At 34.9% G+C, this 60,948-nt stretch overlaps 1 protein-coding gene across 1 annotated transcript; it reads right to left on the bottom strand.

Moving 5' to 3' along the window:
• Positions 1–7,308: 7,308 nt before the first annotated feature.
• Positions 7,309–34,287, bottom strand: LOC131148714 (pentatricopeptide repeat-containing protein At5g27110). The gene is made up of 2 exons (XM_058098604.1): positions 31,911–34,287; positions 7,309–7,644 (listed from the first exon to the last, which is right to left on the bottom strand). The coding sequence occupies exon 1, from the start codon at positions 34,161–34,163 to the stop codon at positions 32,091–32,093; it is 2,073 nt and encodes a 690-aa protein (XP_057954587.1). The 5' UTR covers positions 34,164–34,287; the 3' UTR covers positions 7,309–7,644; positions 31,911–32,090.
• Between the last annotated feature and the right edge of the window lie 26,661 nt (positions 34,288–60,948).

The following is a 60,948-nucleotide window of genomic DNA, read 5'->3' as shown; positions in this document are numbered from 1 at the left end:
GGGTTTTTTCCTTATCCATGTATTTATTGTAAATAAATGGTCGGCATAATTTTTAAAAGAAAATACAATGGAAGATATGCAAATCGAAATCAAATTATAATTGAATTTCATAATTATATTTAACAATTGATATGAATTATCTAAAAGTAAATCAAAGTTTAGGTATTCATCATCAAATTTTTACCAAGCTTGCTTTCTACTACTTTCTTGTAAAATAAAAAAAAAATACAAATATAACACAAATAATTTATCTTCCAAAATAACAGAAGAGTCATACAAATTCCAATTACAACATAAAAATATAAACCACCATGTATAAGTACTCTCACCCAATTCCATCCTCTCTTGTCAAGTCCATGAATTATCTAGTTTTTAATGTTAGAAAAGTAATAAATAAAATACTATCCTATGGGAACATGGTCTCATGATTTTAAAATCTAGATCAATGATTAATTGAGTGAAACGACTAGATTGGATCCACTTATCAAATAAGCTTAACAACATTCACGATTCTCTCAAAAAAAAAAAATAATAAAAATAAAGAGATGTAAGTTTGGGAGCACTATAAACTCACAGTAATGTTTATGATTTGGGTAGTCCTAATAGAAGTAAACAATAATCATAAGCATGAAGCAAATAGTGATGGTAAACATTAGGATAGCTAGAGAATAAGCAAATAGTACTCGAAAACGTTAGAGTGACAAAAATAGGAAGCAAACAATAGTTCAAATTAGTTGTTTTTTGAAAATTCAAAATATAAATTTACAACAATTTAAAATTTTACTCAAAACATGGCATCTCTCCTATTTTTCCTTTCATTTTTTTGCAGCTTTAAAAAAAAAAATTTATATGTTGGTTCCATTGTTTTAAAAGCCAAACCAACCCAAAGAAACCATTGGCTTGCTCGACTATTTGGTCAACCAATGCACGAATCATATGTATATATATATATATATATATATATATATATATATATATATATATATATGTATGTGCGTGTGTGCACGCGCCCGTGCACGTGTGTGTATGTGTATGCTTTACATACATAATACATTTATCTCAACTCATCCAATACACTTAACCATGTTCATGTTTCCTACTACCAAATAATAATAATAATAATAATAATAATAATAATAATAAGGGCTATTTAAATTTTCAAATCATATTTTTATCCAGTAAATCTTCAATTTCTTTTTTGCAATACTCTAGCATTTCTGGAGACATTTGAATTGGTCTGACTTTTTGAAGATATTTTTATCAAAAAATTCTTTTTTCATAGGGTAATTCAATAATGTCTTTTTCTTTGCCAGAAAGCATTTGGTAAATTTGAACATATTTCATTATTTATTTTATTATTTAAGTTTGATATTATTTTTCTTGAGTTTCTTTGTTTTCTAAAGCTCTTCTAATTTTTTCATAGCTTAAATCTTCTTTTAGAAAATTTAGTTGGTTTTATTTGTCTTGAATTATTAAATTTATTTGCTTTTCATTGCTTATGGATTTGTTTTTAAAATATTTAATTGCCTTTCAATTGGTTGTAGATAAAATTTAAACAATATTTTTTTTTGCTAGCATCCTAGGCATGGAAACACCCTATTACAAAAATGTAACGCAAGGTTGCATACTATAGACCCATTGTGGTCCGCCCCTTCACCAAACCCCGCATACGTGGGAGCTTTGTACACCAAGCTGTCCTTTTTAAAATTTGCAAAAATTCCTTCATTTGTAATTTGAAACGGAGTAAGGAGATAAAGAAATGGTAATCATAAGATTATCGGATGTGTAATTATTATTATTATTATTATTTTTTATTTACATAGGAACTCCAGCCACCAACGAGCCCTTCGAACCTCCTGGTGCGGCACCAAACCTACGGATCAGCGTCCTCCGCCCCCAGGTCTCGCTGATCAAGGTAAAGTCCGGATGCGGACACAACTTTTGTGCATCAATTAGACATTCGGCTAACCCGACTTCCGAGACACATCTCCATTACCATCAACGGTCCCCGTTGGCTCACAGAAAACTCTCACCATTCATGGTCCCCACTAACTCACAGAGCGAACTCTCACCATCCACAGTCCCCGCTGGCTTACAGAATAAACTCTCACCATCCACAGGTACCGCTGACTCTGTGAGTGTATTTACCTGGAATTGAACCTCTAATACTCCTTCTTACTTGCTGATACCTTTCCACCGCGCCATGCCGTGGGGGCGATGTGTAATTATTTTGACTAATATAAAACTTGTCTTAAAACAAACTCCTTGGTTCCAAGGAAATATGTTATTTATTTGAAGTTTTTGCTTGTTTGCCCTGTGCAAAGTTTTTGTAATTTTTTCGGAGTATTTTGTAGGAATTAACCCTTCCCTAATACAATTGAGATCAGCCCTATGTCAATAAGGGCTATATGCCTATTTGAAAAGCTTGATTTTATCATAATTTCTACTTCCAAGAACCATTTTTGAATTACAATTTTTTCCATTAGGCTTATGAATGAATTCTTTTCATTATTAGAATTAGAATTTTCAGATTTTCCTTCATTTTCTTATTCTAAATCAGAAAGAATTTGTTTATCTGTTTGGTGTTTTAGTTTGCTCTTGCAAATCTTGAATAATTTAATTAAGAATTTTGATTTCTCCTTTTATGTCATTTTATTTCTTTTTGCAGGTCTTGAATTGTAGTTTTCCTAAGTTTTGCTTTAAATCTTTCTAAAACTTCTTCTTCGAAGTTTCGAATTCTTGACTGAAGATTGTCAAAATTTTCAATTCTATTTGAACTTCTAGTTTTGTCTGGATCTATTTCTTTTAATTTTTGTATTGGATTTTAAATATTGTACATCATTTCTAAGAATATTTTCTAATCTTCTTTGTCTAAGAAATTAATTTATTTTTTGCAAAAACAAAATTCTTTTGCCACAACATTCTAATTCTTCCAAAGAGGATTGGGAGTTATTAGAATAATTTGAATTTATTGCCAATAATTCTGCATCAGAAAACTCCAACGATAATTCTAAAATTTTATTTTTTTATTTCTTGCTCAATTTCTAAATTATTAACTTGTTGTTTAAACTTGCATTTGTTTGCATAGTGGTCTTTATATCCACATATGTAACATCTTCCTTTTCTTTTTGTATATTTTTTGGAGTTTCTTTTTTTTTTTTTATAATGATTTTATTGGTTTTTTGGGGGTTTTCATATTGTTCTTCTTTCCTTATATAATTCTTATATTTTCTATAAATTCTTGGTTTTAAGGATTTAATTTCTTGCCTTTTAGATTTTCTTTTTGTTTGATTGGTATTTTATCGAATCCAAATTATTCACACCAATTGCCCAACTCTTTTGTTAATATTTACTTTGTTAATTATTTTTTAAATCTTAAGTTATTGTATAATTTTGTTCCTATCATATTTATTATATGTATAATTTCACCTTAAGTCTAGTCTCCTAAGCCTATTTGTTGATAATCGTCAGAGTCTTTATATTTTTCTATATTTTTCCTAACCTTAATTGCAAACAAAGTTGACAAATCATTGATAAATTTATCTTTCCAATATTTTACATTATAACATGTTTTCATAAAATTTCTTGTCAAAAATGAATCTATATATCATTTTGAAGTTTGATCTTTTACATCTTATGTTTTGCTCAAGTTCAAATTCCCTTTCTTCATTAAAAGGTAATCAACTCGTACAATGGTGGACAATTATAAACCAAAGAGTACTAATCCCATCTAGTTGGGCTGGCCTAACTCTTTTGTTAATCTTTGCTTTCTTAATTATATTTTTAAATCTTAAGTCATTGCATAATTCTATTCCTATCATATTTATCCAGTGTCCTAAGTCTATTTGTTGATAACTATCACTGTCTTTATATTTTGTCATATTTTTTCCTAACCTTATTGCAAACAAAGTTGGCAAACCATTAATAAATTTATCTTTCCAGTATTTTGTATTACAGTCTATTTTCATAAAAATTCTTGTTAAAAATGTATCTTTATACCATTTGAATTCTTATAATCTTTTACATCTTATATTTTGCAGGAGTTCAACTTGCCTTTCTTCATTAAAGGGTAATCCAAATGGTGGACAATAGTAAAACAAAGAGTACTAATCCCATCTAGTTGGGCTACTCCTCATTCATCAAATATTGGATTGCCACTAGTATCTAGTTTGACAGTATTAACAATGTCTTCTTGTTGTTTTTTGGATAGACTATTCTCTCACTAATGACATAATTGGTCTTCAAATCACATTACAAAAGTTCTAACTGCATCTGGGATTGTATGTTTTTGTTTGAATACATAAATTTACCCTACTACAAACATTTGCCCACACATAGTTAATATTTGGTATTCGGATAATCCATCAATACTCCAATTACACACAACATTGCCCTATAGGGTATTGCTTCCTCAAATTGTAGGTTTGGAGCACTTGGCTAGGATAAAATGGTTTAGTTTGAGGTATTGGCATATACACATATTGTCATTTATCCTATTGGTATAAAATTATTTAAAAACTCTTCTTCGTACCCTTCATTAGATTCTTTAAAAATCATTTTATTAGATTGACTAATTTGGTTATTCAAAGCTTGAATTCCTTTTGAAGAAGATGGAGCATTTTTGAGTTTTTCATCTATTTCTCTTAAAACTTCATCCTATTATTTATCAAAACACTTTAATGTAAGATGGATAAAGAAATTTATATATCCACATATATTGTTAAGCTTTATCTATTTGGATTCTGAATCAATTTTCCCTTTTCCTCTAAATATTTGGAATCCTTGTTTTTTATTCTGTTTTTTAGGAAGATTTGCAGGAATATTGGCCCCAATCTTGTCAACACCTGTTTCAATTCTATCTTGTTGTTCTCGCAAAGTTGTCAAATATTCATTTGTAAGATTATTTTGCATTATCGGTATTTCAGCTTGATTTTGTGTTGTCGAATCAAGAGGTTTTTCTATATATGCTTTTGCAAATGCTAAGGCTTCAATTTCTATTTTATTATGTTGAAAGTAAATTTTACCTTTTGGAGGATGCTGATTTACCATAGTACTTGTTGTTTTATAAATTCTTCCTTTCTTATCAATTGATTCACAAATCATTTTTCCGTTGCAAAACCAGTCAAAGAAATATATTTTTTTCACTTGCTTGTCCATTCAAAAACCCACCTTTGTTTATATTCTTCAATCTTCTTTTTTTTTGAAAATTTTTCAAAAAATTGTTTTCTTAAATTTTCATTTTTTCTTTAAGAATAATTCTTCGTTTAATTTTTCTTTGTTTATTTGAAAAAGTTCCTTATTAATAAAATTAATTTCATAGACTTGAGATTGAGTTGGAAAAAGACTTTGTTTTGGGGGTTCTTCATAAATTAGTTGGACAATTTGTTCTTCTTTTTTTATTCCTTTGAACTTTTCATAAATATTTATTTTTGAAGAAGATGGTCTGGATTCTTCAAATTTAGAGATATTTTTGTCAAGATTGAATAAAAGATCTTTGTCTAGAAAGACTTTGTTTAGCAAATTAAAAATCTTCTAGAGATTCATCATCAGATGGCATGTTGTTTCGATTGAATTTCATTCCTAAGCCTCCAGAATCATAGGTAATAATTCCTTCAAAATTTTTATATGAAATAGTTTGAAGTTGTGGCTTATTAACTTTTGATTTAGTCCATTATTTAGGCATCAATTTCATTCCATTTTAATATTTTAGGAATCATTAAATTTGTATGTCTTGTTGCCTCAAAACAAATTGTTAGACCCGAAGGTACATCCGGAGGATTGTAAAGAGGAGTTATTCCAAATGTTAGAACCCTATAATGAATTTTGTAAATTGTTTTGCATGGAGAAGATCCATAACGAAATTTGTAATTGTGAGTTTAGATATCTAATACATGACATCTCTCTTTAAAATCACTGACGATTAAGCTAATTGTAAAGTCTGGATAACATTTGAAATAAGCTGGCCAATTTGTAAGAGAAGTTTCTACCATCCCTAAAATTGACTCTTTGTAATATAAGACTCTATCATCTCTCAAATAGACTAAGAGGGAATTGTTAAGGCCTATCTTTGATAGTGGTTTGATTTCAATTTGAACACATCCAATATGAAAATTATTGAATCTCAATTTGCCATATTCTTTTAAAGATTTTTTAGAAAGAAGATTTGTCGTATAAAATTTACCTATAAATTTTGTTGTGCAAAGTGGTAGTATACCAATGCGCGGTGAAAAAAACACAAATTGAATTTGGAACAAGCAATGCAAGCAACCAACGATGAATGAATACGAAAATAATCAATCATAAAGAGAATAAAATAAAGCAATAATAACACACAACACAAGAAATTATGTGGTTCAATAATTTGCCTACGTCTACGAGAGCAAGCAGTTGATTTTCACTATCAATCGTCAAAACTTACATCAAGGGTTATAAAAATCTTAAAAACTCCCTAAAATACCCCTATAGCAAATCTCGGAGGAAAATCCTCCAAAACTCCCAATCTACTGATCGTCCCAATTCAAAATCCGTGATCTGCACCGAACAATATTGTTGACGGTTTAATACTGAGGTCAATCCTGAAGAATGAAACCGTCGACAGTTAACTACCGAGAGCAAACCGTCGATGCAACCGTCAACGGTTTCTTCTTGCAACCTCCTTCCTTGTTCTTTATTTCACCATATTTTTCTGGTGCATGCGTTCCACTCAATATGAGGCACATATCTAATAATTTCCACCTTGGCAAATATTTACCCCTTGGGAGAAATCCGAAAGCATAATCCCACTGCACCACCTGGAAAGCATGAAAGTAAGGTTGTTCATACATGTATTCTCTAATTGCTCTTTATTCAACTACTAATTCTTCTATGTTTTACTTGCCTTTTCTTTAGTCCTAAAAATGAAGAAATTTTAAGATTCAATTTTTTTTGTTGCTTCTTAATGGCCATACATAGAGAGCATAACATTATATATGGAACCAGTCTACTCGCAAACTACCACCTGCTCTAACCAATAATGTTTTTTCGAAGCATGACAGAAGCAGTTAGATCACAAATCTCAATTCTGAAGCAACAAAAAGAGCTGATTTTTTTTTCCCCATTGAATTTGGGTGAAAGTAAGACACCTTGAACCATGCCAGTTTCAATCTTGATTTTAGCTTTGCAATTCACAGAGGACAGTAGCTTGTTCGTTTATCTCCTAGAGCTGCTTCTTCACGTCCTCCAAATCTTGTTTCAGATTGAAAGCAAAAACAAAGGGCAACTGGAAATAGTGCCCTCTTATGCAATGGAAAGCAACCAAAATATCCCATGTGACCCAAATGACTTGTAATAGTAGTCATAGTGTTTTGTAATATATCAACAACAATTTTCTAAATAAAAACCACCATATACGTCACACTTCCTAGATATCCACAATGTCTAATGATGGACACTAAAAATTATGGAGCAAATATCATAAGACGTGAAACTTATTGACTTTTAAGATTAAAATAGTTAATTCAGTTGCATTTAAGAAATCTTCAACCTAGAGGGCAAAACCAATATCAATCATTAAAAGCAATCTTACCATCCACAAAACGTGAGGCATTCCCATATAATTGAAGCTAAAGCAGAGGGAACATGCTGGGATGAATCTAACAACAATTCCTGAATACATGGATAACTGAAGCAAATGGTACATCAAGTGCATAATAAGTGCACGTACTACGATGAAAATTAATAAAATGAGACATTTTTGAATTTTCGTTCTCTCCAACTAGAAATGAATAAAGAGGGGCTGTTATCATGAGGCCCGCTGTCATGATGTCATCCAATTTGGAGCAAACCCCTCGCAGTTTTAAATCATGTCATAACAGGTGGAGGTCTCAAACTCATATATATATATATATATATACATAACCGAGGCCCTTCTCTTCCCTGAGAAACACGGGACTCCTCTCCACCCTGAGAACCTCAATCATGGGCGGTCTCTTACCCCCATAGGGAACAGGATCGTGGGCACAGCCCACCCTACCAGGGCATGCCATCCCTAGCATGTGTAGTGACTCATCACTACACTTCCAGTTGGGATCCAGCTATGATCCCAACCCGCATATATAGCCAAGGCCCTTATGTTATTTTTAACAGAGATATGTACCATAACACGGTATAAATTGGTGAATTGCAAGTCTTAGATTTAATATTAAAAAGAGGTAAAATGAACTTGAACATTCTCCTCTGTTTGTCCAACTCATAAGAAATGAAAATACACCACAGAATAAATGGGAAGAGTTAGCTTCAGTTCCAATATGTAATTCATCTACGTATAAGTTTAGCTTGTTTGCCTTTATCTTTTGTGAAAAAAAGAAATTAAAAAAGCTGCATGTGTATATCCGTTCCATTGCTGCTATAGTTCCAATTACTTTTGGGCTAAACCCCACCATGGTGGGCAATGATCTGGACTCCCATTCCATAGAACTCTACTCATGTGTCCTAGTTCGAAGATCGGATCTAATCTGGTCTGTTCTATTGCCCAAAACGACAATGAAAAGTTTAAAAGAATAAGCAGCATCAACTACTACACTGCAACAACGATCAAAATCACTAATCCTCATTGGAAAAATGGCATTGAAGGCTACATTGCTACAAATATTGATGGCTCAACAATATATACTGTATAATCATCTAAAAATTGGTTTTTACACAAACACTTCATTCAAGGGACATATTCAAAGCTATATTGTTCATTGCTCGAGGGATCTTGTTGTTGTTCAAATGGCTGCTCCTAAAAATGTAGACCATGCTTGTAGTCCTAATGGCAACACTTTATCAATCAGACATTTTATAGGTTAGCAACACTCAAATTCAATTAAGTTGTGCAAATTCGATTATTTTGGTTTGTTTTCTGCTTTCATTAGTTAGTCATCAAGGAAGTCTTGGAATTCAATAGTTGCAATGTTACTACTATGAAAAGAAATAATTGCACGAACAATGATAAAAAGACACAGAAAAAGGGCCTTAACTGGCTTTTTTTTTCTAGTTTTTCAAGACTTCAGTTCTAAGCAAAATCAGAATTCCCAAATTTATTCATCATAGATGAAGCTGGTTTCAGAATTGTTAAGCATTTTTTGCTTAAATTTTTTTTGAAAAAAAAAATAATCAGGCAGGCAAAACAATTATATTGTCCTCCAGAAAACCAATGAATGTGATAAAGCTCAATAGTTTTACAATCCTTTAAAAATGAGTATATAATTTTATACGGAAAACGGGGAACAAAATGATCAGAGAAACAAAATAATAGAACAAACAATTTGCTCTCTCTATAGAAGACAGAATATAATTAGAGGGATTCATGTGGATCTGGTTCTTGGTAGCAGCAGAGATAAGCTGGGGAAAAAAAAGAAGAAGAGTAAAATGAGAGAAAAAATATTATTAGGTTAGTAATCTGCATTACTGGGTCTTGATTATTGTGTTAAAATCCCAGAGCCACTGACTCTAAATTTTCATTTTAACAAGATCTACAGAACCTGGAGAAAAAAAAAACTGGGAGCTGAAGCTATGTTGCTCAATAAAGACTGAAATTCATGGAGAATGTAGGAGAATCGTCGGAATAGAAATATTCAAGGGAGAGAGCAAGCTGCAAAAGTCTCAGGAGTAAAAAGAAAAGAACAGAGCATATGAATTAACTGAAGTAGAACTTTTCAAAGCATAAAAATTCCACAGGGTAGAATAAGTCACTAATAATAACAACTACAAAAAAAAAAAAAAAACAATAGCAAATCAAAGCCAAGTAAAGAAATTACATACTACTCATAAAAATGGCTAGGGTGTGAACACTCATATTTAGAAAAGAAGAAAGAAGAGGAAGGTCATTTTTGTGATCTACGGTTCTGTATGAGTGAATGAATCATAAACAACAACAATAGCAGCAACAACAACAACAACAATAACAAACCTCAAGTTCCACTAGGTGGGGTCGACTACATGAATCTTTTTCTACCAATTCACTCGATTAAGAGCATTTTTCCCCTCTAACTTAAGAGCTATTAAATCCTTCCTCATTACCTCATTTCATGTTATGCTATGTCTACTCCTACCCCTTTTAATACCAGAAACAATAACAAACTCACTCCTCTTCATAGATGCACTAGTAGGCCTGCGTTTCAAATGCCCAAACCACTGCTCCTCCCTTATCTTGTCTTCGACCAGTTTTATGCCTATTTTATTGCATATGTGTTTGTTCCTTAACTTAACTTCGAATGCTATGCCACTCATCCACCTTAACATTTGCATTTCGACAACTTCTATTTTTTCGTACATGTTGTTTCTTAGTTGCCCACCAATCTAATCCATGAATCATGGTTGGCCTTATAGCCATCTTATAGAACTTTCCTTATAATTTAAAGGGTATTCTACTGTCACACAACATGCTTGACATACTCCATTTTACCCGACTTTCTTTAATTCTATGTATTGCATCCTCTTCAATTTCCCCTTACACTTGCATGGTAGATCCAAGATACTGAAATCTTCTAGTGCTATTAATTTCTTGATTATCAAGTTTAATCTTCTCTCCAATAATCCCCCTTACATTATTGAAATTACATTTCATATATTCTATCTTATTCCTACTTATCCTAAAACCTTTAAGCTCTAAAATGATTATCCAAAGTTCTAAGTTCTAACTTAAATTCCACACCACTCCTAATTTCATCAATCAAGACAATATCATTTTCAAACAACATACACCAAGAGATCTCATTTTGGATGTTCCTAGTGAGTTCATCAATCACTAAAATAAAAAGATAAGGACTCAGGAGTGAATGAGTCATCATGGATTAATTTGAGGAGTTCAAATCTAAATCTCTATTAAGATTTGAGGTTCTGGAATATTGTTAACAACACTTTTGAAACTCAATCAACAAAATTAGACAACTAATGAGAGTAAAAAAATTTCATTGTATGAAGATTTATTTATTATTAAATTACACCCTGTTGGGTTACTCTAAGGAAATTCAAAAGAAAAATTTAACTTTAGAGAGTGAAATTATAAATAAATTTACTGAAAAGAGTGAAATTATAAAGATTAAAAGAATAAATGAGAACTTCATTCTAATATCTTTGCAATAAAAAATCGTAAGGTTATAAAGATTGAATAACATCCATACATACATTTAGTTGTGCTTTATTGACCTACCCACGTGCTATTGTTACTTCTCAAGTCTTGAAGAAGAGAAATTTAAGAACAACAAAAATTGAAAAGAAAGCCAACAAATAAAAATTGAAGATGCAAGAAACAACATTAAATGGATACAAAAACACAAAAAGAACTTTATTATAATATCATTATTATATAATATAGTGAGATTATAAAGAAAAAATGACATACAACATTCAACTATGATCTATCGACCTTCCTGTATGCTATTATTATTTCTAGTATTCAAGGGAAAAAAATATGAACAAAAAAAAAAAAAAAAATCTAATGAATAAAAATTAAAGGTGAAGAAAAACAAGAAACTTGAGAAGAGCAGAGCATATGGCAACTAACTCACTGCAAACAACAAAATGATAGCAGTGAAAGTAGCAAAAAAACTATAATAGAGACAACTTGATGATGGGATTTGTGAGGGACGTGGTTGAGAGTCACGAGCCAAACTTGTTCAGGGCACTATGCTTGTTTATGATTGCTTGTCTTGCATACATAGGATGGGCAACAATCATGTAAACAATAGTATAGGCTCTATTCATTCAACGTGTCAATGCCTTCGTATAAAATCGGAGTAGGAGTCCTCAATTAGTTTTATGTTTCTCAACGCTAGTTGCTAGAGCTAAGATAGCATTGAAGCTCTTTAGGGGAAGGTGAGTGTTCATCTGCCATTGTAAAACTCACTAACATTTGCAAACATGTTTAGCTTACTTGCCTTACTCACTAAACACGCATTGCCTACAGAGGTGTTATTAATTGCATTGCTTTAATGTTTACTACGTGATTCTCATTTTGCTTAGATGATTGCTTACTGCTTCCGCTTACTTTGAATTTAATGATTGTCATTGTGTTAGTGTGATAATTCACAGTATTCTTTTGGTAGACTATGAAGTAAAAGTGCTTTAGTTAGCACTGCACGGCCTGTCACAAGGTGTGAAGTGTTTGGTCCGTGACACTGTGGCAGAGTGGGGTTGTTGTAGTACAAGAAGATCATAGAGAGAGAGAGAGAGAGAGGATGTCAAACATTTATAAAAAATTATTTTTATATAATCAAACAAAAAAAAAATTATGAACCATTAACTATCTGTTAGAATTCCCAAATCAATTGGAATTTTATATTTAATGATAGGATTCCCAAATCAATTGAGATTTCTAATTAATCTATTATGATTCCAATGAATTCTATTTAATATTATGATTGTTTAATCTTGGGATTTTTATTTAACGTGTTAGGATTCCCAAATCAATTTAGATTGGGTCCATTAAGGACTTGGATTAGGATATTTTACATTCCTAGTAGAAGTAAGGTTCCCTACCCTATATATATGTGACCCCATGGGGCTTTTCCATCCAAGCAATAACATAATTCATAGCCTTTGGCTAATTTGGAGGCAGATCCCTATGAAGTGATCAAACACTATTTTCTCTTACTATTTTCCCTTCTTAAAATTTCCCTAATTTATCCACAATAAAACCCAAGCGCCTTACTTATCATTTGGTATCAGAGCCGGTGTTTTTGTGGATGATGTTAAGCCGCCAACAAAAGCAAGATCTTGGAATTCTTGATCTTCATGTATATGCAATGGCCTTGGAAAATTCAGTAGAGTCCTAATGGGAAGCTAGGCTAAAGGCTAAACTTAGCAATATGTTAAATCTCATCTTGAAGGGATCTAGGCATCAGTCTCTAAACTACTTATTACATCCTCCCACAAAGAGAGCCTCTACATCAACTAATCATAGGGAGCAGTCGTATGTGTGCGAAGGAGGTTACCATGGAGAGCATGATTGTGGTCTTTCTCGTATAAAGGTGGAATTTCCTCGGTGGGATAATGATGACTCTATTGATTGGGTTTCTAGGGTTGAAAAATACTTTTGCTTTTATTGCACTTTGGAAACATTTAAGTTGAGATTGCTTCTATTAGTCTAGATGGCGATGCTATTCAATGGTATGACTGGTTTGGAGCTCGTTATAGAATGCCTTCATGGGAAGAATTTGTTTCTAGATTACTTGTCCAATTGGTCCTATTGGATATGAGAACATTGATAGAGAGCTTGCTAAATTACACCAAACTAGCACTGTCTTGGATACTAAACACAATTTTTTTTTTTTAAATAAGAAGGGTGGCACCTCCATTTATTAATTGATATGCCCTCACTTTTGGCGGAGGAATACTGTGGTTACAAGACAAGCATTGGGAGATTACAGATAAAAAAATTAAAGGCCTCCCAAAAACAACACCAACAACCAACCAAAAAAGGACTGCAAATCCAAACAAAACTAAATAAGAAACGAATCTAAACAGGCCTATCAAAAATAAAAATAATAAAATAAAATAAATCAAAAAATAAAAAAATCTAAACCTACCAAACAAAAATCGATAGGTTGAACTAATGACGAAAGGAAGTGAGACCCAACCTATCCATCCAAAGGATACCTTTAAGAGAACGTGGTAAAAGATGTTATTCTTTGTAGAAGACATTGTTTCTCATTTCTCATTCTTTAGCGAGAAAATTAGCCGCACTATTGCCTTCCCTATAATGGATTACCATGAAGTTCACTCCTTCTAGCTCCGCCACGAGGTCCTCCCAAAAATCCCAAAGATACCACAAGGTACATCTACCTTTTCAAAGCCAATCAACAACAATTCATGAGCCACTTTCAATAATCACATTAAAATAATGAAGTCGTTTGCATAAATGAATTCCTTCCAGAATTACTTTTAATTCCGCACTATTGTTCGTACCATTGCCAAAATAGCTTGAAAACTAGACACAATTTGAGTGACAATCAAATAGAACTAAAGATTGGAATGAAATTCAACTTGTTGGTACTTTTATTGAAGATCTCCTACCTGACATCAGCATGAGGTCAAAGTACGTTGGCCATGAACTAGAATGCTGCAATTTCCTTTGCATTATTAGAAGAAGAGAAGTTGGGAGAAGAATGATGCTGCTCCAACAAGACCATTAGCAAGCAAAATGTCAGCAACACTATCACACCACCTGCTCCTTGTAATCCTCTTGCCAAATGATTGATTTAGGAGGAACTTAAAAAGAGAATGAAAAAAGGTTTGTGTTGGCATTGCAATGAAAAGTGGCATAGAGGGCACAATTGCAAAAAGGGACGATTGTTGATGATTGAACCCGTGGAGGAGCCATAAGTGGTTGAGGATGACCCCCCCCCCTTTTCATATCAGGAAGATATGGAATCTGATGATAATGATGAATCTATCACTTCTTCAATTTATGCTTTAACTAGTTATGCTAACCCTCAAACCATGAAAATTAGTGGCTTCCTAAAATGCCAACCTATTAATATCTTAATTGATACGCGTAGCACAAATAATTTCATGGACACTAAAATTGCTAAACAACTAGCCTATCCTGTGGAGCAATGTAAAAATTTTGATATGAAGGTTGCAAATGGAAGAACCTTGACATGTCAGAGCAAGTATCCGAAGGTTAAACTTATAACCAGGGCTTTTATGTTGATTTCTTTTTGCTGCCACTAGAAGACTATGAAGTGGTTTTGGGTATTGAATGGTTAAGGACTTTAGATGATATAACTTGGAAATTCTCTAAATCGGATATGAAATTCACTGTGTAGATTTGGAAAAATGGATACAAATTCGTTAATCTGAATAGAATCCGACCCGCTTTAACTGACTTATAATCGAACCGCTTGTTAAATGAGCCGAACATAGTTTTAAATTTTATATCCGCCCCCTAAACGGGTCGGGTCAGGTGTATCTGGCGGATATCTACCAACTCAATTAAAAAAGGTCTAATATTTTTTTTTTTTTTTAAAAAGTAAAACTTAAAACCCATAAAGCCCAACCCACCCAGCTGACAACCACCTAGACCCAAGTGGCAAGTTAGTCAATGTGACAATTTCAAATTTAATTAAGTTCACTGTTCATCAATTCTTCATTCAGTATTTCGTAATTTTCGTTTAGGGTTTCAAATTTTAGGTTTCTGGGTTTCACTTTCACAGTTTCACAATTCACATGAGTCCACAACACTGTTGTTGCCCGTCCACAACTCGGTCCCTCACTGTGCCATTGGCCGGCTATGCCTGCTTCAGTCTTTAGGGCTTCACACCTTCACAGCCTCGCAACATTCCCTGCCTCAACATTGTCAGTAATCCCTTGTTCTTTCTCCATGTGAAACCCTGGACTTGAAGGCGATGCACTGAAGTGCCAAACCAGGTTCAACTCTCTCTCTTGTAAATTAAATTCTCTTTTTCATTTCTGTCTCCTTCTTGTAAAGCTCGTGTTATTGGATTGAATGCATTACTGTGTGAGGTTTTGTTGACCTTATAGGTCACACCCGATTTTGATAATGACAAATACTTGTTGTATTTGACGGCTATCTAAGGATATGTGCAGGTATATAATTGGCAAATCAAAATGATGACACATGAAGTAGAGCTTGAAGACCCTGAAGACCATATTTGTGTTGTACTTTAAATTCATTTTATGTAATGCGAGTCTGTAATAGTAAATAGGAGAAAAAATGTCTGTAATAATCAAATGCATTACATGCATGATATGATAGGTAAGCTTAAAAAGACATAGAATGACCTTAGGACCCACATGCATGCATAAACATATGTGCTTATATGAATAGGGTTAATGTATAAGGGGATTAGAACTGAAATGCATTAAAAATGCATGTTCGATCGACCGGACTAGAATGTATAAAAACATTCTGTCGACTGAACAGGTCAGAGGTCAACATTTTGACCATAGCACGGTCGACCGTACCTTGCCAAGTTCATACAACTTAGTTTACCGAACTCCCACAAGGGTCAACATTTTGACTCCTTGATCGACCGACCAGATTTATACGGGCAACGCTTTGGTCGACCGAACTCCCACGTGGTAGAATCCAACTTCCCGGTCGACCGAACTACCTAATTCAAAATCACCTGGTCCACTGAACCGCACGGAATTGGAAAAATTGCCTTGAAGACCCTTAGTCCAGTCGACCGAACTCTCAGTTCATTTTTTGCACGGTCGACTGAACTTTATCACTTGGTCAACTAAACCTCAAGTTTGGTCGACCGGTGCTCTTGGGTTGGACAATTTTTTTACCGCGGTTAAATTTTTTAAACAGGGTTAATTGTGCTAAAACGTTTTAAAACAATCCTAATAATACCCTATGTGTCTTGGACGGTTATAATTATGGGGTACTCTATATATACCCCCTCATTTGAAAAGATTAGCACCTAATTAGCAATCTTGATTAGCAAAATTCTCTGAAATTCAAAAATCTCATATACTCATTTTGAAGCCTCGTACACTCACTCTTGCTGGTTCTTATTGCTAAAATCCCTTTGTAAGTGTGTGCTTGAGTGTTCTTATCATTAAGCTATTGCTCTCCCTTGGTTGGTTGATTGAGATTATTTTCTTTGGGAGCAAAGCTTTAAGTTTTTCCTAGGAGACTTTATTGATAAGTCTTCCTTAGGGAAACTTCATTTGAGCTTGTGAGTATTGCATTCTCATTGCAATATCTCAAGGAGTTCACATTACTTGTTGATTGCTAAAAATACTTTTCAAATCATCTTCAAATATCTCGTGTGGCTTACTTTGAGAAATATTTGTTGAGATATTTGTGCATGTGCTAAAAGATCTTTGTAGCAATATCCTTTGATTGATTTTATCATCTTGAACACAAAGATCAAATCGTTTTTATAAATTAAATCTGAATATCTCTTGAGGTTTATATTTGTAGAAAAATATTTGTTAAGATATTTAAAGTGTGCTAAGGATCTTTGTTTGTACATTATGATTGAAATAATTATTTTGACATAAAGATTATATAACTTACACTCTCACGCACTGATTGCAATATTTGCATAAATATTTGAGAGTAGACATTTAGACCACAATTGAGCTTACTTCATCATATCATTCGGTGGTGTATTGATCAGATTGGTACATAATCTGCTTAGATAAGAAGCATTCTCGTTGCACGCAAATTTATTTGAGAAATTTGTTGTATTCCAGGCGTGGCCTGAGGGGGCGGTAATCCAGCCCGGTAAGGATTGTTTGTAAAGGTTAAGGTCAGCCCTGTGCTAATTGACCTGATTGTTTAGGTGCTGCTCCACCCGTTAAGTGAGCCTTATAGTGGTAATCCTTGTGCTTGTTAGCCAAGGCGGGGACGTTGGCAATTTGCCGAACCTCGATAACATTTCTGGGTGTCATCTCCTATTTACCGCTTTCTAGTGCATGCTTGGTTAATTTTATTGTGCACTTTAATTTCCACTGCATATTTAAATTAATTTAATTTATCTGCATTAGATTGACCATAAGGTTGTGTAATACTGCTGTTAGGGAATTTACCTAGGGCATCAATTTTGAAAATACCAATTCACCCCCCTCTTGGTTTAACGGTAAAGCTAATAGGTTTAATGGTTTCTTGTGGTTTATGCAACTCGAATTTGAAGGGATCACATTTGAAATCTTTGCACGAGCGGTGGTTTTGCTGTTTTGATGCTTGAACTCGTTTATTTTCTTCATTTTATTTTTCTTTATTATTATTATTATTATTAATGTTTTTGAATGTTGTTAGCTTGGAGGAGATTGTGTCTGGTATCATCCTTTGAGATTAATGTGCTTTTTGGGTTCTCATTGTTTTCTTCTATTTTGGTGAAATTTTTTGTTTTTTGCTGTGGTTTGCTTCAAACGATCCATTTGAATTAAAAAATGGACCTGTGGTTGATTATTTGAATTCAAAAACGGATCCTCGTTTTAAGATGCAATTTGTATCTTATTGTTTAAAAGAAGTGCAACCAATGTCTTGGAAAGAGCAACGAGTAAACAACATCAAGTGTGAGATGCAATCTCTTTTTGATGAATATATGAAGCACCACTCCCCTTCGACTTCTAAGAAAATCCCTTCCTCTGAAGCAATTTCTAGTCATGATCCTAGTCATATGACACCTATCACAACAAGTGTTGATGTGACATTAAAGGTAAGATGCTTTTTAAGTACAAGTTTTATTTTACTTTTATTATACATCTGTAAAATTTTTATATTTCTATTCTTATATACTTGTTTTTAGGGTTTTAAATCTTTTGTTAAGGAAGAAGAAGAAACTCCAATGTCAGAATTAGAAATATTTTTTAGAAAGCGGATGGTAGATTGTGATAAAGAATTGGATATTTTAGACTTTTGGAAGACTCATGAATACAAGCATCCAATTCTTTCTCGAATGGCAAGAGATATCTTATCAATTCCAATATCAACGGTTACATCGGAATCGACATTTAGTATTGGAGGAAAAGTGATATATATGTCACATAGTCCTCTTACGCCCGATAATGCTGAAACTATCATTTTGACTCGTGATTGGCTATATGGTCGAGGAGGTATGCATATTTAACTATATTTTTTTATGTTATTGTAATTACTATTTATTATGCAATATTTATTTATTTATCTTTTGAATTTTGAATGTAGTTGAAGATTTTGTAGATAAGGAAGAACTTGGCGAAGATATTGCTCAAGTTGAAAGAGCAGGTCGTAGCTCATCTAGTGTATCGTCTTGCTTTGTTTGACTTTATTTAAACACTACTACACTAGCGCTTCTATTTATCTTTGAAAATTATTTAGTCAATAAATTGTTGTTTATTTGTTGTTTTAACTTGTAGTGTTGAATAAATTACTTGCAAATATTTTTCCCAGTTTGATAACTTGTAACTTTCGAGATGCTAATTAATAAGTTCTATTTATATTATTTGATCCATAACTTAAATTATGTTTTGAATTCTTTCATGATAGGCACATGAGGAGAAGAAGATGGAAGCTTTGATGTCACAAATAAAAGCATTACAATTGATTAGAGAGATTCACATTCATATGATTTTGAAGTTGTTGAGGGATTTATTGAGATTGTTTAGTTTGTCAAGAATAGTTTTATTTTGAGAGAATCACACGATTTGAAAATAGCTATGTTTAAAGAAACTCACATGGTTTAAGAATATTAATGATGTTTAGATTTTAGAAAGACTCACACGGTTTGAGTTTCTATTTTGATTTGGATTAGGACTAATTTCTTATATTTTAATGCTTATAGTTTTACTTACATAGGAGTTGTTAATTAGTAGAAACGGTTGATATAGTTACTAGAAAAGTTAATACACAAGCTAATCTCAAGTTGTATACAACTTCAATTATTATGACACAAAATAAACTATTAATAAAATAATAAAATAATATTTGAATATGGTGGATTATCCACCATCTGTAATGAATTATCTGACTCGAACCACCATCAATTCGCCACTTAAAAGAGTCGAATATGGATTATGGTTTTTTCACCCTATAATCCACCATAGATTATCCGACTCGATCTGCTTTGCCAGGTTTACTTAAAGGCAAATGTTATGGTAATATCACTACGGTTTCAAGCCACTGTATGGAGAAGCTCCTTAAGAAGGAGTGACATGGTTGCTTGGTACAACTTCAAGCACCAAAGTTACAATATCAATCTGGCCAAGATTAAGGGCTAGACTCTCTTATTTCAGAATCTTCTGACCTATTTGCAGAGCCGTAGGGATTGCCGCCTCAACGAACACATGATCACTGTATTCCTCCATCGTCAGGTAGTGTCCCCACTAATGTTCGTCCTTATTACTATACTTATTTTCAAAAAGCAAAAATAGAAAAGATATCGAAAGAAATGTAAGGTGCGGGCATAATTCAACCAAGTGTTAGTCCATAGTCTTCTCCTATCTTAATAGTGAAGAAGGATGGCTCTTGGCGGATGTATGTTGATTATCAAGCATTGAACAAGAACATTGTAAAGGATAAATATCCTATCCCTATTGTGAATAAATTGTTAGATGAGTAGGGAGGTGCCCAGTAGTTCACCAAACTCGATTTGAGATCAAGTTGTCACCATATTCGGGTGCACAAGGATAACATTCAGAAGATTGCGTTTAGAACTCACAATGACCATTACGAATTCTTGGTTATACCTTTTGGGTTAACCAATGCACCGTCAACCTTCCAAAGTCTCATGAATGACATTTTCTGGCCTTACCTATGTAAGTTTGATGATATCCTGATATAGCTCATCTCTTGAGGTTCATTTGGGTCATTTGAGAATTGTACTCACCACTCTTTGTGAGCATCAATTGTTTGTCAAGAAATCTAAATGCAGTTTTGCTCGATCTCATGTGGAAGACCTTGGGGTTAACTGCTTACTACCGCAAGTTTGTCAAGGATTACGAAAATATTAGTGCTCCACTGACCACTCTATTGGAAAATGATGCATTCAAATGGAGCGAGGAAGTTGTACAAGCCTTTGTCAAGCTTAAGCACGCAATATCCACCACACTAGTTCTTGCCCTGCCATATTTCAACAAGGTGTTCATCATTGAGTCTGATGCATCAGGAGTTGGCATTGGTGTAGTTTTAATGCAAGACAGAAACCCCATTGTTTTTGTCAGTAAGACTTTTTCTCCATCCCACATTGGCATGCCTATTTATGAAAAAGAGATGTTAGCCATAGTGCATGCAGTTACAAAGTGGAGACCATTAGCTACATTCCATTCCTTATGATGAGAAATTGATATTACCCCCCTGCATGTTATACCCTGTCTAATGATGAGAAGATGATTGTGTGCCAATTCATAAAAAATGTGAAGGTTCCATTTGGATATGCATCAAATATTGCTCGACGTGTGAATGTTAATGATTGTAAAATAACTGGATTGAAGAGCCATTATTGCTATGTTTTACTAGAAAGGCTTCTTCCTATTGCCCTAATTGGTGTTCTACGTAAAGATGTTTGCGATCCACTTATTAAGCTATGTTTATTCTTTGGGGAGCTTTGTTCCAAAACAATAAATGTAGAGGACATGGATCGTCTTCAAGAGTCGATCACTGTGACACTTTGTAAATAGGAAAGGATTTTATTTACCATCATTTTTTGATGTCAGACCGTATTTAATTGGTCGACTTTCCAAATTCAAACTGATCACAAGAGTCTGAGTATTTTTTGGAGTAACGAGTATTATCCATGGAACAACAAAAGTGGGTCACTAAGTTGTTGGGCTATGACTATGAGATTATTTACAAGAAAGGGACCGAGAATGTGGTGGCAGATGCACTCTCATGGCTTCCTGAGCAAGTTGAACTTAGAGCTATTTATGTACCTACATATACTACTCTTGAACAAATTAGGAAGGAATGATGGCAAATCTAGAGACTAAAAGGTATCATCCAAAAGCAACTAAAGGAGCCAACTTCAGTCCCTAATTTACTGGAAGCAAACCATACTGCAAAAATTACACGCATCATCCGCTACAAGTCCTTTTTTCTTAGAACCTACAAGTGTATTTCTTAGGAATTTTATTGGAAGGGAATGAAGGGTGAAACAAAAAATGTGGCTGAATATGATGCTTGTCAACAACAGAAAGGGGAAATTGTGGCAAGTCTAGGCTTTCTACAGCCTTTTCCTATTCTAGAAGAAGCTTGGACTAATATCTCCACGGATTTCATTAAGGGACTACCATCTTCTCATGGTAAGTCTACTATTTTTGTTTTTGTGGACCATCTCACAAAATATGCTTATTTTTATGCCATAGCTCACCCTTATGCTACTATAGGTGTTGCTCGTACTTTTTTTGTGAATATTGTCAAGTTGCATGGAATTCCTCAGTCTATTGTTAGTGATCGTGACAAAGTCTTTACCAGCAACTTTTGGAAGGAGTTTTTCTGTTTGCAAGGAACACAATTAAATATGAGCATTGCATATTATCCACAATCAGATGGGCAAACTAATTTTTTAACATATGCTTGGAGACTTATCTTCGTTGCTTTTCTAGCGAAATACTAAAGGATTGAGTGTGATGGCTCCTATGAGCCAAATGGTGGTATAATACCACTTATCATTCCTCCATCAAGTTGATTCAATTTGAGGCTCTTTATGGTCGAGCTCCTCTTGTTCTTGCTAGGTATTTAGCTGGATAGTCTAGAGTAATCAAGTTGACAAGGAGTTACATGATTGAGACAAAGTGCTTCAGCTCCTCAAGAAAAATCTTGTTGCAGCTCAAACTCGTATGAAATAGCAAGTTGATAAGCACCATAGTGAAATGGAATTCTCAGTGGGAGATTGGGCATTTCTAAGGCTATACAACCCCATAGACAGAAATCTGTGTCTATTTGTCCTTCAATGAAGTTGTCTCCTCGATTTTATGGGCATTATGAAGTTGCTTATCGTCTTGACTTACCAACAGGTTCTAAGGTACATCCAGTTTTTCATGTCTCTTGCCTAAAAAAGAAGTTAGGAAAGTAAGTTACTGTGCAAAGCCACTTGCCTGATGTTGCACTCACAGGTGAGGTTCAAATGCAGCCACAAGCAATTTTGGGTTTCTGGGTGGTCAAACGTAGAAGTCCAAACGTCATAAAAGTTTTAGTTCACTGGTCTCACTTACCATCTGAAGATGCAACTTGGGAAACTTATCAATCGTTGGAGGAGAGATTCCTAGAGTTTATTGTTGCTCAACCTTGAGGACAAGGCTAATTTGAAGGAGGTGAGAATGTTAGGATTCCCAAATCAGTTGGGATTTCTAATTAATCTATTGTGATTCCCAATAAATTCTATCTAATATTTGGATTACTTAATGTTGGTATTTTTATTTAATGTGTTAGGATTCCCAAATCAATTGGGATTGAGTCCATTAAGGACTTCGATTATGATATTTTACATTCCTAATAGGAGTAAGTTTCTCTACCCTATATATATGCAACCCTACGAGGCTTTTCCATCCAAGCAATAACATATTTCATAACCTTTGGCTAAGTTGGAGGCAGATCCCCTCAAAGTGATCAAACCCTATTTTCTCTTACTATTTTCCCTTCTTAAAATTTCCCCAATTTCTCCACAATAAAACCCTAGGTCTTATCACTATCATGTTCCATGTAGCCATGTCAATGAGGAAGGGAGAACACAAACTGGTTTTAAAAAATCCCACGGATGAATGATAGGAATATGCGTAGAAATCTGATTGTGCAAAACTGAATATGCTTTCTAGATGAAGAATTCAAACAAATGGAAGGAAAAGCATACCCTAATTGTCCAAACAAAATGCTAAATTGAAATTTTGGTCGTAAAAATTTCTTTACAGTTTGATTGCCACCATTGATCAGAATTATGGGTTTCAAGTTGCACCCCAGCAGAAAGTCCAGAAATTTCCCCACCTTAAACAAATCAACATCCAATATTGCACACTGCCCATTCGAATTAAAAACTCTTCCTAGCTGGCTAAAGATGGACAAGCCATCAGAAAACCGATCAGTACCAACTTCAGGAAATCGTGTGATTGATATTCGAGAGAAAAAAAGAAAAAAGAAAAAACAAGCTGCTAACGACTCTTTCCCATTTTGTTCAATCTCAGCTTGGAAGTCTTTCCTTCAGTCTGGAATTTGTGCATCTCTCTCGTTGTCTTCTAATGAATCCATGGCACAGTTCTCTGTGAGAAAGAGAGTGCATCCTGTCATAAGAGAAACAACTGACCATAAAAAGGAAAATTAACATGATGGGAGGTAACCAGTATATCAAACTAAAAGTCTACAAAATCATAATATCTTAGGATATGGCAGAACAAATTAGACTTGATCTAATAATGTGTAACCAAAGACACATTTTTAGCTCCTCTCTCTCACGCACACACACATATATACACACAATCATTATACCCACAAAAAATAAAAGGTGCTTAACAAAAAAAATCAATTTTATTTTTCTCAAAGCATTCAAATGGGCAAATTCATGATCTCAAATGACTTGATAAAAAGAAAAATTGAGTGATATCAAGTCATCTGAGTGACCATTAACATGTACATGGTTTTTAATCTTCATATTCTAAAATAAACGTATAAAATAGAATCACTCCAAATGCTGTCAAATGGAGTTGCACTTATCTCCATATTACAATTTTGCAAGAAGAAAAGGATTGATTTCACTTTCATGGGACTTCACTAATGCGCAAAACTTATCACATATTTGAATTATTGTAACTTGACAAACATTGTTTGGCCCAATTCCAAACACCTTAAGAGTTGGGGATAATTGATAATCTAACATGATATCAGCGATCTATTTCCAAGAGGATATACGTTTGAGTCTTTCATTCTGGTACCTCTCCCACCTTTTGTTCTCATTATCTTGCATTTTGTTCTTTTTTATATTTGTGCACCCATTCAAGTTCAATTTGCTTACCTCAGCATGTTCAAGACAATGTGAATTTGGGATAGCTAGATACATATCCTTGGGTCTAGTTCCTAACAGCTTAAGCTTTTTTTGAATTTGGATATTGGTGATATAAAAAGAATGCAAGACTAGCTAATATAAACATTAATCTTACTTGCATAGTAAGCAAATCGATCACTTCCTTTTCTGCACTGCATTTAGAGATTTCTACCCAAACAATAGGTCTTCCCTCCTCCGTTTTAGGGTTGTTCTTTCCAGCTCAACTTCTTGAAGTATGGCTTTACATGTAAGATTCTCCACCTAGCAGATAAATCTTGTTCAAATAAAATGCTAAAACATAGCCACTGTACACCATTAAAAATACAAATGGTTATTGAGTTTATGGTAAGGAGACTTCTATTGGCCCGTTGCACAACTACTAATCCTCCATCAATGATAAAGCACAAGTGCATTAAAGCAGATTCCCACAAAAAAAGGTAAATCAACTTATGAATGAAAAGGTAACTAAAAACCTTAAGAGTGGTTTTTGACTTATTTAGGGTTCCTTTGGATTTACTAGGTCTATTGGGTTTTGGGTTCCTATGGTGGAGAAGGTGTCTATGCAGCTTGGTGAGTGGAAGGATGTTCCTTTTCTCTAGGTGATGTATTATACTAATTTAGGCTTGTCTCTATGGTATCTCCTCGTATTTCTTGTTCATTTTCAGAGTTCCTATAGGGATAGCTAGGAAAATTGTGCATCATAGAGATTTCTTTTGGAGGGTGAGGAGAAAAACAATCATTCGGTTAGTCAGCAGTTGGTGTGTAAGTCTAAGGAAGGGCTTGCGGGGGTGGGGATTAGGTGTCTTGGTTATTTTATGTCTAAAAAAGCATCGCTCTTTTAGGTAGAAAGTTATGGCAGTTTCCTTTGGAGGAGAATTTTGTGTAAGTCTAAGGAAGGGCTTGCAGGGGTAGGGAGAAGGTGTCTTGGTTATTTTATGTCTAAAAAAGCATCGCTCTTTTAGGTAGAAAGTTATGGTGGTTTCCTTTGGAGGAGAATTCCCCTTGGCACAAAATTGATAAAAAAAAAATTTGGCATACACAGGAATGAGTTGGATGCAAATATAGGGATAAGATGCCCTTTTGAGAGTGTGAAGTGTATTTTTACTATCTTTTTATCTTGTTTACTAAACATATTCTTGGAAATGGGTCTCATATTTGTTTTTGGGATGATATTGGGTGAGAGATTCTACTTTATTAATTTTTTTTCCTTGTCTCTATTGTATATCCTTCTGGCAAAATGAGGTTTTTTCCTCTTTCTTGATCATTAATGGGCAAAAATTTTCTTGGGGTGACCATTTTCGTTAATATTAATGGTAAAGAGATTAACAACAAAAACTATGAAGTTTAATGGAAAAGTTTAGGGAAAAGAAGAGGGACTTGCATATGGTTTTTTGTTTTTTTTTTTTTGACCTAGAGAAAGTTTATGATAGAGTACTTAGGAAAGTTCTTAGGTGGGTCTTAAAAAAGAAGGGAATTTGTAGTAGATATACGGAGGTCATTAAGGATATATATGATAGAGTAGTGACTAGTGCTAGAACTATAGGAGGAGAATCTGGAGATTTTCCAATCAAAATAGGTGTAGATCAAGGTTCTCATTTGAGTCCTTATCTTTTTACTTTAGTAATTGATGAACTAACTAGGAATATCCAAAATGAGATCCCTTGGTATCTGTTGTTTGCAGATGATATCGTATTGATTGATGATAGTAGGAGTGGAGTGGAATCTAAGCTAGAACTTTGGAGAGCCACATTACAGTCTAAAGGGTTTGGGATAAGTAGGAATAAGACAAAATATATGAAATGTAATTTCAGTAATGTAAGGAGTAGCAATACAAAAAATTAAACTTGATAATCAAAAAATTAATAGCACTAATAGACTTAGATATCTTGGGATCTATTATGCAAGTTGAAGGGGAAGTTGAAGAAGATGTAGTACATAGAATTAAAACAGTTTGGGTAAAATGGAGGAGTGTGTCAGGTGTGTTGTGTGATTGCAAAATACCCTTAAAATTAAAGGAAAAGTTTTATAAGACGGTTATAAGGTTAGCTATGCTTTATGGTTCAGAATGTTGGGCAATTATGGAACAACAAGTACAATTATTGAGATGTAAATGTTAAGGTGGATGAATGGTTTAACATTAAAAGATAAAGTAAAAAATGAACATATATGTAATAATTTAGGCATAGCATTGGTTGAAAACAAGATAAAGGAGGGGCGGTTTAGATGGTTTGGGCATTTGAAATGCAGACCTAGTAGAGCACCTATAAGAAGGAGTAAATTAGTTGTTGTTTCTGGAATGAAAAAGGGAAGGGTAGGCCTAAAATAACTTGGAATGAGGTAGTGAGGAAGGATTTAACAACCCTTAATCTAACAAAGGAAAACACTCTTGATCGGGTGAATTGACGGAAAAGAAGTCATGTAGCCAACCCCACCTAGTGGGACTTAAGGTTTGTCATTGTTGTTGTTTTTGTTTAATGGTAGGGAGGTGGATGAACTCTCAGCTTCGTTGGGTTCTCTTAAGGGTTTCGATCCTTCTAATAGGAAGGACACTCGATTGTGGACTCTTCATTTTTTTAGGGGAGTTTTCTTGCAATTCCTTTTTCAATTATTTGATTCATGAAATGTGTTGCCTGAGCTTTATGGTTATATTTGGAAGGCCAAAGTTTCCCTAGAGGTTAAAGCTTTTATTTGGTTGGTTTTTAATAGAGTTAACACCAACATCTTGTTATAGAGTGGAGGCCTTCTAAGGCTATCTCTTTGGTTGTGCGCTCTTTGTTTTGATAGCTCAAAATCAATTTCTCATCTTTCTTTTGCACATTTTTTTTTCTTGGAGGGTTTTGAATAAGCTTTTTGGTATGTTTGGGAAGAGTTGGGTGAGTCCTCATTTGGTGGAGGAATTTTTGGCTACTTCCTTCATGGGGTTTGGTAGGAGTCGAGATGGTTTGGAATAGTGGGAGTGTGGGATTTTCACTGTTTTGTGGGTATTAGGTTGTCAAGTGTTAAAGCTTGATATACATTGTTACCCCACAACCTAATCGCTTAAGCTTTTAGGTGAAGTGGCAATCTAACATGGTATTAGAGCTGGTTATCAAAAGGTCTTGGGTTCTACTCTTGTTGCCCACATTTGCCGTGAGGTGTTTAAAAAAATTATTGTATTCCCTGTGATGGAGGTTATTTATCGTGTCTTTATCTCTCCACATGCTGTCGGGCTGCACGTGCAGGGGAGTGTTAAAGCTTGATATATATTGCTGCCCACATCCTAATAGCTTAAGCTTTTAGGTGAAGTGGTAATCTAAAAGAGAGGAATGTTCCTGCCTTCATGGGGAAAAAAAGATGTCTTCATCTTTGCATTGGGATAGGATTCAGTATTTGGCTTTGCAGATGGCTGTTGTAAGTTTTTTTTTTAGGTTTATAGCCTGATTAGGAGGCAGTGTTATTTTGATTGTAATTTTTAAATTTACATTCTTTTCTTAGGAGGATTTCTTATGCTCCTTTCAGGTACAATATTTCTTCATTAATGATATTTCTTATTTAAATAAAAAAAACTTTTAGATTCTCAAGATTGAATCCTTAAGAGTAAAATCAGGCCTGAATTTAGTGGCAGCCTAGAATATTCCTTTTCCCTATGAAGAAAACTCTGCACCCCTGCATTGCACCTAACATATTCTGGGTCAAATAAAATTGCAGTCCAAGAAAACTAAAGATAAAATAAATTACCCCAAAGCACTGACATTAAACATATCAAGATTTTGCTTTGAATTCCATTTGACCCAAGATCATCTTGGTAATATTATTCTAATATCAGATTTAATAATTATTACTTATCACACTTACCTAAATATTTTCAACAATTTGCACAATTTTTTAATATTTGAAATGAACTCTTTAACTATTTCTTTTTCCTCTCTAATCATTCTTAATGCAGATTAGTGGATGGGTTGAGGATGGACCAATAATCCTCAAAAATTGATCTGACCCAAAGCTCACCCACTGCTAGATGGAAGTTCTATTGTAAGATTACCTCAGCATGTGCAAGATGATGTGAATGTGGGAAGCTTGATACACAGCCTTGGGTCTAGTTCCTAAAAGCTTAAGCTTTTACTGAATTTGGATATTGGTGATTTAAAAAGAATACAAGACTAGTTGATTTAAAAATTAATCTTACTTGCATGGTTAGCAATTCGATCACTTCCTTTTCTGCCCTGCATTTTGCAATTTTCCCCCCAACAATAGCTCTTGCCTCCTCCATTTTCCAGGTTGTTCTTTCCAGCTCAACTTCTTGAAGTATGGCTTTACAAGTACAATTTTCCACCTGACAGATAAATCTAGTTCAAATAAAATGCTAATGCATAGACACTATACACCATTAAAATTACAAATGGTTATTAAGTTTATGGTAAGGAGACTTCTATTGACCCATTGCATGACTTCAAATCCTTTATCAAATGATAAAGCATAAGTGCATAATAGCAGATTCCCACTGCAAAAGGTAAGTCAACTTATGAATGAAAAGGCAACTTAATGAAACTAAAAACTTTTAGAGTGGCTTTTGACTTATTTAGGGTTACTTTGGGTGGTAAACCTAGATCTATTGGGTTTTGGGCTCCTCTAGTGGAGAAGGCATCTAAGTGGCTCGATGGGTGGAAGGGAGCTTCTTTTATCTAGATGACATATTACACTAATTTAGGCTTGTCTCTCTAGTATCCCCTTACATTTCTTGTCCATTTTTAGAGTTCCTATAGGGATAGCTAGGAGATTGTGCATCATGAGAGATCTCCTCTGGAGGTTGGCGAGAAGAACAATCATTTGGTTAGTTGGAAGGTGCTGTGTAAGTCTAAGGGCCCATGGAGCCGCCCGGGGGGGGGGGGGGGGGGGGAGGCGTTGGTGTCTTGGTCCTTTGGTGTCTAAAAAACCTTCGCTCTTTTAGGTAGAAGGTTACGGAAATTTCCTTTAGAGGAGAATTCCCCTTGACAAAAAGTTGATAAAAGCAAATTTGGCATACATGGGAATGGGTTGGATGCAAATATAGGGATAAGATGTCTCTTTTTGAGAGTGCGAAACATATTTTACTCTCTTTTTATCTTGTTTACTAAACATATTCTTGGAAACGGGTCTCATATTCATTTTTAGGATGATATTAGGGTGGGCGACTCTACTCTATTAATTTCTTTTCCTTGTCTCTATTGCATATCCTCATGGCACTATGAGGTTATCTCCTCTTTCTTGATCATTAATAGGTAAAAGCGTAAAACTTTTATTGGGGTGAACATTTTCATAGGTTTCTTAATGATACGGAGGTGGATGAACTCTCAGCCTCGTTGGGTTTGCTTGAGGGTTTCAGTCCTTCTAATAGGAAGGACACTCGATTGTGGACTCTTCATTTTTTGGGGGGAGTGAAAGTCTTCTTTCGATCATTTTATTCAGGTAAATTTGTTGCTTGAGCTTTATGGTTATATTTGGAAGGCAACAGCTCCCTGGAGGTTAAAGCTTTTATTTGGTTGGTTCTTAGTAGAGTTAACACCAACATCCTGTTGTAGAGTGGAGGCCTTATAAGTCTACATCTTTGGATGTCAGCTCTTTGTTTTGATAGTTTAGAATCACTTTCTCATCTTTTTTTGCACCTTTTTTTACCTTGGAGGGTTTGGTATAAGCTTTTTGGTATATTTGGGGAGAGTTGGGTGTGTCCTCATTTAGTGGAGGAATTGTTGGCTACTTCATGGGGTTTGGCAGGAGTGGAGTCTGGAGATGGTTTGGAATAGTGGAAGTGTGTGATTTTTTCTGTTTTGTGGTTATTAGGTTGGAGAGCGTTAAAACTTGATATATATTATTGGCCTATAATCCAATAGCTTATGATTTTAGTTAAAGTGGTAATCTAACATTGTATTAGAGCTGGTTACCAAGAGGTCCTACTGTCCTAGGTTCTAGTCTTGTTTCAAGAATTATAGTATTCCCTGGGAGGGAGGTTATTGATCGTGCATCTATCTCTCCATGTGCTGTCAGGCTACACATGCTGCACGAGCAGGAAAGTGTTAAAGCTTAATATACATTATTGGCCCACAACCTAATAGCTTAAGCTTTTAGGTGAATTGGTAACCTAACAGAGAGGAATGCTCATGTCTTTATGGGGAAAAAAGATGTCTTCATCTTTGTGTTGGAATAGAATTCAGTGTTTGGCTTCGCTTTGGGCTTTTGCAGATTGGTGTTTGAATTTATTTATTTTATTTTATTTTCATTTACAGCCTGATTGGAAGGCAGTGTTATTTTGCTTGTAATTTTTTAATTTATATTCTTTTTCTTAGGAGGATTTATTATGCTCCTTTACATGTACATTCTTTTTTTGTTAATGATATTTCTTATTTTTCTATCAAAAAAGGAAAAAAAGCTTTTAAATTCTCAAGATTGAATCCTTAAGAGTAAAATCAGGCCTGAATTTAGTGGCAGCCTTTAAATATTCCCCTTCACTATGAAGAAAACTCTGCACTGAACGTGTTTTTAGGTCAAATAAAATTGCAGTCCAAGAAAATTCAAGATAAAATAAATTACCCCCAAAGCACTGACATTAACATATATTTTGCTTCAAATTCGATTTGACCCAAAATCATCTCAGAAATCATATTCTAATATCAAATTTAAAAATTATAACTCTTGTCTAAATATTTTCAGCAATTTGCACTAATTTTTAACATTTGAAATGAACTCTACTATTTCTTTTTCTTCTTTAATCATTCTTAATACAAGTTAGTAGATGGGTTGAGGATGGACAAATGATCCTAAAAAATTGATCTGCCCCAAACCTGACCCATTGCTAGATGGTAGTTCTATTGTAAGATTAGCATCTAAATTCTAAAATAAGTAATAATGCTGCCATATGAAGACAAAACAATAATAAATTCATTGTTTCATTAACAGAAGAAACTTCAAACTACATTCTGTATCAACAGTTATGAAATAGTAAAAAAAATTTAAATAATTACTCCAATTTTCAAATTTTAATTTGACTAATTTTAAATTCAGTACAAAACCTCATCCAGCAGAAGAGGAGACATGTTTCAGCACCAGAACAAGGATGCACACAAGATATGATCTATAGCAAGGACGATCCTGTATCAGCATTATTTACCATGTCAAAGAACATACCTATCATCTATGATGGAAAGAGGAATAGTTGTTGTGTTCAGCCCTTAGTCTAGGTTCAATTATCCAATGTTAGCACACAGAACACGGACAAATTATTGATTTATCCAATTTTTATAATCCAACTTGCACAAAAAAGGCTATGGCTATTTATCCGCTAAAATATACATACAACAGAGAGAGACAAAAAAGGAAATTAACATAGTATTCAAGCAAACAAATTAGCATAGGTATATAAGTGAATTAACAAAATGGAGATGCCTATCAGCCTATCAGGTAGGAATTCAACAAAAGGCACACTAAACACATACTCCATAACCATACCCATGTGATATGTGCACAATGCAACTTCTTCACATGCATATCCTAGCCATTTGAAATTCTGCAGAGCTGATGCACTCGTATTTGTTGGCGTTAAGTCCTTTCTCGAAAGAAGTTTAGAAGTTTGTTCAATTTGAATACAATTAACTGCAAGTATTCTTGGCTTTATTTCTAATGTGCCAGCTATTCATCCTTTTCCATATGACTGGCAAGAATTTCCAAACATTCATATACCATGTCTGCATGTGGATGCGAATTATCTTCCACAAAGAAGGGTTGGATCCCCTTGTCAACTTCAACCCAGCTACACCCAGGATTCTTCTTTAGTTTAAGTTCTTTCAACTTTAATCTCACCTTGCGTACATCATCCCATTTCTTGGCTGAAGCATACAAGTTCGATAAAATTATATATGTTGATGGATCATCAGGATCTTTCTCGATTAGCAATCTTGCAATTTCCTCGCCCAGTTCTAATTTCCCATGCAATAGGCATGCAGAAAATAGTGTGCTTAACAACCCAACGTCATCTTTTATGCTTGGGTTTTTTTGTATAATCCCGTAAGCTTCATGTAATCTCCCTGCACGCCCAAGAAGATCCATCAAGCATGAGTAGTGTTCAATTGTGGGTTTAATGCCATATTCAGTGCTCATTAGATTGAAATAATAACACCCTTCATTAAACAATCCTGCATGGCTGCATGCAGACATTAATGCAAGGAATGTAACTCGATCTGGTTTTGCACCAGACTGCTGCATATTATGAAAAAGCTGCAAAGCTTCAAAAGCTTGACCATGATACCCATAAGCTGTGATCATTGAAGTCCATGAGACAAAGTCCCTCTCTGGGAGTTGATTAAAAACACAAAGTGCTTCATCCACAGCACCACATTTAGCATACATGTCAAGGAGAGCACCCATAACTACTTCATTGGATTCAAAGTTACTTTCAGTGATACACTTATGGATCTCCTTACCCTGTTCTAAGGCTGCTAACTGTGAACAGGCTGGCAAGACACTGGTGAATGATATGGCATCTGGTTCTACGCCAGTTTCTCTCATGTTGCTAAAGGTTTTAAGAGCCTCAAAATAATGGCCTACAGTCACATATCCAGAAATCATTACATTCCAAGAAACTACATTAACCTTAGACATTTTTTCAAAAATGATCTCAGCTGACCTGATGCTTCCACTTTTGAAATATAGATCAATAAGTGAGCTATTAACAAAGATATCGGCTTCTATTCTGTTTCTTAATATATATCCATGAATGAATTTTCCACTTTGCAGTTCCACTGATCTAGAACAAGCCATTAACAAGCTGCTTAAAGTAGTTAATGTTGGTTTAGCTCCTTCTTTATTCATCCTCTGAAAAAGTTCAAAGCATGACTTACTGTCACCTCTTAGGCTGAATCCTGCAATGATGGAATTCCAAGAAACCACACTCTTTCTTGGGATTTGCTCAAAAACCTCTCTAGCCATGTCTAACCAGCCGCATTTTCCATACATGTCCACGAGAGCGGAGCTAACATAACCATCCAAAACAAACCCATTTCTCATTAAATCCTCATGAATCTCCCTCCCTCTTTCCAAATCCAAAAGTCTCGCACACGAAGAGATAGTAGTCGTCAGTGTCACTGAATCGGGCTCAAACCCCAAACCCTTCATTTCTTCAAATACTTTCAATGCTTTCTCACATTGCCCGTCCTGATAATAACAAGAAATAACAGTATTCCAACACGCCACATCTCTTTGGGGCATTTCACCAAACAGCTGTATTGCATTCTCGAATACACCACACTTCGCGTACATGCCCACGATGGAGCTGGCAACGACAACATCTGATCCAAATCCTGTTTTAATAACGCAAGTGTGGACCCTCTTCCCATACCCAACCCTGCCCAATCCAGCACAAGCCTTTAGAACACTTGGGTAAGTGTAACAGTCGGGTTTCAGAAAAGGGAAGCGCAGCAACCTCTCAAACAGCTCAAGAGCTTCAATGAACATAAAGTTCTTGGTGTACGCTGCCATGAGGCCATTCCACAAAGAGATGTCTAATGGGTTCTCAAAGGTTTGAAAGACTAACTTGGCAGAATCATACAAATGGCAAGACAAGTATAGGGTGATGAGGTTCTTGCACAAAGCAATGTTGTTTTGCAAGCCTAGAGACAGAATTTTCTGGTGTACAAGCTTACCCTGCTTCAATAACTTTGAGTTAACGCAGGTTTTCAAGAAAGATAACAGCTTCGCGGTGTCCATTCCAGCTCATGACCGCAGAATTGAACAAGCAATCACCTACCTCTCTCTGGTTGTGCAAAAAGGGGTCTGCCCTCTTCCCTGACATATTGCAGATTATTTATACTTAACGCCTGCGTTTGGTTGATTTGGTAAATTTAAACCAATTTCAATATAATTTTATGTTACAACTTATTCAAATTTAATACCCAAATCTAAATTTAAAGTTAACATAAAGCTACCTTTATTTGTATTTAATCATGAATTTAGATTGCATAATATTGCAAATAAATATTTTTAAATAATATATTTTTTTTTAATAATGGGCCATTCAGAACTACTTAAAAAAAAGCATTTTTAAAAATACTTAACTAAAAAATGTATATATAATAAATACTAAACTAAAAAAATGCTGAAAATTATGCATGCTATTTAATTATTAAAAAATATTGATCATAGTTATTTGTATACTCACTATTATCATAAGCTAGTACTATGTGAATTTAAGTTATTATCATGTGAACCATATTATTGTATTTTTAATATATAGTTAATATATTTTTAGACATTAAAAATAATATAGGTTTATTAATTTTTAATTCATATTTTATAATTAATATTTATACCAAATATATTTTTATTAAAATTACGTTAACTAGCAATTTTGATCAAAATTTTCAATGTTGTCCAATTAAAAAATAATTGAAATTTTCAATTGAAATTTTTATATAACATTTAAAATATTGTCTAACTAGTAAATTATGTTTAGTAAGTATTTTCTAATTAATATTTTAATTAAAAATGTTAATATCTAGTAATTAAAAAAAGTAGCCAGTATCTTATATTAATTAAATATTAATCTAGAATTTTAATTTTATCTAACTAAATTATTAACTACTATTAGTCTAAAAGCGTTGCGGAGAGCAACAAAAGTCCACAGACAGCCGAATTAACACCAACGAGTAAAATCTCCTTATGATTCAGGACCCCATAGTAATAACAAAAAATGTGTTAAACTATTAGCATTGAACGAGGAGTCGTATTAGATGAAAATCTCATGTACAGTTTTGTAGAGTGGTAGTAAGGGTGACTTATATGTCAACTTACACAATATGTTTTAGGGATTGACGACTTACCCATTCAATGACTTTGGCACCGGGCGTTTCCAAAATGGATACTATCGAATTGGGTGAATTCGATAATAGATGCCTGTTGGCATTCTAGTCTTCCTTCTCCTTTCAGGGCCTATCCGATGGATTCAAGTATTTATTATTGAGTCCTATCAAAAAGGAAGAATTGGAATAGATCCACAATGAATCCTATGGATCCTTTAGGATTGGTGTCTTTTTTATATCCTGTAGTTGCGGACTATGGATCGAGCCAAAGAACTCTTTCTACCTATCCTGTATATTTGGCTATGCAGATATATGTCTTTATCTGTCACATTGGAATTCACAACCAAATGTGTCTTTGTTCCACTCAATGTGTAAGCCCACATCCTAGATCTGATGAAATTGGATGAGTTATGACGGTATTTTGTAAATATGTAAATATCTTGAATATATTAACCATTTCTTTATTTTTCGATCGCCTGAAAGGGACAAAAGAAACATCTTATTGTTTTTTCAACAATTTATAATCTCTAGTGGACCTCTTAGTAGGATTCAAACCCATATAAAGTTATGACCATCTGTCAGAGAAAAAAAAACGAATGGATCTTATAGGATTCTAAAGAAATTCTTCGATTTATTTCGGAAGTAGATGATTAGTGGCCCTTTGTGTAACGACCTGAATTTAAAATGGAAATTTGAGTAATAAAGAGAGAGGGAAATAGAGATAGAAACAAAAGGAGGCCGTAGACTTCATCGATGACATTGCATTTGGGGAATAAAATAATTTTTAAGAGATTGCCTGAATTCGTCGACGAACACAGGGTTTCGTTGATGAAGGTTTTAAGAATTTCGTCGACGAACACAGGGCTTCGTCGATGAGAAAATACCGAAAGGGGTTTTGAGGCAGCCTAAATTTCGTCGACGAATACAGGGTCTCGTTGATGAATACGGGGTCTCGTCGACGAAATTTATGAAGAACTCGTCGACGAAGATCGGGCTCGTCGACAAATTCTGCTGTTTATATATATGAAAAAAAAATCCGATTTTAAACATCATTTGAAGCTTCCTCTCCACTCTCTCTCTCTCTCTCTCTCTCTCTCCTCTTCGGTCCTCTCACTCTCTCTCTTTGATTTTGGGCTAGTTTTACGCCAGATCGAAGATCTGAGGCTACCACGACGCTCCTGGTGAAATTCCCTACAAGTTTGACGGAGCAGATCGTTGGGAAAACAAAGTTGGAAATCAACCCAGAGTTGAGGTAAGGCTTTTTAAGCAAAATTAGACTCTATGGTAGTTATGGAAATTGACGTACGCATGAAAATACTAATGTTTGGTACTGAGGGTTTTGAGTTTCAGGGTGTTGATCAAGAAGTCATACGGGGGTTAGCCTAGGATATTTTGGGAGCTTTCTCAGTAGCCAAGTAAGGGAATAAATTAAACCAGTTATTTTCCATGCATATTATAATTAATTATGAGCACATTTATTTTCAGAAAAGCCTATGCTATCTTTGGATATTACATATGAAATGTATGTTTGGAAAATACTACTATTATGATGAAAATGTATATGTATGTATGAGATGCCAGAAATAATGATTTTAGAATATGAAGTATGACTTTAAACGGCATATGTGTGGCATGAATATTATTTTATGTGAACTGAATCATGATATGAAGGATTTTACGATCAAAGCATATTTTCAAGTATTTTGAAAAGACGAGTTATGTTATACTGAGTTTGACGAATACATGAAAAATGAGTTATTTTCAGAATGTAAGTACCTGAAATGTATTTATGTTATTAGCGCGAGGCCATGTATTTATATTATCGGCATGAGGCCGTATTTATGATTTTGGTACGAGGCCATGTATTTATGATTTTGGCATAAGGCCGTATCTATGTTTTCGGCACGAGGCCGTGATGATGTTATGTATGTTCATGTATTATATGTTATTACAACCAGGATGTTAGTTTAGTTCAGTTCAGGGCTCGGTACCGTAGCTATATGTGTATATCAGATATTTACGTCAGATTAGTGCTAACCATCCCATGAGGGGATGGGAGATGGATAGTCGATGTGGCTTTCAGTAGAGTGTGGACGTCCACCTGGTAGTCCAGACCATGGTGTGGCGGGTCCATCGTACTTATAGACATATTTGATTCGGCAGTGATTGGCCAGCCGTTGTCGAGTCCCACCTTCGGGCTGCACAACCTGTCATGGGGGGTAATACATGACATTGCTAACTATTCATCCTAGGTAGATTTTCAATATTACAGTTATAACATATGCTTATGTATGTTATGATTTATTAGCAAATATGAAATGTACTGTATATATATATAAGCACTTTAAATGTTCATGTTGCCACACAGTTGTATTTAATTTATTTTCCCTTACTGAGAAGTGTCTCACCCCCAACATTAACACATTTTTCAGGAAATCCAGAGAAACCGGTGGGTCAAGGCCGCCGTTGAGTGAGTGGAGCTTCCCTACTAGAAATGGTAAGCGTTGAACTAGGACTAGGAGATTTTTGTTGTAAGATTCTAATGTCATTTTTGACTTTTTGAAAGATTGTCAATAAATATAGTATTTTGGGAATGTAAATAACTTTGGTATTATGTTTCATGATTGAATGATTGAGATTTTATTTTACTGCTGCTTAGGTTTCCGCTGTGATTGACAGGTGTCCTCGTTACCCACAGGTTCGGGTTGACCATTTTATCTATTATGTGACATTTTATATTTAGAAATTGAGGGACGTTACACTTTGGCTAGGTATTGGCGCGACATTACCTATTGATAAATCAATAACTTTAGGTCTTTTTTAAATTGATTCCCGATCATTGCAATGTGATGTGTCTATATTTATCTATCTCTTGACTCGAAATGGGGTGGGAGAATTTCTGGCACAAGTTGTTCGGCCAAATTTAGTATTGAATTAGGACCAAGACAATTTAGGTGACATCCAATGTAGATTCAACTTTCTATTCACTTGTGGGATGAACACATCTCGACAAATAGAAGTAGGATGGAGAGCAATGACACGAAATGCCCGTCGTGGTGGAAAAATTCCTAATAGATTAAATGAATGAAATCTCAAAGAATTCCACGATTTAGTGCGCCTAATCATGAGATGTGGATCATCCAAGGCACATTAGAGTAGCGTACTCCTTCTGTTTGAACCGAGATTTGAAACCTGAATACGCCTTTTATTTGGTAGGTAACATCGATGAAACTACCACGAAGGCTAGCACTCATAGCCATAGCTCTAACTTGGTTATTTCCTAATAATTGCTGGACCTCACAAGTCACATGAATTAGTTGACCACAGGAATCACACAAAGGTAGATTGAGACAATAGAAGCCTCTGGTAAAATGCACGCCCTAATAGGGTTACAAAGTTATGGTTCATTTCCATTAATAATTATTATGATTAGAACTTTTAATTGACCTTTTATCTAGTTAAATTTTTTTTATTAATTTAAAAAAATATAAATTTTAAATATTTGCTGATTAACAAATTGATTAAAAAAGTTATAATCAATATATTTAATTTAAATTTTTAATATTTTCTTATTAGAAAAACTAGTATTTGTTTTAATTTAACATTTTAGTCACACTTCTAATATTTTCTATTAAATAAAAAAAATATGATTTTTTATTTTTTATTTTTTAATTATAAATAATATTATTAATTTCTATTTATAAATTTTTTTAATAATAATTTTATATTTTCATTAATTTTAATTAATAAAATGAATGGCATGTCAATAAATTATTTAAACTTACAAGTTTATCATTCCCTATAGACGTTAGTTTCTCATTAACATGTAGAAGTAATCTGCGCTTACTTTTCAAAATGTAGACAAATAGAATTAAATAGATAGTAGTGAAATAATCTCTCAATATTTACTTATATTTAGAATAATTCATTTTAATAATACTTAATATGGACAAAATAAAAAATAAATTATTTAAAAATGCATAACAAAGCACCCCTAATGAATATTTTCACAATTAGTTAATTTTATTTTTTAAAAAATGCTAATAAAATAGCAGGAAAAAAAAAAAAGGAAATACAGCATCATAGAAAAAAAAATGGAAAATACAACAAAATGGAAAGCACAAGGAACAAAAAAAAAAAAAAAAAAGGGCAGTTGGGAGAATTGCAATTAAAAGGTTGGTTGAGAGTTAAAATTAAATGCCTCCCTAAGCCTATAAATTGAGGCTCAAGGTAAGCAAAGAGCAGAGAGGGGGGAATCGGGAAAAAAAATTTCACAGTAAGGGAGAGGGAACACGGCTGAGGAGAGAGAGAAAAAAAAAAACAGCCGTGCACAAGAGAAAAGAGCAGCACGCAGCCGCTCACCTGCGCACCCCCACACGGCCCTCACGGCCATCTTTCCCTGCACAGCCCATCTCCGGCCACTCTCCACTCACCGCCACCGTCCTGTTCCTCCCAGCCACACCAGAATACGACCCAGCATCTCTCACCAGCCGCAAACCTCCACAGCCACCCTCTCCACTCCTGCAGATCCGACAGCTTACCCACAGCCGCTAACTGCATCTCCGGCCGCCCTCTTCATCCACATGCACAGCAGCAGTAACAATCTCATGCCACACACACACAACAATACACACAACCAAATACACAGCAAAACACGCAGCAAAATACACAGAAAAACTCAATCAAATACGCAGCAAAACACACACTGCACACAGCAAAACACACTGCACGCACACGACACCCACTGCACACACGCTGCACACACAGCAAAACACACAACTAAATACACAGCAAAACTCACTCAAATACGTACACAGCAAAACACACACTGCACACACAGCAAAACACACGTAAACACACACTCAAACACACACTCACGCACACACAGCAGCGCACACACTCACGCTGACAGTAGCCGCTTCATATGTCTGGTGTCTCTCCTTTTTGTTCGCTATTAGCTTATATTTTCCTTCACGGACATTTCTTGTTCTTTTTCTCCTGGTTACGGAAAAAAAAAATGTTGAGATTCCACAAAGTATATTATTTCTTTAGATTTGATTATCGTCATTTATAATTATTCATGTATTTTTTTATGATTTTGAGGATTGTTATTTATTGTTGTTGTTGTGAAACTTGAGATTGTTCCACCTAACTTTACCACAGTTACAATTGTACAGGTAAATAGAGAGTGAATAATTATGCAAAATTACACCAGGTAAATTCCTAGGGAAGTGGGGGGTCACAACGGACCGCTTAAATCCCTCTTTCCTAAACAGAATTTTCCTTAGACATGTAATTAACACAATATATTACTACAACTATACCCGACAAAAGTTAACTACTGAATAGATAAACGGAAGAACACCAGAAATTAACGAGGTTCGGCTAATTGTGCCTACGTCCTCGGACACTATCAATCAATATTTCTCTATTGTAGAAATATTACAAAATGAGAGAGAGAAGAGAGAATGTGCCTAAAAGAGAAGTAGGCAATTTTGGGGATGAGAATACAAATGGAGGTGATGGGTTTATATAGGTTAGGAAAAACCACTATTACAACCACTAATCACCTACCTTTAAAAAATTAGCCCACCATTGAAGACTTCAATGACAATTGTAGGCTTCTAGAATGAGCCATATTTCAACAAATCTCCACCTTGGCGAAATTCCATCTCTTAACATCTCTCATAGATTCCATAATGTCTTCAAACGCGCTTGTAGCGCAAACATTTCAATTTTCAACAATGTTGATCAAGTTCAAGCAATGTTGAAACTTGACCACAGTTACCACTTTTGTCATCATATCAGCAGGATTCTCAGTGGTTCGAATCTTCTGGATTACTACTCCACCTTCTTCCAGAATTTCTCGAACAAAGTGATATCGAACGTCGATGTGCTTGGTTCTTGAATGGTAGACTTGGTTCTTTGCTAGATGAATAGCACTTTGGCTATCACAATGCACCTTGATGTGCTTCTGTTCAATTCCCAAATCTTTCATCAATCCTTGAAGCCAAATTGCCTCCTTCACAGCCTCTGTGACTGCCATATACTCTGCCTCTGTAGTGGACAAAGCAACTGTTGACTGTAAAGTAGACCTCCAACTAACTGGCGCTTTTGCAAGAGTAAAAACATATCCAGTAGTTGACTGACGCTTATCCAAATCACCAGCGTAGTCGGAATCACAGTATCCAACAATACTATGATCACCTTGCTTATCCTACTCAAATATTAGTCCAACATCTACTGTATACAAAATGTATCGTAGAATCCATTTCACAGCTTGCCAATGTTCCTTTCCAGGATCATGCATATACCTGCTCACAACTCCAACGGCTTGTGAAATATCGGGCCTTGTACACACCATGGCATACATCAAGCTACCAACAGCACTTGAATACGGTACTTTTGACATGTATTCTCGTTCTGCTTCAGTTTTTGGAGACATAGATGCATTCAACTTGAAATGAGAAGCAAGCGGAGTACTAACAGGTTTTGACTTCTCATCCATACCAAAACGCTTCAGTACTTTTCTCAAATATTGTTTTTGAGTCAAACAAAGCCTCCCCAATTTCCTTTCTCTACTTATCTCCATACCGAGAATTTTCTTTGCTTCGCCTAGATCTTTCATCTCAAACTCCCTATTCAATCGAGCCTTTAGTTTGTCAATTTCTGTCTGACTCTTGGAGGCTATCAATATATCATCAACATAAAGAAGAAGATATATGAAGGATCTATCTTGTAGCTTGCAAAAATACACATAGTGATCATATTTGCTTCTTCTGTACTTTTGCCCCATCATAAACTTGTCAAATCGTTTGTACCACTGCCTTGGGGATTGCTTTAATCCATAAAACGACTTTTCAAGTTTGCACACCATATTTTCTTTTCCAGCAACTTTGAAACCTCCTGGCTGAGTCATGTAGATTTCCTCTTCCAAGTCTCCATGTAAAAATGCAGTTTTTACATCTAATTGAACTAGTTCCATATCCAATTTTGCTACCAAAGCTAATAAGATTCTAATGGAGGAATGTTTTACTACTGGAGAAAATACCTCATTGTAATCAATTCCCTCCGTTTGTGCATAGCCTTTAGCCACCAACCTTGCTTTGTAGCGAACACTATTCTTGTCAGGAAATCCATCTTTCTTTGTATATACCCATTTACACCCAATTGCCTTCTTTCCCTTCGGAAGACTAACAAGCTTCCATGTTCGATTCTTATGAAGGGACTGCATTTCTTCATTCATGGCTTCCCTCCACTTTTCTTTTTCCAAACTTTGGATTGCTTCATTGTAAGTAACAGGAATATCATCGTTTGCAATTGGAGATGCGTAAGCCACCATGTCAACAAAGCGAGCAGGCTTTCTAATTTTTCTCTTTGGCTTACTCAATGCAATAGATTCATGTTGCTGTTGAGGTTCTTGGGTTGAAACCTCTTCTACAGGCGACTCTTCTTCTACCATAGGAGAGTCTTCATTTTATGGGTAAACAATTCTTCTATCAAACTCCACCTATTTTGGAGCACCATCCTTTTTCTCAACACTTTCTGTTGTCACCTTTCTTAAAAAAATAGATTCATTAAAGGTACCATCCCTACTGAAGATTATTTTCTTTGTTTCTGGACACCAAAGACGATATCCCTTTACTCCAGAGGTGATTCCCATAAAGATTGCTTTCTTAGCCCTCGGATCCAGCTTTGATTCCTTGACATGATAGTAGGCAGTGGAACCGAATACATGTAAGGAATCATAATCTGTAGCAGGCTTTCCAACCATTTCTCCAATGGTGTTTTACCACAAATAGCAGTAGATGGTAGGCGGTTGATGAGGTGGCAGGCATATGTTACAGCCTCAGCCCAAAATTCTCTACCCAACCCAGCATTGGATAGCATACACCGAACCTTCTCCAACAATGTTCGTTTCATACGTTCTGCCACTCCATTCTGTTGTGGTGTACTTCTCACTGTGAAGTGTCGTATAATACCTTCATCTTCGCAGACTTTAAGAAATGGATCACTTCTATATTCTCCACCATTATCTGTACGGAGGCGCTTGATCCTTCTGCTTGTTTGAGTTTCCACCATATTTTTCCATTTGAGGAAGACTCCTAACACTTCATCCTTAGTTTTCATAGTATACACCCATACTCTTCGAGAAAAATCATCAACAAAGGTCACATAGTAGTGTTTTCCTCCCAGTGACGTTGTCTTGGAAGGTCCCCACACATCAGAGTGAACATAATCCAAAATACCCTTGGTATTATGGATTGCAGTACCAAATTTCACTCTTGGTTGCTTCCCTTTGATGCAATGTTCACAGAAATCTAGCTTGCAGGTCTTTGCTCCCTTTAATAATCCTTGATTTGTAAGAAGTCCCAAGGATTTTTCACCTGCATGCCCCAAGCGTATATGCCATAACCTAATTACTTCTATGGCTTTATCATCAGAAGAAACTGTTGCTGCCGTCCCAATAACTGTACGACCTTGATAGTGATACAAGTTATTGTTCTTCCGAATTCCCTTGATTACCACGAGTGCACCAGAGATGATCTTCATGACTCCGTTTTCTGCTGTTACTTTGAATCCCTTTGATTCTAGGGTTCCCACAGAAATAAGATTCTTCATCAAACTTGGTACATATCTAACGTCCGTCAATATTTTGATTGATCCATCTTGATTCCTCAAGCGGACTGAACCAATCCCATGTGTGGTAAGAGGGACATCATTTGCTGTGTAGACGACTCCACCTTCTAGTTCTTTAAAATCAAAGAACCAATCCCGATTGGGACACATATGATGGCTACACCCAGAATCTAGTAGCCATATACTCGAAGAACTAGTTGATAGCGTAGCAGCAAGCGAAAGATCTGAGCTCCCATCTTCGTACTCAGCCACATTTGAGATGACCTTTCCTTTATCAGGTTTGCCTTTATTCTTTAGCTTCAGACAGTCTTTCTTCCAGTGCCCCTTTTCCCGACAAAAGGCACATTCATCTTTGTTTGGTCTGGACCTTGACTTGGATCTCTCCTTATTTCTTCTATTCTGGCTTTGTGAACGGCCTCGAACTACTAGAGCCTCGTTGGCTCCACTTGTGCTTTCAAGCTTGTCCTTCTTCCTCAATTCATAGCTGTACAAAGCAGCACAAACCTCGCCAAGAGACACTTTATCCTTTCCATGGAGCAGAGTAGTTTCAAGAAACTCAAACTCCTCAGGAAGGGATCCCAACAACATCAACGCCAGGTCTTCATCTTTAAAAGTCTCATCCAGATTAACTAGATCAGTAACCAATCTATTAAAGTTGGTGATATGATCATTCATAGTGGTACCCGAGACATAAGTGAAGCGAAATAGTCTCTTCTTCATATGGAGTTTGGTCTGAGAACTTTTCTTCAAAAACTTCTCCTCCAGTGCCTTCCACAACTTGTTTGCAGAAGTTTCCTTACAGAATTCATACTTCTGCTCTCTTGAAAGACACGATCGAATTGTACCACATGCTAACCGATTGATGGTCCCCCATTCTTTCTTCTCAATATCTTCTGGTTTCTCTTCTTCAATGGCAATGTCTAGACCTTGCTGAAAGAGAGTGTCTAGAACTTCACTTTGCCACATACCAAAATGACCGGTGCCGTAAAAAATCTCCACTGCAAATCTGGCATTTGTCACAGTAGTTCTTGCCAAAATAGACGAGTTTGATGTGGATGCTTTTGCACTATCTGCCATCTCTGCCATAAATGCTATTCAATAGCTGCCGATGCGGAATGCCAATAGCCCAAGGAAAACTTTTCTGATGTGGAAGATCAGACTAAGCTGCAACCACAGAGCATACTAAGAATAACCTTGTCTCTGATACCAATTGTTGTGAAACTTGAGATTGTTCCACCTAACTTTACCACAGTTACAATTGTACAGGTAAATAGATAGTGAATAATTGTGCAAAATTACACCAGGTAAATTCCCAGGGAAGTGGGGGGTCACAACGGACCGCTTAAATCCCTCTTTCCTAGACAGAATTTTCCTTAGACATGTAATTAACACAATATATTACTACAACTATACCCGACAAAAGTTAACTACTGAATAGATAAACGGAAGAACACCAGAAATTAACGAGGTTCGGCTAATTGTGCCTACGTCCTCGGACACTATCAATCAATATTTCTCTATTGTAGAAATATTACAAAATGAGAGAGAGAAGAGAGAATGTGCTTAAAAGAGAAGTAGGCAATTTTGGGGATGAGAATACAAATGGAGGTGATGGGTTTATATAGGTTAGGAAAAACCACTATTACAACCACTAATCACCTACCTTTGAAAAATTAGCCCACCATTGAAGACTTCAATGGCAATTGTAGGCTTCTAGAATGAGCCATATTTCAACAGTTGTGGTTTTATTTAGTTTTTTTTTTTTTTTAACATTATCATTGTATTATTTATCGTGGTAAATTCATGTTTATTTAGATTGTTGTGGGTTGTGGTATTATTTAATACTTTTATTATGATTTATTATTGTCATATATTTGTTGTAATAGTTGTTTACTCCTTTAGGTTTTTATCGTTGTATTATTTAATTGTGTATATTCATATTTATCATTGTTATACAAGTGACTATTCATTTAAGTTTTTGTTGTTGTATTATTAAAGCTTCTATTGTCCTTATATTATTCATTGTTGTTGTACATCATTGTATAAATTGTTTTTTGTATGCATAGAGTTTTCTTTTTTATTGTTGTTGTATTATTTAGTATTTTTTTTTTAAATTGTTGTTGTACATATTTAGGGTTTTTGATTTATTGTTATTTCATTGTTATTGTATTATTCATGTTTATTGATTATATTTAATTAGGGTTTTTAATTAGTGTTGATGTATCATTTATATCATTGTTTATATATTTGTTTAGGTTTTTTTTAATTAATTTTGTATATATTTAGGGCGCTTTTTTGGTATTATATAAGCTCTTTATTGTATTATTATTGATTTTAACATTGTTGTTGTATTATTTAAGTCATTTTATCATGTTTATATTTACCTAGGGGTTTGATTATTATTTTTATGACGTTTTAGGGTGTTGAGTATATCATTTATTTATTTATTTATGATTGTGATTAAATAGCTTCAAGGGTTTTGATTATTTCATGCTCATATTTATCTAGGGCTGGGATATTTATTTGTTTAAGCAGTCTCAAGGTTTTATTTTTATTCTTATTATTATCATGTTTATATATTCTAGGGTTTTTATTGGTTCATTAGGGTTGTGATTATTTCTTGTTTATATTTAAGTATGTTTAGGGTATTGTATTATGTTATGTTATTATTAGAGTTATTATTGTGGTATTTATGCCATATTCATTGTTAGGGTTTTGTTTTGTTGTCATATTAATATTGTTGTATTTATGTTGTCATTAGGATTTTGTTCATTGTCATAGATTATTAGGGTGTTCATATTTGTATAATATTATTAGGTTTTATTATCATGTTATCATTGTATTTATGTTTATTATCATGATAATATTTATTGTTACATTTATGTTTATTGTTCATATTTATTATTGTGATTATCTTTATTATTATATTATTATTGTGTTTATATTTATTGTTATGGTTACGTTTATTATAATGTTTATATTATTACTATGTATATGTTTATTATCATATTATGATGGTCATATTATTATTGTTATTATGTTTATTATCATATTATTATGTTTAGTATTTTAGTTTATATTTAACATTTTATGTTTAGTATTGTTATTATGCTTATAGTTATGTTTATATTATGTACTATTATTTAAGGTATCAATTACCTCACATTATCATTGTTTATATTACTTTTGAGGTTTTAGATTTTTCATATCATTATTGTTATATTGTATATTATTCTTAAAGTTTTATTGATTTCCATGTTATTGCACATAAATTTTTAGGATTTAATTTATACCCATATTATTGTTGTATTTATTTCCATATTTTTTCATATTACATTTAACTTTTAGGGTTTGATGGATTGCCATGTTTACTTAATTGTATATACAGAGACAATTTGTTCATTTAAAAGGGAGTAAAATTAAAGGTTTTCAAAATTTATTTTGGGATAATTTTTAATTAATTAGGTACCGTTCATAGAACGAATGTGTAGGGAGTGCTAGTACCTTTCCCTCGCATAACCAAATTCCCGAACCCAATTTGGTATGCATAGATCGATACTATTCTTAATTGAGTAGTAATCAGGTATTCTAACCACACCAAGACAAAATGTTAGTAGTGACTTCAATTTCCTATTTTTCCTGAAAATCAAACTTATCACTTTTATTCGCCTTCTTGGGGCACCCTCGCTCCCGGGATGTTGCGACACTTCTAGTTTATATGCTACTTGATTATCTTTGGGTGACATCAAATGAGTCATTAAGATCTTTATTCATATTATTAGAGTTTGTTTTTGTTTTTTTGTTTTATAGTGCTCTTAGTTTATATGCTACTTGGACGTATCATTTACTTGAATTTCATAACAATATTGTAATTGAGATTGTGAAAATTTTAATATCTTAGTTCTCCTGTCTTGTTTGTGTTATTGCCTTTTGAGTTCCATTCCCACGTACTCTTCTATCGACCTTGAGCTTAATATATTTTGTTTTTCTTATATTTTTAAAAAAAAGAAAATTACCTTTTTTCAAAAAGAAAAAGTGCATATTATGTAACAACCCAGAAAATATTCATATTCAAATATTAAAGAGAGGGGAAAATAGAAACAGGAACAGAAAGAGGCAGTATGCGTTCGTTGACGACATTACATTTTGGTGATAATAATAATATCAAGGAATTGTTAGAACTCGTCAACGAATACAGGGCTTCGTCGACGAGTGCATAAGGAAACTTGTCGACGAATACAGGGCTTTGTCGACGAGTACATAAGGAAATTCGTCGACGAATACAGGGCATTGTCGATGAGAAAATACCGAGAGGGGTTATGGAGCAGCCTGAATTTTGTCGATGAATACAAGGACTCGTTGACAAATTTATTGAAAGACTCGTCGACGAGGTGACGTGTCTCGTCGATGAATCTGGCAGTATAAATATCTAAAAAACCGGGATTTTTATCCATTTACCAGCGCCTCACTCTCTCTCCTCTCTTTCTCTACGTCTCCCTCTCTCTTCTCTCTTCGATTCTAGCCCCACCAGTCAACGGATTGACGATCCGAAGCTACCACGATGCTCTTGGTGGAATTCGCTACAAGTTTTCCAGAGCGGATCGTCGGGAAAACAAAGTTGGATTTCATCCCAAATTCAGGGTAAGGTCTTTTATTCAGTTTTTGACTACCTGACAGTTATAGGAAATGATGTAGGCTAAGAAATACTGATGTTTTGTTCTAAGGGATTGTATTTTTAGGATGTTGAATTAGGAATCCTGCGGGTATAGAGCTAGCATTATATAGGGGGCTTTTCAAAGTTAAAGTAAGAGAAATATGCTATACTAGGAGTTTTAATAAAGTTAATAGCGATTTTATAGATGTATATTTATGCTAGTTTATTATACAAGTTTTATCAAATATGAGTTTAAATGATTGTGTGGCTTAAGTGATTTTCATGAGATAAAGTAATTAATATAGCTTTTATAATATATATCATACTATACGGAATGCATCGAAGTAGATAGTATGTACACTTTATATGGTTCTTCTCAGTATATGAAATTATACAGAATATACAAGTGTAGATATAGATATATATTCACAGAGACTATAAAAAGAGATTTACATGCATATACAGTATTCTTATGAACAATTTCTTGGAGCAGATAGATACATATATATGTATACTCACATACAGTTTTATTTAGATCAGTATTTATATTACAGCTTTATACAGAACAGTACACACATAGTTTTAGCATGCCATGTTCCTATTACCATAACATACAGAGTATACAGACAGAGTATATAGATAGAATATACAGACAGAGATACAAAGGTAGCATCAAGATGCTACGGATGCAGTATACAGTTTTACAATATATATACAGTACATAAAGATAGCATTATGGTAATTTTGGAACATGGTGAAAACAGTAAAAGAATATGTAGTGACTTGAAGAATAATAACATTTTAATAATAAGAGGGAGAGAAAGTAGAACCAAAAACAGAAGGAGGCCGTAGACTTCGTCGACGAACGCGGAGACGACATTACATTTTGGAAATAATATTAAATAATCAAGATTTCAGAAAATTGCCAGACTTCGTCGACGAAGATCTTCAGAATTTCATCGACGAACACAGGGTTTCATCGACGAGAAAATACCGAGAGACGGTTCGAGTTTCTCTGAATTTCATTGACGAACACAGGGTTTCGTCGACCAATTTTGTGAAGGGCTCATCGACGAAGTGACGTGTCTCGTCGATGAACCCAGTCCTATAAATAGTGGAAACCCGGGATTTTTCTCATTTCCCTCGCCGCTCTCTCTCCCCTCTCTCTCTCTCTCTCTCTCTCTTACGACTCCCTCTCCCTTCTCTCTTCATTTTCGGCCCCACCGGTCGCCGGATCTACCATCCGAAGCTACCATGACGCTCCTGGCAGAGTTCTCTACGCATCTACCGGAGCGGGTCGCCGGGAAATCAAAGTTGGAAATTATCCCAAATTCAGGGTAAGACCTTTTAGTCTCCTTTTGGCCTTGTGGCAGTTAGAGAAAATGTTATAGACTGAAAAATACTGATGTTTAGTTTTGAAAAATATTGGTTTCAGGGTGTTTTGTAGGAGGCCCTGTGGGTATCAGGTTAGAGTACAGTAGGGGCTTTTCAGAGATAAGGTAAGGGAAATATGCTATGCTAGGAAAGTTCTGAATATTATGCAGTTTATTTATTTACGAAAATTATGTATTCTAGTATGGTGTGGCTTATGATTATGTATATGGTATGAGGATATGTTTATGAATTTAGTTTCATGATTTTACGAATTTCAGTATTATGATTATACGCATTTCAGTACCATGATTATACGAATTTCAATGCCATGATTTTACGATATTTCAGTACCATGATCTTATGAATTTCAGTACCATGAAAACACGAATTCCAGTATTACGAATATGCAGTTCCATGTTATGATTATTCAGATTTCAGTACGTTATGTAGTATCATGGTTATTTCAGTACTTCAGAATCATGGTAAATCAGATAGACATGTATATAGAAATATAATATACGATATCAGACCCTGTTGGACTTGCAGTTAAAGAGCACGGTACCGTTGCTACAGATACTATGTTACTTTATGAGTGCAACCACCTATTTAGATATACGTGGTACGGTCGACCACCTAGTCCCTAGAAGAGGTTAGGCTCCCCATCCAGATATGGGTTGAGGAGGGCAGGTCGACTGACGGAGTTCAGTGATTTATTCCTGGTTAGCCAGCCAGGGTAAATCCAGCCTACGGGCCGCACAACCTCGTCATAAGGGGCATGTCATGACACAGATAGCCACAGGGAACAGTTTCAGTTACTATTACTTATGTATTGATTTACAGAAACAGGGATCCTACTATATACACTAGAAGTATTTTGAATTATAACCATAATACTGATATGTTAAGCAATAGGGAAAAGGGGTGGTGTGTTTATTATTTGAACTGTACTTTTGTGCCCAGTTATTCATGTTTATATGAAACAGATTTCATGATATGTAGTAGCTCATTTGCCACACACTAGTAATAGCATATTTTCTCTTACTGAGCGTTGGCTCATCCCAGTGTTGATATATTTTTTAGGTGATCCAGGTAGGCGAGCAGATCAGGCTCGCAAATATAAGGGCTTCAGTAGTGCCTGACAGAGAGTGAGTATCATTTTTGGGAGCATTTTTGTATTACCCTAGCTAGTTGAGGGCAATTTTTGGGAATACAATTATTTGTTGTATATATTGCAAAACATTTTAGAACTCTGGTATTGTACATAATGGTTTAAGTTTTGTTTATATGATTATGCTTCTCGCTGCTTAGGATAATGTTATGGTATCAGAGTATGATAATTATTACAGTGGAAAAAAAAATAAATTAGTTAATTAAGTAGGTCGTTACAGAATATATATATATATATATGTATATATGTATATAGTATCAGATCCCTGTGGAAAGATTATAGACATACACAATACAGATATAGTTTACAGAGCACAGTACCGTTGCTATATATAGATAGAGTGCAACCACATATCTCAGATAGTATGTGGGTACCGTCTAACCGAACTCGGAGAGGATGCAGCTCCCCAGTATACTGGGTAGAGGGGGCCGGTTAGACGAGGTAGCAGCCAGTCCCGCACCTAGGAGAGGATGCAGTTTGGCCGGGCTGAGGTAGTGTAGAGTATATTGACTTATCTGGAGGGCCGACCAGATAAAGTCCCGCCTACGGGCCACACAACCCTGTCATAAGGGGTCAATTCATGACGTACAGAGTTCTAGGGATAAAAGCACAGTTATATATACTCATTATATATTGTAAAACTGTATACATATATATATATATATATATATATGTATACAGTTTTACAATATATGATGAGTATAGTATGATATTATCAGTATGAAAAGTAGAAAATACAGACGATACAGTATATTTTAAATTGAGAAAGATAGATATACTTGAAAGATATGTTTTACAGATTGTTGCATTACAGTTCAGTTGCTATATTTTAAAGTACTTTTAACTTAGTTGCCACACACTAGTAATAGCATATTTCCACTTACTGAGCGTCGACTCACCCCATTACTCTAACATTTTTCAGGTGAGCCAGTTAGGCAAGCAGAATAGGCTCGCGGGTAGAGAGAGAGCATTCGATCACCCTGGTTTAGGGTGAGTTTTTGACAGAGTTGGGTATATTTTTGAGTAAATGAGGATAGAAGAGCATTTTTGTATGAATACAGTTGTAGATCTTGAATCCTGGTGTTGTTTGTATATATGTAAATGGTTATACGATTTGTGTTTCTGCTGCTTAGGTATGGATGTAAATGCACGGATTTATTTTTATAGATAAAAAAAATGGTATGAATTTTGAGATCATTACATATTAGGTGCGGAGGACTAATGCCAACATATATCCTAGTTTTAAAAAATTGGAAGGAGTATCATTATGACTTAAAAAGGGTTTCAGCTTTTTGAGAATTTATATACCTAACTAGATTTTCATTTGTTTCTCCAATTTGTATGGAAAACACCTTTCAATTAGAGTGTGAGTATGACTGGTTATGTGAAGGTGTTAGAAATGTTTATATCTACCCCCATTAGAGATATAGAGATGATTGTCCTATTACATAAGGTGATACCTTACAAAGTAAGGATTGGAGTCGAAGAAATCATACAAAGTCATATAAGAAGGGAGGTGAGTATAATCATATTAGAAGAGGTAAGTAAGGGATAAAGAAATAAGAATATGGAGAGAGAGAGAGAGAGAGTGAGAGTGTAACGACTTGCCTATTTTGCTATATTGTTTTTTTTTTCACATAACCACATACATAATAACTCTAATATCATGCTAAACTAATATAGTCATTGTAGTGACCCAGAGAAATTATAATATTTAAATAATAAGAGAGGGAGAAAAGGGAATTAAAATGGGGCACAGCAGGTCTTTGTCGACGAACGCTTCGCGTTCGTTGACGACCCTACATGTTGGGCTCGTTGATGAGGGTTGTGACGCCCCGAACCTGCCAAGTGGGCCTTGGGCACCATGTGTTCCAATCACCTGTATCTGATACCATAATTAACATGCACACAGCAAAATATAAATAAATGATCTCAAATAAATACCAGAGTTCTATATAACAACCTAAAAACGAACAATACAACATCCAGATATCTCTATCTACAACCAATATTTAAAACATAACACAGTACAAATATATCTGTATATATATCAGTATCTCACAATACCCCAAAAAGAAACTACCAAAAACAGTCCCAACCTAGGCCTTCAAGCCTGATCTCCAGAAGAACCTAAAAAGTTGTTAATCCACTAGAGTGAGACACTTCTCAGTAAGGGTGGAATAAATTATAACAGTGTGTGACAAATGAGTTTTAATATTTACATATCAAAATAAACTGCTTCTCACATAATATCAATAACAACTGAGAAAATGTACCATTAATAACATCCCCGACATCTAATATCCTACACACATCCAATATGCACAAGTATATAATTTTTATGCATGCGAAAGTCCCTGAGGATAGGGAAGATTACCCGCCCATACAAGTAGCTTCCCTCTGCTCTATTACTAAAAGCTACCTACCAAATTATCTTGCTGCCAGTACACACATCTTTATTATTTTAAAGACGAAGGTTTCCAAGGATCGGGATGTCTACCCACCCATACAGGTAGCATCCCTTTGCACTGATACCAATAAACTACCTAGCAGAGCACTCGCCTTTCTCAGCAACCCCTCGGTGGTAAGTTTACCTTGCTGCATGCACACACATGCATTTACAATATGCTATACCATTATTTTTATGCTATAATTAAATTCACATGCACACAACACATCCACACATGAATCATGCATCTCATACTTCATCTTCCAATGTCCTCAGTACGTGGCCCACATAGAGCAACTACGTACATGTTAGTATGTGGCCCACACAGGCACCTACGTACTTCTTATCTACACGTGGCCCACACAGGCACCACTACCCACACAGGGTACATAACATGGCCCACACAAGCACCACTACCCACACAGGGTACATAACATGGCCCACATAGGCGCCATTATCCACACAGGATATAACGTGGCCCACACAGGTACCACTCCAGCTTCCGCGACACGTGGCCCACACAGGCACCACTATTCATTAGTATCCAATCCCCATGACCTACTCGTCGTACATCAGTAGAACAAGCTCCTCGACCTGCTAATGTCCTACCCCATATAAATGACAATATGACGAGCTCCTCGACCTGCCAACGTCATATTATGATTTATATCTAGGCAATATAACAACATCCTCATGCCAATGTTATATTAAGATGCATACGAATAACCACACCAGTTAGTTCACATAGACGCATCAATGCATTACCACACAGGTATCCAACATATCAATACATTCCCACATAGTAGTCCAACAAATCAATACATTTTCACATGCAAATCCAAATACTACAGTAATTCATATTCAATTTATTAGGAAAAATTGTTCCCATGTCACATGAATTTAATATCATATGCAATTATCCCAAATATAAACCTTAAACAAAATCATCATTTCCTAGTACTCAGACGGTTCTAAAAATCATATAGATAAATAATAAATTTCATATGCTCGTAAATAACCGGTTCACCTTAATAAAATACTGATATAATTTTTTCCCCCTTACCTGATTCCCTGAACCACGCCTATAGGGCTCCCAAAATTATACCTGCGGCGCTCACCCGAACCCTGATTCCATCAAATCAACCCCAATAAAATATTATTTTAACCTTCCCTAATTTACATTAATTAAATAATAATTAATTTCTAAATAACTCATTTATCCTAGTTTTGGGGCTATTCCCACAACGATCCCACGAGAAATCCGCTTGGCTAGATTTGTAAAGAATCATTCCTAGATTCTCATAGTGGTGTCCGATCATCAATTTGACTTAAAATTTAAGAAAAATTGAAGCAAGAATGAGAATTTGCCTTAACCCAAGAGATATGCCCACGTTGCTCCTATGACAAATCCACTTCGGTAGATATGTCGATGGCAGAGAATGGAATCTAGTGGTATTTTTGGATTTTCAATTGGGCGAGAATCCACCACAAAATCGTAGAGAGAGAAGAAGTGGAGAGCGTGAGCTGAGAGAATTTTTTTTTTCCTTTTCCTTCCTATTCTACGCGTGTGAAGGAGTTTTTTTTTTCCTTCTTTCCTCTTCCTACTTTGTTCCAGCAAGAAACTTAAGCACTAAGTTTTCCTTTTTTTTTTTCTTTCCTTTATCCTTACTTTATACTTTTTATGTAATAATTTTATATATACTTTTATATACATACATATATATATATATATATATATATACCCACAATCTTTTTTAATTTAATTAATTTTCTTAATAATATTTAATTAATTAATAATAATTTATTTTTATTTTTTTTGGGTCGTTACAAGGGTGCTTTTCGTCGACGAGAAAATACCGGGAGGGAGTTTTTGGTGATTCTGAATTTTGTCGACAAGGCAAGGGTTCATCAATGAGTTGTCTTCATGACCTCGTTGATGAGGTGACATGGCTCGTCAACGAAGGCCAGTGTATAAATAGGTTTAATTTTCATTTTATGACAAAAAACCTGCGGGAATGTGTCTCCCTCTCTCTCTCTCTCTCTCTCTCTCTCTCTCTCTCTCTCTCTCTCTCTCTCTCCCTCCCTCTCTCTCTCTCTCTCTCTTCTAATTTCATTTTCCCCTACATCTCTCTAAGATTTCGGGACGATCTTCTACTAGTTCGACAATCTGAAGCCACCACGACACTCCTGGGGAAGTTCTTTACATATCTATCGAAGTAAATCATTGGTGGGGCTAGTTCGGAATTCATTCCAAATTCAGGGTAAGACTTTCTACTCAGTATTTGACTTCTTGACAGTTGTACAAAGCGTAGTACGCATAGAAATACTGAAGTTTAGTTCTGGGAAATATCATTTTTAGGGTGTTGAACGGGGAACCCTGCGGGTACATGATTTTTTTCTTAGGGGCTCTTCAGGAATCAGGTAAGGGGATAAACTAAGTTAGTTATTTTTAAGAAAATATATGTATGATATTACAACACTTGCTTTCAAGAAAATAAATATATTTATATATGCATTACGTTAGAAAATACTGCTTCAAATAATGGTATGTTCTAAATATATGTGAAACCCATTTTGTGTGGCATAAGTAGAATTTGTTATAAATTACTGTTTTCTGGGAACATGATAATGATATGGATTTTTGTAATGAAAAATCGGCATATGGGCCGAGAATTTTATATGATTTTCCGGCGTACGAGCCGAGCTATGGATATGATTTGCCAGCATACGGGTTGAGTTATGGATATGATTTGCCGGTGTACGGGCCGAGCTATGGTAAAAATATAAAATGCCGGCGTACGGGTCGATGATTTTCATGATGTATATATGCAAAATGATGTGATGATATTGATTTGGCAATTAATAGTATGAAATACCCATGTATCACAGTTTCATTATATGTTATATGTTATCAGAATCTGGTTGGTTTGGTTTAGGCTAGCACTTGCATGGTACCGTTGCTATGTGTTCGTGATCATCATGATACTGCGTTAACGCTGCTGTACGGAGTAGCATGAGGACGGATAGCCGATGTGGTTTTAAGAAGTGTGAGCGCCCCTAGTGTATGGACCAAGTCTGGCAGACCTATCAGACTTATAGACTATACTTTTGACTTGGCAGTGGTCGGCCAACCATTGCCAGGTCCCGCCTTCCGGCCACACAACCCAGTTATATGGGGGTAATACATGACAACAACCAGTTAACCTACCAGGATTTTTTTATTATTATTATCATATGAGAATAATTATTCTTATAAAAATCCAGTACATTCTGCTTTGATATGAAAACATATGTTTTTCCCAGATATGATATAGATAGGTATATGTTTATGTATGGTTTTATGTATAACACAAAAATACTCATGTTGCCATACACTAGTATTAGTTTATTTCCCTTACTGAAAGGTGTCTCACTCCTAATTATATGATCATTTTAGGAGTCCTTGATAGGAGAGCGGATAAAACTCCGCCGAGGTAGTTACAACTGATTTGCCCTTTCTGAAGAGTAAGTGTTTTGGTAAGGTCAGATGGATTTTGTGAAAGGTGACCCTAGGTTTCTTTTGGGTTGTGTATTATGAATATATAGATATAATAGATGTAGTAACTCTGGTATTGTGATGAGTAATGATGGGTATATGATATTTTATGATTTATGCTTCCTGCTGCTTAGGCTTTCGCACTATACTTCTGATGTATCCTTGTACCCACGGGTCCACGTTGATTATGATCTGTTGAGCTTGTCATGTTGGATTTATTATAGTGGTTTTGTATTATTTAAAGGGAAAAAATGTGGAAATTAAGCAGGTCGTTACAGTCATGATCAACCCAAATCCATGGGTACCGAGGATATACCTATCATACATCTCTGATACCTAAGCAGCGGAAAATATAAATTACATACATGCCATACAACAACGGGGACAATACCAAAATTCTACCGATCCTATCATATATGTACAATCATTCATAAAAGGACCAAAAAGTACCCTAGGGTCATAACCCAAAAACTATTCTGACCCTAACTCAACTACTTACCCTTTTGACATGGTAGTTTGGTCAACCTCTACCGCTGCGGAGCTCTATTCACCTTTCTACCGGGATTTCTTGAAATATTTGTAATGCTGGGGTGAGACACCTCTTAGCAACGGAGATAAATTAATATTAGTGTGTGACAACATGAGTATTATCGTGATTAAACATGAACTATACATAATATGCATATTTGATAAAAACTGGTTCTATAAACTCTGAGCAAAATATGATTCATCATATCATCATAAATTTCATAATAAATATCGTACTAATTTCTATAATAATGTAAAACATCTTCTATAACTGTACAATACTGAAATAATACCTAGGATGGATAGCTAGCTGATGTCATGTCTTACCCCCCACATGACAGGGTTGTGCAGCCCGAAGGCGGGATCTAGCAATTGCTAACCGACCATTCTAAGTTAGTATAAGTCTATAAGTATTATGGGCTTGTCCCACCCATTCCGGACTACCAGGGGAACATCTGCACTACACTAAACCCATATCGACTGCCATCTCCCACACTCTATCTGAGATGTGTGGTAGCACTAACATAAACTTGAACTTATACGTATAACTACGGTAGCGTGCTCTGAAAGATTAAACTAAGCCATCTAGGTTTTGATAACATATGGTACAATTCATATTTCTGATACATAACTATTTCATATTTCTAAGTAATATTTGACATGATCATATTTTCATGAATTCTAACATATCATACATAATTATGACATCTATGTCAATCGTAAATCACAACATCTACGCCGACCATATCATAACATATAAATCACAGCATCTATGCCAGCCATATCATAGCATATAAATCATGGCATCTACGCCGATCATATCATAACTTACTGAACATGAATTTTCTGCACTGTTTAACATAATATTTTAAACTACAGTTTTTGTACCGCTTTCATGATTTTTCTGAAAACTATCGTAACATACTTATTCTGGAAAAATCATATTATTCTTGTGATGCCCCAATTTCCATACAATTTTTTTCAATAATAAAAAAATAATCAAATATTCACACGTCATCCATAACATTCACAAATCGACCATGTCAACAACCCTACTACCATTCGTACGACCCAACCCGCATTGGGTGCCGGTTAAAAAGTCATTTCATTTATAAAACCTAATAGTAGAAGACAGTGTATTTCTATCATTCAGAATACAATATCCACAGTGTCTACATACACACATATACATCATTATCATAAACTCAAAAACTGCGCAACAGTAGGGGAATTACACCTCCCCTAGTCCAGAAACTCACCCCATGTGTCAGGGTTTCAGCTCCCAATGGTCACGGAGCTCTATCGCTTGACCTATCTCTGTCCCCTGAAAAATTTAGATAATTTGGGTGAGACACATCTCAGTAAGAAGGAATAAATTATTTACAGTGTGTGACCATATGAGTTCAGTTATAATACACTTTACTTTTCAAACCATTGTTTCATTTGAGAAAATACACTGATATACACATTCTCATAATCATATAGATATACAACACAAGCTTTTATAAGCTTTAAAACCATTTCTCAAATTCAATGATTTCCAACACATATTTACCCGCGAAGTTCTTGAGAATAGGGAAGATTACCAGCCCATACATGTAGCTTCCCTCTGCCCTAACACGTTATGCCGCTAGGTATGGCCACATCTAATACCTATCAGGGCCCTCACCTTACTCAGTAAGCCCTCAGGCGGAGAATTTCACTTCACCTCAATTATTTATCTCATTAACTCACACAGTTCATTTCTCATATTTAACATTCTTTATTTCTCAATTTCCATTCTTTCTTTTATTTTTCATTTTAGCCAATTTTATCATTCTTTCACTTTCCGTTTTTATTTTACTTTCCGGCTCATGAGTATCTTTGGTATCAAATACCAACATCGCGTCTGTAACTCATGGCTACCCTGAGGATCTTTCTATCCATACCATGCTTCCCCCCATGGTCAAGGTTATGCGGCCCAAAGGCTGGATCTAACCACGGTTGGCCGACCTGGTTAGATCAAAGTATCACATCACATATCGCGTCTGTAGTACGACTGACCGGCCTATAACCTTGATCCGGACTTAAGGGGCCCAACAATCCTACAAAATGGCTCAGTCGATTGTCACGCCACACGCTCCAAGTGTCCATGTGGTTGCACTAACACCACTAGCAATGGTACCGTGCTCAATATCATAACCATCAAATAGGATTTACTACCACATATCCGCAATCATTATGCGGTATTGACATTCCATCAATCATGTTTCAGTATATCACAATTCAATTCAATATAAATATTCTTATCATTTTTTGTGCACATTTCATCATCTCGTAATATCATATATTATATTTCACGTATTTTTCACATTTTCCCAAAATACTCATATCAATAATTTACAAACTCATTTCTCATGCAAATAATTTTCACTCGCAAATAAATATCACATTTCATTATTTTCCAATATCAGAAATTCACAAAATCTCATCTTTCAGGAAAAACATTTCTACTCACATATAAATGCCATATTTTATTTTTCACTAATCACATTAATAATTCTTATTTCAATATTTTCTTAGAAATTACTCATTGTTATATTTCACACTTCAAAATATCACAATTTAAAATTACTCAAATGTCACACAATTTATCTGATATTTATATCATATTAATTTCCAGACAAAATACCATAAGCACATTTTCTCATATTAATTTAAACAGTAATTCTAAAAATACTGCTATAATTTATTTCCCTTACCTGGCTTACTAAGAGACTCGTTAACACCCAAATTCTACGCCCTTGGCGCCCGAAATTCAACTCATACAATTTACATTTTTTTCAAATTAATTAACCTATTTTCCCAAAATAATACCCATCTAACCTTCCCTAGGCTCCATATACCTCAAATTAACATTTAAACTAATATTTAACACCCTTGCTTAATTTTTTGAATTTTGCTTGCGGGTCTCAAAATTACACCCGTGGCGCTCACTCGAGCCCTAAATTCCAGAAATACTACTTCAACTCTAGATGCTCAACATTTTAGAATTTTTAAATTAATCCTAATTAATTAAAAATAAGCCCCTTAATAACCCCTGTACCCCAAATTTGGGGTTTTGCCCATGACGACCCCACGAGAATTTCGTCCCGCTAGACTTGTAGAAAATCATCCCTAGATTCTTGTTGTGGTGTTCGTTCGTCGATTGAACTTATAATTTGCAAGAAATTAAAGAAAAAGGAAAAATTAACTTACCCCAGGAGGTACGTCTACGCCGCTCCTACCACCGATCCGCTTCAGTAGAAATGACAGCACCGGAGAATGGAGTCCAGCGGTATCTTCTGATTTTCGATCGGGTGAAAAT

The sequence above is a fragment of the Malania oleifera genome, chromosome 2, assembly GCF_029873635.1.
Source record: "Malania oleifera isolate guangnan ecotype guangnan chromosome 2, ASM2987363v1, whole genome shotgun sequence".
Classification (NCBI taxonomy): Eukaryota; Viridiplantae; Streptophyta; class Magnoliopsida; order Santalales; family Ximeniaceae; genus Malania; species Malania oleifera.
Note: the sequence above shows the minus strand (reverse complement) of the source record. Positions and strands in the feature narration are given on the sequence as shown.

Excerpts from the sequence above, each read along its gene's own strand:
- LOC131148714 (XM_058098604.1), bottom strand. The coding sequence starts at position 34,163 with ATGGACACCGCGAAGCTGTTATCTTTCTTGAAAACCTGCGTTAACTCA.